Source organism: Vigna angularis, chromosome 8 (assembly GCF_016808095.1).
Source record: "Vigna angularis cultivar LongXiaoDou No.4 chromosome 8, ASM1680809v1, whole genome shotgun sequence".
In the NCBI taxonomy this organism is placed as follows: Eukaryota; Viridiplantae; Streptophyta; class Magnoliopsida; order Fabales; family Fabaceae; genus Vigna; species Vigna angularis.
In genome coordinates, this window is record NC_068977.1 from 28047234 (window position 1) to 28119322 (window position 72089).

General features: G+C 29.7%; 2 protein-coding genes, 1 long non-coding RNA gene and 1 other non-coding gene across 7 annotated transcripts; 3 read left to right on the forward strand and 1 right to left on the reverse strand.

Moving 5' to 3' along the window:
- The first annotated feature begins 5517 nt into the window (after window positions 1-5517).
- On the forward strand, window positions 5518-8178 carry LOC108344835 (uncharacterized). Of its 3 annotated transcripts, none has more exons than XR_008245088.1 (4): window positions 5518-5871; window positions 6143-6204; window positions 6294-7388; window positions 8046-8178. It is a non-coding gene; the product is annotated as an uncharacterized LOC108344835 (long non-coding RNA). The 3 variants fall into 3 exon arrangements; XR_008245089.1 differs by having other exon boundaries at window positions 6294-6966; window positions 7308-8178; XR_001833588.2 differs by having other exon boundaries at window positions 6294-8178.
- A 5553-nt stretch (window positions 8179-13731) lies between these two features.
- On the forward strand, window positions 13732-13805 carry TRNAI-AAU (transfer RNA isoleucine (anticodon AAU)). The gene has a single exon. It is a non-coding gene; the product is annotated as a tRNA-Ile (tRNA).
- Window positions 13806-14335: 530 nt separating this feature from the next.
- LOC108345579 (tripeptidyl-peptidase 2) lies at window positions 14336-34755 on the forward strand. Of its 2 annotated transcripts, none has more exons than XM_017584187.2 (34): window positions 14336-14730; window positions 15929-16007; window positions 16106-16179; window positions 17320-17429; window positions 17534-17614; window positions 18089-18175; window positions 18514-18656; window positions 19460-19610; window positions 19689-19811; window positions 19982-20065; window positions 20167-20354; window positions 20469-20643; window positions 20741-20862; window positions 20958-21037; window positions 21520-21578; window positions 23154-23308; window positions 25870-26048; window positions 26607-26719; window positions 26785-26955; window positions 27422-27547; window positions 27665-27765; window positions 27839-27956; window positions 28411-28490; window positions 29195-29267; window positions 29728-29813; window positions 29885-29936; window positions 30013-30147; window positions 30293-30364; window positions 31035-31127; window positions 31326-31421; window positions 31571-31669; window positions 32624-32716; window positions 33345-33581; window positions 34331-34755. In XM_017584187.2, exons 1-34 carry the CDS (start codon window positions 14526-14528, stop codon window positions 34487-34489), a joined length of 3999 nt encoding a protein of 1332 aa, XP_017439676.1. In that variant the 5' UTR covers window positions 14336-14525; the 3' UTR covers window positions 34490-34755. The 2 variants fall into 2 exon arrangements, with proteins under 2 accessions (XP_017439676.1, XP_017439678.1); XM_017584189.2 differs by having other exon boundaries at window positions 33378-33581.
- A 22655-nt stretch (window positions 34756-57410) lies between these two features.
- Window positions 57411-60981, reverse strand: LOC108344166 (cytokinin hydroxylase). Its single transcript, XM_017582632.2, has 4 exons — window positions 60580-60981; window positions 60137-60366; window positions 58898-59509; window positions 57411-57905 (listed from the first exon to the last, which is right to left on the reverse strand). The coding sequence occupies exons 1-4, from the start codon at window positions 60866-60868 to the stop codon at window positions 57477-57479; spliced, it is 1560 nt and encodes a 519-aa protein (XP_017438121.1). The 5' UTR covers window positions 60869-60981; the 3' UTR covers window positions 57411-57476.
- Window positions 60982-72089: the final 11108 nt, after the last annotated feature.

The window sequence follows — 72089 nt, forward strand, 5'->3', positions numbered from 1 at the left end:
TCATCTTGCTGGAACTAGAACCTTGTGCTTCTGTTTCGGATGAAATAAAAAATTTGATGATAAAAATAGTTGCAAAAGCTAAGAATGCTTCATTAAAGAAAAGAAAGATAAATATCGGTGAAGACGAGGAAGAAAGTGAGAGTCTTGAAGGAGGACACAAAGTATTCGGTTTAAAAGGAAAAGAAAAAGTTGCTACTACTAGTAAGGGGAGAGTCCAAGCAACTATAAATCAAATGATGAAAAAAGGATACAAAGAAGAAATTGATGCTTAAGTGGTTGAATTATTTTACACCAGCGTCATTCCTTTTAATGTAATTAGAAATCCAGCATTTGCAAAGATGTGTGAAATGATTGGTAAGTATGGAGTTGGATACACGCCACCATCTTATCATGATATCAAAGATAAGCTCTTGAATCAAGCTGTGAAGAAAACATATGCAAATCTTGAGGAATATAAGGAGGAGTGGAAGAGAACTGGATGTACAATTATGTCTGATTGTTGGACGGATAGAAAAAAATGTTCTATTTGCAACTTCTTGGTGAATAGTCCTAAAGGGATGATTTTTCTTTATTCACTTGACACTTTAAACATTTCAAAAACAGCTGATAAAGTTTTCAAAATGTTGGATGATGTTGTCGAGTTTGTTGAAGAAGAAAATTTTGTTCAAGTTGTCATTGATAATGTTGCAAATTTCAAGGCAACCAGATAGTTGTTGATGCGAAAAAGGGAAAATTTGTATTGGACTCCATGTGCAGCACATTGCATTGATTTAATATTTGAAGATTTTGGAAAAAAAATTGAAGGTCCATGAATTGACCATTAAGAAGGGAAGAAAGATTACCACTTACATTTATGGGAGATCATTGTTGATTTCCTTATTGAAAAAGTTCAGTAAAGGTAGAGACTTGATAAGACCATATGTGACTAGATTTGCCACGACTTATTTAACTCTTGCTTGTCTTCATGAATTGAAGACATCTTTGTTGACCATGTTTAGCTTTAAGGAATGGAAGACAAGCAAGTTTGGAACTTCACAAGAGGGGAGAAAAGTAGAACATGTAGTATTAGATACTCGATTTTGGAAGAATGTCTCCACATGCTTGAAAGATGTTGCCCCTCTTATGGTTGTCTTAAGATTAGTGGACTCAGATGTAAAACCCGCAATAGGTTTCATTTATGAAGAAATGGATTGTGCAAAAGAGAATATTAGGTCTAACTTTAACAATATCAAAAAGAGATAAATTTTTTACTCATTCAATGTTTAATTACTTATGTGTGAAATTATTTCTAATATAGCATAATTGATGTAGTTATGAAGAGGTTTGGAGAATAATTGATGCTCAATGGGATAATCAAATTCATAGGCCTTTGCATGCAACTGCCTATTCTTTGAACCCCCATTTTCATTATGAACCTAAATTTTGATGTGATGATGGTGGAGAGGTGAAAGAAGGATTGTATATTTGCATGAGAAGATTGATACCAGATATAACAGAAAGAAGAAAAAATAATTTACAAATTATTGAATTTCATTATGGTAGATGACTTTTTGGAATGGAAGATGCAAAGGAGTATAGGAAAAAGTTAAATCCTGGGGAATGATGGGACATGTTTGGTGATGGAACTTCGGAGTTGAAGAGATTTGCTATTCAAATTCTAAGCTTGACTTGTAGTTCTTTTGTATGTGAGCGTAATTGGAGCTCATTTGAAATTGTAATTTAAATTATTTTTAATTTATAAATTTCTTTATTATGTTTATATTTTCACTAAAAATATTATATTTCATTTTATGTTCATACAAAGAGAAAGAATCGTTTGCATCTAAAAATGATGAATGATTTAGTTTATGTGATGTATAACTCCAAGTTGAAAAGTAGACAAATTCGAAAACATGTAGCTCTTCCATTTGATGACATTGAATCAGATTGAATGGATAATTGAAGAGGCAGATGATGTTGTTGAGATTGAGCAAGTTGAAGTTGAAAATGATGGTAAAAATGTTCACTTAGATGAAGCAACAACAGATCCTGTTCTAGATGCTCTTAATCTTGATAATATAACATTTGAGGACAATGAGGATGCACAACATTCATTAGAGGAAGAGAGTTAGATGAGGATAATGATGGAGATGATGATGTCATTATTAGAGAATTAAACATAGAGACTTTGACATTTCAATTTATGTTTTACAATATTTCTATGAACTTATGTATTTGAATTAATATAATTTTGTTATCTTATTTGAATTAGATGTTATTTATATTTTTTTTCATACAAAGTAGACTCTTACGAGTTTACGAGTCGAATTTACTGAACTCTCACGACGTAAACTCTCGAGTTTGACAACCTTTTATATATATATATATATATATAAACTTTGTTAAAAAATTAGATATTTATTATTCAAAAATGGTTTATCTATTATATCATTATACATGTTTGAAGTAGTTGTATTTTTGGAAATTTCTGACTCAACGAAATTGTAAATAGTATATCCAAAAAAAAATCCAACTTTAATGATGATTATTACAAAAATCATCGTTGCTGGTTAAATATAGCATCATTTTCATACACAAAATATCATCATATCTCAATCTCCAATTCTAAATTTTTAAATTGAGATAGGCCTATAATGACCAACAAAGTCTTATGCTATTTTTTATTTAATTCATTTATTTAACAACGATGTTAATGAACCGTCTTGGTTTGAAACTTTAATAACGGGTTCCAAAACATCCTTCTTCTATCAAAATTTTAACGACAATATATTTAGTGATGGTTTAAAAGTTGTAGTGAAATGACTCATTTAATTGTCGTCAAAAGCCTTTAGTAGTGTCTTATAGTTTTCAATTCCATTAGCAAAAGCATTTCTAAGTTTACAAAATTATAAAAGTTAAAGAGGCAATTCCCTTTGTTGTATCGAAGTTTAACAAGATATTTAATTTAATACGAGAAAATATAAGAAGGATTCAAGTATTAGTCAAAGGTTGATTTTTGTTCCAACTATAAAATTTTGATATATTTTATTGAGCATAATTTCATACATAATATACATATATATATATATATATATATATATATATATATATATATATATATATTAATAATATAGTGAAAATAATGATGTTATTTAATCATTTTTTAACTAAAAAAATACCAACATTCAAAATTAGTTTATTCATCAAAATAATTCTAAGATTGATCCTTAGTTCATTTAAATTTGACCCTTAATACTAGTATGAACTTCAACACAACACTTTGGAGACAAGAGTTGGAATGTTAGCCTTTACTATTAAGTGAATATTAGTTCATAGAATAACAAGTATAGAATAAGTTATCATATAATTTGAAACAATAAAACTATGTTTTTTTTTCTTTCAAATTTTAGAAATTAAATTAAATAATTTAAATTTAAAAAGCTAATTAATTGTATTACTTTAAAATGTCAATATAATTATTGGAGATTTTACAATTAAAGATGTATAATACAAACTCACAGTGTATAAGATGGTGTGAATCTTGTGTTATAATTCTCAATTTTGTAAGATTGAATTAGGTTAAAATTTCTTTTTCACAAAATATGTTTATAAACATTTAGCCTTATATTTATAATATATATATATATATATATATATATATATATATATATATATATATATATTTATTGTAAATTTCATATTAATTATAAAAATTATTGTAAATTTCATCTTATAAACTAATTTTATAAAGTTAAATTAGATTTAAAATTTATTTTAATTAAAGTTACATTATATCTCTTTACATAGACGCATGTATATGTCGTTCTACAACAATAAAAATACGTATAATTAAATGGGACACCTTAGTATAAAATAAATGACTAAGTAGGTGTCTCACGTATATAATTAAGTAATGGAGTGATGCAATGTGTCATGTAGTTATTAGACGCTTCTAGCAAATATTGTAGGTGGAAAGCTGCTAGCTTAATCATCATCAATCATCGTGTAAATCTAGAATTAACTTAGGATATGATGTTTGCTGTGCAAGAATCCAAAATCAAATTCTATCACTAATATTCAATTATTTCAAATTCCGCTCATGGCTTACCATCAAATACTTTTTTGGTATTTTAAAATTCACTCGATATTTTGAAAATAAAAAAGTATTTTTACTAAAAATTTATAAATGTGTTAATTTTTTGAGAACTTTTAGTATGAAATCAAAAGTTTAATGCTAACTGAATATAAATAAGGTGAACAACATACAAAAAATACTTATACATCAATTACTTTAAGGTATTTGATTGAAAGTACTATAAACAATTCATATGTGCATCTAAAAAGCCAAACAAATTCAACTTTAATAATATGTTATTTTAAATTGACTGTACTAATACTTAATTATTTTAATTGAATATTTATAAGTATAAAACTTTAAAATAATATAATAATTCTTATGAACAAATTAACATGTTTATGAAACATTAGATATAAAAAAGTACTAAATAACTTTTAAAGGAACCAATTTAATTACAAACTAATTAAGGTAAAAAAGACTTACCCTAATATATCATTTATGAAATGTATGAAATTATGTTGCTGTTTGAGGCGGATTGATTTTGTCTTTAAAATAGATTAAGTTGGTGTCTCAGCGGATGAGTAAAATGGATGATTATAAAGAATCTGATTAAATTGAAATTATAATTGTAAACTAATATTTACATTTATATTATATATTTTTTGTAATGAGAATTACTTATATAAGATTTTTATTAAAAATAGCGTTTCTACGTAATTTTTTAAAATTAAAAATCTTTAAATTTCACTTTAAGAAATTAATAACTACAGAATTTTATAATACCAATTTTATCAATAAAAAGTTTATCCAAACAACTTTAAGGAAGGTGTTAATTTTTCAAATAACACTCAAATGCTAATAGATGCAAGAAGTAGTTCTAAAATAATATTCTCAAATACAAGTTAACAAATATTGTTTTAATATTTTACTTTCTTTTACATTTTATAAGCCATAAATTTATTGGAAACGTAAATATAAATCACATGCTTTTGGAAAATTTGTACTTATAAAGCACAGGATAGACTATTGTCATTTCCAAAGGCAAAAGCCACATTTTCATTCTTTCTAAGCATCAACACCAAATGTTCATACCGATTCAAGTTTTTCTTTTTAAAAAAATATATTTAAAACTCATTAACATCTCTAACACCACAAAAATCTAAACAATTCAGTATAGTTGCTAAATTTGCATTTGAATTCATAAGCTAACTACTTTTTCTCGGGTATCAAAGAATTTATGATGTCTCACTACAAAAATTTGGAAAACCTTCCTTAACTTCCTACGGTTTTAATAAAAAAACCGCAACTAAGTTTTATTTATTTATTTTTAAATAAATTTTTGAGGATTTTCAAACATAACCGCGTTAAGATTTTTATTTATTTCTTAAAAAATTATTTTCGGCGATTTTGTAGGAAGCCGCCGGGTAAGCACCAAAATATATTCATAATTCCTGGTTTTCTCCCGTGCCGCGTCTTTGTTTTCTTTTTTTCCGTCTCATGGTTTTAATCCTTCTTCTCCACCACTTCACATCCACTTTTCCTTCTTCCCTTCTTATTCAAACTTCTCACCACTTTGTTAGATTCTTCTGACTCTTCTCCATTATCACTGGCTACCACTCACTATCATCTTCCTCCACCACTTATTTAGGTCAGGAATCGCTTCGATGTTTTGTCGCATACGAGAATCAGATCTGAATGAACCCAATCGATGGGGCACAAAAAGCAAAACCCTGCTTCGACACGAAACAACCCGCGGCGGTGCAATCTGGTGTCGGCGGAGCCACCAACGGTGTCATGTCGTCCGCACGCTAATGGTAACAATGTTTTTCTCTCTCTTCAATGGTTTCTATTGATGATTTTTTTTAAAGCATTTCCTAGCACTTCCGATTTCTACGATGATAAGGCTTTCTCAATAAGCTGCTACTGTTGCTCGTAATCTTCTCATGTTTTTTTTTCTGCCTCTGCTTTTCCCGTAACAAGTAAGATTAGCATTGGATTTTTCACTAAATATTTTTCACTTTTCTTTTAGGTTTTCGTGTAAATTTTAAAATACATGATGAATTTGATTAATTTGTTTGGTTACAGGAACCCAAAATTTGAAAGGTGATGAAGAAGATGAATTTTGGGTCGTTCCTTCTTTAACTAGGGTTAGTGCTTCTTACTTTGTAATCTCTCTCATAAACTAACAATATCTATTGAAACATGAATAATTCTACTACAAAACCTGTTATCCAAGGTGATGTGCTGAAAACCGTTTGGACGGATGAAGTGGGGCTAGGAATATCTTCCTCTACACTGTCAAAGGCAGCTCTACCAGTTAACATCTTTATAGCAATTTCAATCACTTCAACAAACCATTCATCCTCAGGCAAGACACTGTCATTCAAAGGTTATTGATTAGTATAAAGCACTGTATAACAAAAATTCTTGATTCCATCATAAATGTACTTAAATGATGCAGACATATTTTCCATTTATCTGCATTTTTCCTTTGATATTCAATGGAAGGCAATGGAATGAGGGCAGAATAGTAGGTTCTAAGAGGTGTATAAAGGTGCTCCTGGATAATTTTTTTTAATACACTGTGCATGTTATTTTTCAGTAAAAACTTTATTCTTTTACTTCTTTAACCGATGTCCTAATGACACTAATAAGCTAAATGCTAAATAACGAAATAGATGTACCTGTTGGGATCTAGACCTGTAGCAGCAAGAGCATTAATAGCCCCATCCAACCTGGTATGAAATTCAGAAAAACCTTGATTTTTTCTTTTGAGGAAGGGACCATATGGTGGCATGCTCACAGTGATTGGTTAAGAGCCACTGTCTATGGTGTCATCTATGTCTATCCAACCAAGACTACTCCCTACCCTTTTCCTCAACCTGATGCCGAGATTCCAGTCATATTTGGTATGAAAAGTTATCCTTAACAGTTTTTTTTTCTGCAATTCACGAAATATAGCTAGAACATACTGCTACAAGCAGGAGGAAAAAAAGCAATTTTTTTATTTACTTATGTATATGCAAGAGAGTGGTGGATTAATGATGTCAACGAGGTCTTCAGACAGTCTTCTGAAACCGGAGTGACCCCAAACATATATGATGCTCTCACTATACTAATTTACTTTTCTAAGAATAAAATATATGTTTTTTATTAGTAGATTATTATAATTATAATGATATTTAGATACTTTAATAAAGTTTGTTGTTGCTGGTTTTGTGTACAACATTTTGTGTCGAATCTGTTGCAGCAGTTGAGTCCAATAGTTTATACAGAGCTCATTCAAGCAAGCCAAATTCAAGGGAGTATTTTCTTTTTAATTACAAAAAAGGTATGACATCCTCACTTGTATTTACTTGGGTATTTCTTGTTTATTTAGAAAGTCTACTAGCACATGTCACGTGATCTCTAGAATTTTGTTTTAAATGAAGTACCAAAATAGTGAAACACCTATTTTTGTCTTTGAAAGATATAGGAGATGACAAGTAGGTTCTTGAAAAAAAAAACTTGGTGACATCTTAGTCCCTGTAACTTTTTATGGTTGAGGATGTTTGTCCCACTCTTAGGATCAGAATAACTCTTCTAGTTACATGAGGAGTTGTTAAGTGTAAATATGTCATCTTACTTTTTTAAGCAAATTTCATACATTTTTGTTAAAATCTTTTATTTTTTTGCTGAAGTTGGGAAATGTTAAAATGAAATCTATCAGTATATCATCTCAAAAGTATAGTTAAACATTAATGTATAGAGTAGTTGACCTTAATTTCAAAAATCTATGTATATAGTCCATCTGGATCTCAAGGAGAGGGATACAAAATGAATCTGATGAAGCAAAATTGAGATTTGCTGCTGCCGAGTTAATTTAACTTAAGTTTTCCCCACTCTTGCTGTTTATAGCCGTAACATGATTGTTTTTCTGTAACAATATAATGGATGAGCTATATCTTTTATTCATATATTTATATCTTTTGATGATTGGTACATACAGGGTGACCATGTAACGTTCCTTAATGTATACAAGGGGTTTCATCAATTCACAGTGGTGTCACAAGAACTATGTAAAATTATCATGCCATGGTGTGTGTGTTTAGTAATTTTTCACAATATAAGCATTTCAATATATTCCATGCACTCGTTTCCTTTCCAATATTGATGTTGACATTTCAATAAAGTATATGTAGAATAATGTAATATTTGGATTGAATATATAATTTTACGTACAAATAATGTATTAAATATTATTACACATTTTAATGTATGAAATGAATTTCATTTTTGTTTATTCAATTGAATATGTTCATTAATAAAGTATATTGATTATAAATTGATTGGATGAGATCATAATACAGAAAAAATAATTGAATGTTAAATATAAATATATAATTTTATTTTTTTTAAAAAATTATTTTTTGGTGGTTTTGGGAAACCCCTTGTAGTTATTGACGGTTTTGTGAAAATCCTACAAGTACTGGCGGTTTTGAAAACCCCCGATAATTATCGACGGTTTTTGTAAAAACTCCTGCTAAAAATTGTCAGTAATTGTGATGTTGTTTTTTCCAATAATTTCTGTAACGGTGGAAAATGTATTTAGTGGAGATTAAAACCTCCGGTAATGTAAAAAAACCCTAGTAAAATTGGACATCTTTGTAGTGTCTCTTGTTGAATTAAAAACACAAGATGCAGTCAAAACTCACTTTTAATGGTTAATCCTACAACTTACATTTTACATATAATACCATAAATTATACATTTATATTTATATAACTAAAATTCTTGGTAAATAATATTTTTAACAATATACATTATATAATTATATTTATACTATAAATTGTATATCCGAAATCATCTTATCATCAACACATATAAGAGAATGTATCAAACCTATATATCATCGTCTAACATTGTCATAAAAAATAGTTTGATGTCTTTTACTATAGTTATTTTCGCTATAAATAATATTCCAAATATTTACAATAATTATTACTCATAATTATAAAATATCGTATAATTTGAAACTAAAGACAATTAATCAATGAATTGTCTAGCTTATTCTTAAGAAATCATATCAAAATATTTAAAAAGACAAATTAGTTCATGATTGACACAAATTAATCTATGAATTGCTTAACTTATTTTTAGGAAATCATATTAAAATATTTAAGGAAACAAATTAATTTGTGATAGACATCCTTCCTCAAATTGATGGGACCAGTCAAGCAAACATCAATTTGCTAACAATAAATTGATGACGCGGGCAAAAACAATCTTGGTAAGAGTATTCACAACTTGAAGTGAAATAATATGATCATCATAAGCTTCATGAATAAAGTGCAATCGACTTCAATATGCCTAGTGTAATCATGGTACACTAAATTTGTAGCAATATGAATAACACTTGTATTGTCAGCATAAAGAGGCATCAAATTGTGTTGAGGAAACCCTAAGTTCAATCGAAAGATCATGAAGCCACATTATTTTAGAACAAGCAATAGACTTGGCACGATACTCGAATTCAATAAAGGATTTATATATGTGTGGTTCCTTCTTACTTTTCCAAGAGATCAATGAAGAACCTAGAAACATGCACTAACCAGTGACTGATTGACGAGTGTTAGGACAACCAGCCTAATCGACATCACTATAAGCAATTAATTTAGGAGGTATTTTACCAATGAGGAGCATTGGTGTCTTGAAGATATTATAGTTTTGATGATGCTACAAGATGTAGAACGTGAAGACTTTTGTTGTATTTATTTAAAAGCATTTTGTAGAATTAATTGTATAGGAATTACTTTGTTGATGTAAGAACACTTAGAAGTTTTCCTATTTAGAGAGTCTTTGCGTAGATAATCAATTATTTGATATAATAATCGTTTATCACGAGCTTATTTAGAAAAGAGTTGCTTGCGCAAATAATCGATTATTGCTCAAAATAATTGATTATCACTATATGATTTAATATTGCCCAGGTTGCGCAAATAATCGATTATCACTCAGGATAATCGATTATCACTTTTTGAAAACCCCATAACGGACACAAATAATCGATTATCACTTATGATAATAGATTATATTTGGCACTTGGGAGTTGTCTTTTCATTTTATGAACCTTGGGCTATAAATAGTGTTTTCCACAGACAGCTCTTAGAAAATATCTTTTCATTTTGAGAGTATTAGAGTTGTGTGCCTAAGGGAAGCTCTCTATGAGTGAAAAGGAACCTATACCATTTGGAAATACAGTTTGTCTGAGGAAGTTCTCAAGTGATAGTGTGCACTTGTCAAAGTCTTGTGAATAGAAGAAGCTTGCGTTTAGTGTGTCTAAGGTCGGAGCGATTCTCTTCAAGTTGGCTGTGTAGTTTACTTCCGATTCGTTTGTCGAAGGAAGGTTATTCCGATTCGTTTGTCAAAGGAAGGTTCTTCTGTTCATTTGTCGAAGGAAGGTGTTTTCTACTCTTTGATTATATTTATTATCTTGTAATCTGTACAACTATATTTTTAGTGAAGAAGGTTAGTCACAATTCATAGTGATTAACGACTTGACGTAGAATCTTTTGATTCGAACCAGGATAAAATTTTCTGTGTTGATTTTCTTGAACCTTACACTCTCCACACTTTTAGCATACCAACTGTTTGATAAAAGTTCTCTAAGAAAATCAAGATTTTTAAACGGACTATTTTATCTTGTTTATTGACCGCTACATGCTTAATGCTCTTTGATCACTTTTACTACTTCGCTGCACAACTCGCTGGGACCAACAATTGGTATCAAAGCTTGCTTTGATAGTTTTTCAAATTTTTTGAAAATGGGCGGTCATAACCAAATGTATGATGAGGGTGATTCTATTGATAGACCTCCTTTGTTTACAGGGAAAAATTATGCTTTTTGGAAAATAAGAATGCAAATATTTGTAGAGTCTATTGACAGGGGTATTTGGGAAGTTGTTTTGAATTGTCCTTTTATTCCTACTGTAAATTTGAATGGTGTAGAGGAAGAAAAACCATATTTTCAATGGCTTGCTGAAGAAAATAGACGAGCCCATTTTTGATATAAAAGCTCGCAATATAATATCCTCTGCTTTGGTATTAGATGAATTTTACAGGATTTTAGTGTGCAAAACGGCTTAGGAGATATGAGAAGTTCTTCAAGTAACCCATGAAGGAACCTACGATGTGAAGCGTGCTAAGAAGAACACCTTGATACAGGAGTATGAGATGTTCATGAATTGACTCACTTTTTGAACAAGTGAGATATCAAGGCATGTAGTGGTCAATTAATTAAGACTACCCACTAGTTGTCGGTGTAGTAAAGGATCGAGATAAAAAGGTCACCCTAATCATAGTAATATTTAACATTAACTTCAAAAGGAGTATCCATTGGAGTAGCTGATTGAAGTCCAACCATATAGATGAGATTTGTGGTATACTTATGTTGATGGAAAAATGTACCATTGAATGTGGATTGAAATTCAAAAAAACTTATTAACTCTTTGACAAGCGTACCAAATTGTGAAGTAATAACCGGTAAGACCGAATATTGTTTCTTAAGAGACTTGTGCAATACTAAATAATCATACAAATAATAACTAGTTTAAACTAAAAAATATTTCCCTAAATTTGAGTTTGCGCAAGAAAGTAAATTTGTGCATAAATAAGTAAAGGTGAACTTTGGTAGTAAAAAACACTTAAACGATGGAAAGTACACAAAATTATATGAAATGGTATTGTTGGGGTTAAATTTCACTAGCTTCACTCTTATGCACATAAACACAACTCTTATCCATTAACATGCTAATATCAACCCAAATTCCAATGCCCTGGTGAAAAGATCCTAGGTTTTCTTATTATACGTCAATCCCTTGAACCCATAATAAACAAACCCACTTTATGAACTAGAGTTTAAGACAATTGACGAATCAAGCTCCATTCCTAGATACTAGCTTCATCATGTATATGTTTTAGTTATAGGTTTTAAAGGATACTTTTCAGTTCTTAATGAAACAAGTATCAAGCTATGGATGACCAAAACAAAGCAAGCAAAGAAACAAAAAACAAACTAACATTAAAAACTAATTTTAATTAATTTTTTATCAACTAACTTAACACTTTTTTCAAACCAATACAACATAAATAAGTATTTAATACAACAAAATATAATAATAAAAATACAAAGATATTTTTATTTTCTGCAGATATTATATGTGTGAGATGGGGTGACACAACAACTACCGTATCGAATAAGGATCAAATTATGGTTTGAAGGATTTGAGAGAACACGAAAACTTGACAGCTCTCTTAGAGTTTGAGGAAACATAAATATTCAGCAGCGAATGATCTTCTATAACCCTAATCTACAACTCTAACAGAGTTTTGATAGTGCATAAAAATGATTTGAGACAATTGAAGATTAAGGAATGAAAATTTATTTTCATATAGAATTTTAAAAATCAGACATTTTTGTAAGAGCCCATCAGCCTTAAAGGACACTTTATGATTAAACGATGCAATAAATTTTTTTATATTAACAATTTATTATGTATTCATAAATTTAAATGAATAATTTTTCATATCTTTGATATCAATATTTCCACTGAATCATTTGTTACCTCTCATATTTAAATTCATTTAATGGGATATAATAAAAAAATGACGAATACTTTGAGAAAATGAAAAATAAAGTTAAAAAGGTTATTTGAAAAATGACCAGAAAAGTTTAGAAAGCTTAAGTATGGAATGATAAAGACAGATAATTTTATAGAAAAGTATGCTTAAAATATCTCACAGTAGTAAAATATAACTTTAAACTAAAACATTATATATAATCGTTAATTGAAAATGAGATAATTTTGGGCGCGCGTGAAATAAAGTTGGGACAAAACTAACCCGGTTTTTACTTCCTGCACCCCTACAAGGTTTTCACGAACTCCCAAATTTTAAAATGACATTTTACTAGAAAATAACTTTTAAAACAAAATTTTCAAACAAAATTTCTGAAATAAATTAAAATTAATTTATTATAATTTAAAATTAAAAATTTAAAGAAATTTTACAATTTATTTTATAGAGGAACTAAATATGGACGTTGAATTTATCTCTTCATGCTTATTATAAGGTATAACAGTATAAATATTTTATAGTGTGTACAAATTAGCGATTTTTTATGTTTAAAATTTAAAGTTTGTATTCAAATATTTAAAATTATGAATTTGTATGATCATTCAATTCATAATATATTATTAAAATAAAAACTAAATCATTCATAATTTAATATTTTGATGATTAAACTATTTCAAATATGGTTTTGTAAATTTTTTTATTAAAATATAAACATTAATGTATTAATATGAAGTGTTATCTTTAATATAAGATGTTAATATATTAAAACGAAGTGATTGTTTTCAATCATTAGTGTTTGCATTTTTTTTAGATGATAAATATTTTCGATGATTTTTCTTAAATTTACTTTCCTTTCATGTGGTGTATAAACTGAAAAATAACATTAAAACTAGCTAAAGTAAATATTATTGGAAAGTATAATGAAAAAATGTGTCAAAGTTAATGACTTTTGGCATGAACCAACGTAGTATGAAAATATTCGAAGCACTGATTAAACTAAATATGAATTAGTGAATATTATTTTTGTTTATTAAATATGAAAGCGAATAATGATTAACAATGGCCTATTAGCTCAGTTGGTTAGAGCGTGGTGCTAATAACGCCAAGGTCGCAGGTTCGAGACCTGCATGGGCCAAAAGTTTTGCATTTTTTGGAATTTGTACATCTCAATTTGATTTTGGCTTACAATTTGTTACTTTGCTTAAAATGGAATACAAATATAATGCATAAACTCGTATACAATATAAGTTTACTTTATTGTTATGGAATTCATCTTATTTTGTTCTATATATCTAACTGCCTTAATCTATTTTGTAAAAAGGTTTAATTTGGTTTACTTATTTAATGCCAAAAATATCGGTTCAGTTGAGATCACCATGGTTCTATTCTACCCACATAATAATTGAAAATGTAAAATTAACTTATTTATCCATTTCTCTTTTCAATTTGAAAAATTTCAACTTTTAATACTATTTTATTTATTAACTCTTAATTTTTTACTTTTCATGAGGGTGCTTATTGAGTTTCCACTGTATTACCACCGTAAATGTAACACTCAATAGAAATATATATATATATATACACACACACCCGTATACACGTTTCTGTATTGCACAAAACACGACCACGTCAGTTCTTCGTGCGAAATTACGGAAACACCCTCACTGTCTATTCGTCGTAACAAAACAAAACACCCAACACGCAATCCTCACTGTCATCACCATCTCCATTTTCATCACTCCCGAGGCTCTGGCTCTCATACAATACACTGATCGCTCTCGGATACTCCCACACACGAAGAGCTTCGAGCTTGGAGAGCTTCGCATCGAAACGCCGCCGTATCTTGCACAGGTCAATGCCGTGCTCTTCATCCACTTCCACCATCACCGGCGATAACAGCAGTAACAAGAATAGAGATGGTTCTTCCTCTCTGCGCGAGTTCAAGCTGAACGAATCCACTTTCCTAGCTTCGCTCATGCCTAAGAAGGAGATTGGCGTCGATCGTTTCCTCGACGCTCATCCTGAGTACGACGGTCGCGGCGCTCTCATCGCCATCTTCGGTACTCTTGCGCCGTTGACTTTCGCTCCACTATGCGTTCTTCGTCGATTTTTTTTATTGTTTTAAAATTCGGATGTTGAAATGTTTGGAAGTGAACAATCGGAAATAATCTCGAGTTGAGGACTGTATTTGAGAGTTCGAGTTAAAGTGTTGTGTGATTAGTATGTGTTATATTATATTGAAGTTTTGAGAGTGGAGCTAATAAAAACTAAGATGTGTTTCGGTTTTTTATTTTCGGATTAATTGTGTGTTTGGTTCTCATTTGTCGAGATTTGTCGTGGACTTGATGAAAATAAATTGAAGAAATGCTGAAATTATTGGAATTTGTTTGTTTTGGAATGGAAATGATTTGATTTAGCTATGTTCATTTCTGTGGTTTGGCTTTTGGTTATTGTTCCTCACGCACCTATATCGCTATGTCCTTAGGAGTTGAGGTGAAGGGAAGGTTAAATACTCTTTCTATCCTTCAGATATGTTCTTACCACGTACAATAGTCTCACATGACCCCATGTCGCTCCGGAACAATCATATAATGTTAGGATTCTATGTGTGATTTCGGTAGAATTGAGAATGTTGGACAACTTAGAAGAAAACGCATAAATCCATAGGTTATGGGTTGAAGTTGGTGTCTATCCTTTATATGGGTTTTACTTGATTCTCATTGCTACTGAATCTCAATTCCCTTGAAAGACCCACAGAGAATCCGTTGAAGACTGCAGACTGACGAGAGAACCTGTTTGGTAACTATGTTGGATTGGTAGGGCTAATGAAGTGTTTTTCAGTGCTTTAAGAATGTTTTCTTCGTAAGGAGTGTTGGTGATTAAGATTGTGTTGGGTCAGCATTTATATGTCGGGGATTTGTTGTCTTTGAATCTTTAGTTGGTTTTTTGCTTGGGTTTAGTGATGAAAATAAACGCTGTGTTCGTGTTTGCATAATTTCTATTTTGATAGTTTGGATCCACTTTTCTTGTTTTTTAATGGAAAGTGCGTTACTTCGATGTTCCGTCTAGACTGTAGAGTAATGAAAGTAACCTGCACTTTGTTTTTTTGTTGGCTCTGTGCCCATCTAATCCAGAAAGCCTTTTAGAATAATGATTATGTCGCTTGTATTGTTATTCATGCTTTTCTTATACTATGACTGCATTTGTTTACTCTATATATACCAGATTTGTTCAATAATTAGATTTGCATGTTTACAGATTCTGGTGTAGACCCAGCTGCTGATGGATTACAGACTACCTCAGATGGCAAGCCAAAAGTTCTCGATGTCATTGATTGGTAAACATAAAGTACTTTATGTTAGATTTTAGCTGATAATTCTTTTATTTCTGTACTGGTTTCTCAATACATATAGTGGTACTTTTTTGTTTCCTCAGCACAGGAAGTGGTGATACTGATACCTCAAAGGTGGTGAAGGCTGATGCTGACGGTCATATTGGTGGGGCTTCAGGTTAGTGTTTTTGGATGAAGCTAGACAATTATTACAGTGACTAGGTCATCCTGAAAGCAAATTTATACTCTTGATTACATATACATTAACGAAGTGATTTATAGGTATTGGAAGTCCCACATCGACTAGAAATAAGGTCATTTCATAGTTTATAAGTGGGTGCAAACCTCACCCTACAAGCCGGTTTTGTGGGGTTGAGTTAGGCTTAAAGTCTACTTCTAACATGATATTAGAGCCAGGTTAGAGCCTATCCTAGCGATATTTGTTGTTTGTTGGGCATATTGTTCCACCCGCTATCGGGCCGCTATCGGACCACCATTAATAATGTTTAATCCCACGCTCGAGATGTATATACCTCGGCGTGAGGGGGGTGTGTCGGAAGTCCCACATTGACTAGAGAGATAAGGTCATTTCATAGTTTATAAGTGGGTGCAAACCTTACTCTACAAGCTGGTTTTGTGGGGTTGAGTTAAGCTTAAAGTCCACTTCGAACAATAGGATACCCTAGTTAAGAGACAAAGTTCGAATACAATAGCCGGATTGTTTTTGATTTTGTTCTATTGACTCGGATTTTAGTTCTGTAAAATATTATTCTGAAACAGTTTTGAAGAAAATAGTAATCATAAAAATCTGTTTAGATAATTTTTTTCCCAGAGTAGTTATAGAATATCATGTTGTTAATTACAACCCTTCTGTTGATGAGGCAGTGTTCCATTTATTTTTATTATTTACAGGATAATAGTTTTTTGTATGCTTACAGAATAGTGATTTGAATACTATATTTGAACTGTTTTTTTTTCTTGGTTTTAAATTTCCTACCTTGTTATATTGTTTTAAAAAATTAAGATAAGTAAACACTTGTCTGTGATGTTTCATTGATTCTTTATTATTTCAGCCAAAAGACTCTTACTGAAAACAGAAACCAAACTTGCCTTAAAGTTTCCTCCTCCAACAAATCTGATGAAGCATTTTGTTTTTCTTGTTTTCTGTCTGCTTTTTTTTTGTGAATGCATGGATCTCCTACTCTGGTGCCTGTTTCTTCCCTTTTCTCTTTATTCAATTTTGTTACTCTAGGGAAATGAACCATTGAATTATTAAGCTCGTGTCTATGGTTCAATCTTCCTGAAAAATATTTTACAGGGGCATCATTGGTTATCAATACATCATGGAAGAATCCTTCTGGTGAATGGCATGTGGGCTATAAATTGGTTTATGAGCTATTCACGGACTCTTTGACTTCTCGTTTGAAGGTTGTATTGCAGTTTTATGAAATATTTTAGTTTCTCTTTAGGCTTCATGCCTCTGGTTATAAAATCTAATTTCTGTTTTCTTCTTTTGAATTTTCTATTGGCAGAAAGAAAGAAAGAAAAAATGGGATGAGAAAAACCAGGAGGAAATTGCTAAGGCTGTAAAACAACTTGCTGACTTTGATCAGGTTCATTGGAAATTTTATTGATTCTTACCAGGACTGTAGAACCTTTAATTACGTATAATATACTTATAAGACTTAAACATTTTGTTTAGTAGGCATGGCATATTGTAGGGGCAAGCTGTTTACATCTTCTCTTTTTGTTATTGCACCTTCCTACTTGTGTCACATTGATACATTAATAAGTACTGCATTGGTGTATTCTCTTACCGTTTCTACTGGAAGTACTCAACAGTAGTGCCTCTGTGTGCCATTGTCTATTATGAACAGATGATGCTTTATTTTTTTCCTTCTGGATGCTCATTTAATGATTGAAATCTGTTGAGTGGCTGCTGTTTTTTTTTTAATTACTAGATGATTTTATAGATGATACTGTTAATTTTATGGATAGCTATCTTGCTACGCTAGATATGATGTGTTTGTTTTATTTTTGCATATCCTTCTGTTTCTATATAACTCAAACCATGATACATTTTCTAGCAACACATCAAGGTAGAGGATGTACTTCTTAAAAGGGCCCGGGAAGATATCCAGAATAGACTTGATATTCTGAGAAAGCAATCTGAGGTGAGTGCTGAACACGTAATCTTTCTTGTTACTCTTTGGTAATCTGCCTTTTCCTGTGCTTGAAATAGAAAATAAATTATTGATTTGATTTTAAAGTGTTATAGGACATTCATAAGTGGTGGAATGAGGATGATACAATGATTGTTACTGTATGAAATGATATTGGATAAATCTTTTTCACCCTGCTCACACATAATGAAACTCTTGTTGTTCTCTATCTCGCTTGTCTACTAAAATTAAGAGAAACGTTTATACTTGTATTGTATTTGTGCTCCCATCACGATTTTTGTCAATTGAAATTCCTGGATTTGAAAAGGTGATGCTGTTTCCTGTTTTAGAGCTATGATGATAGAGGGCCTGTCATAGATGCTGTTGTCTGGCATGATGGAGAGGTTTGGAGGGTTGCCCTTGACACACAGAGTCTGGAGGATGATCCAAATAGTGGAAAGCTTGTTGATTTTGTGCCTTTAACTAATTATAGGTACATATAGTTCCCAGTGTTAATATTTATTATAAATCTTAACCTTAGTTGTGTTAATATTTATTATAATATAAATCTTAATCTTAGTTGATAGCTTTTGTCTGGAGATGTCTCATGAAATTGGAAGACACTTTTTTTGGCAACAAATTTCCTACCATAAAGGACCTTCAGTTTGATTGTCACTACATGCGGCCCTTGGTTTGGGAACCTTGTTCTATTGATTCCAACCTTGATTTCCTGATATATTTCTACTACAACAAAGTGCTACTACAAATGTTGTATATATGAAAAAATGATGTCATCCTTTAAGTATATAGTAAAATGTGAAATGAGTTGATGAATGGGATTGAAGTTTCCATGTTCTGTTGTGTTTTTGGAAATTTATTTTGAAACAGTTTGACCTTTTGACTTTTATGTGATCATATTAAAACTTTTTTTTTTAATTTTTTACATTGAAACAGTTTAGATTCCATTCTGCAAACAGTGCTTCTAAATCTATTTGGTTCTTCTTTTGGGGTTTATAGATGTTTTACTGGTTTATGTCCTACAGAAAAAAAATGTCAAATAGACATTTTTCCTAGAAACTAAAAAAGGAGCAACTTAACAAGTGAATTGGAAGAGCTTGGTTTCCACCTTGACTATAATTAAGATGTTCTTGAATTAATTTTCTATGTCATGAAAGAAAATAAACTTTTGCTGTTTATCTATTGAAGCAATTATTTGCATTTTTGTTTCTATTAAGTAGGGTACACATTGAATTCATATATGGTTCCAATGCTAATTGTGACCGCCCATTCTTTCAGGATAGAGAGGAAGTATGGTGTCTTCAGCAAATTAGATGCTTGTACTTTTGTTGTTAATGTCTATAATGATGGGAATGTTTTGAGTATCGTAACAGACAGTTCTCCACATGCCACCCATGTTGCTGGTATAGCTACTGCCTTCCACCCAAAGGTACAGATATATAATTTTATCCACATAGAGCAATATTCTTATGAAAAATAGCCTTTTGATATACAATATTGCTTTCAGGAGCCCTTGTTGAATGGAGTTGCACCTGGCGCACAAATAATATCTTGTAAAATTGGGGATTCTCGCTTAGGTTCAATGGAAACAGGAACTGGTTTAACTCGCGCACTGATAGCTGCTGTGGAGGTGCTTCAAAAGTTTCCTTCTTTAGCTGATTATCCTGGATATTCTGACAAGAGAAATATGATTTGCCTTTGATTTTTGTGTGTTTGATGAACTGAGTTTGTTTTTTGGATGTTATAACATCTTGCACAAAGAAGAGTTTTAATGATGGGCGTTCTACATTTCCTTTTCAGCATAAGTGTGACCTTATCAACATGAGTTATGGTGAAGGAACATTACTACCAGACTATGGGCGCTTTGTTGACCTTGTGAATGAAGTATTTTCTTAGACTTGTGATTTTAGTTGGGCACTTATATCATTTGCATGTCACTTTCGTATTTTCTTAAGTATTTGATATTCTTGTTGATTTACTTGTAGGTTGTGAACAAGCATCGTTTGATATTTGTGAGCAGTGCTGGTAACAGTGGACCAGGATTGAGCACTGTTGGTGCACCTGGTGGTACTTCCTCAAGTATCATAGGTGTTGGCGCGTATGTATCTCCTGCTATGGCTGCTGGTGCTCATTGTGTTGTTGAGCCTCCTTCTGATGGGCTTGAATACACTTGGTAAATTTGCTTCCCTGAAATCTTCCTAATTAGATGACTTCTTATATCCTTCATCTTTACTGCTGTTACTTATTATTTACTGTCATTATCATTGCATATTTTTGATGGATACAGGTCTAGTAGAGGACCAACAGCTGATGGAGACCTTGGTGTTTGTGTGAGTGCTCCGGGTGGTGCTGTTGCTCCTGTTCCCACTTGGACTCTGCAACGGCGTATGCTCATGAATGGGACATCAATGGCATCACCTTCAGCCTGTGGAGGAATTGCTTTGGTCATAAGTGCAATGAAGGTTCTTGCATGTGGTTCTTTTGTAGCTTTTCTTATGTAGTTGTCTTTATTTGCACATGTATCTCTAGTTTTTCTAATGTGAATCGATCTGCACGCAGGCTGAGGGAATTCCTGTGAGTCCATACAGTGTGAGGATAGCACTTGAAAATACTGCAGTCCCCATAGGTGATTCACCTGAGGATAAATTATCCACTGGACAAGGGCTTATGCAAGTTGACAAGTTAAGTAATTTGCCCAGTTTTTACTTCAATGACCATTTTAGTAAAATGGTAGTTATTTGACATTTATTGACTTCAATCATATACTCCTTGACAGGGCTTTTGAATATATACAGAAGTGTCAAAATGTTCCATGTGTTTGGTATCAAATAAAAATCCAGCAATCTGGAAAAACTAGTGAGTCTTTATCATTACATTTTACCTTCTCCTTATTTGACCAGATAAGGGAAATATATTATCTTTCCCTTATATTTGTGACTGTAGAAAGTGTAGTATGTCATTAAGTGAAGTAGCCTAACAAGATATATATAAGCTTCGTTCCAAGACTTGAGGCAGGTGATGTGGCCAATGCGTGGCACATTAAATGATATCAAATCTGAGTTCAATTGTCATTCTTTTAATAAGAGTATGGGGCCTAGCCTACCATGTGTGACTAAGGGTTCTCATGTGAGGGGTGTGTTAAACATAGAATCATTCACATGCTTTCACCTAATAGATTGTTGGTTCATGCCCATGGATAAATAATCTAATTACTTGATGCACTATTAGGATTATAAAAAATTGAAATGAAATTAAGAAGTTTAAATGAAACTTGGCTTTGGAGGAAAAGCTAGATGGTAGACAAATATCTGATACTTTCGTATGATTACTGTTGGCAGATCCTTCATCAAGGGGCATCTACCTAAGGGAGGCTAGTGCTTGCATGCAATCTACCGAGGTGAGATCATTGATAAATTTGTAGTGCATCACTGCATTGTTGATTACAATGATTGAGTCAGATCTTTTGAAAGTTGTAAAGTGAAATTAAAGACGGGAAAACCAATTACTGATGATTTGTACATCCAATATTGGTTAACTGATACAGGAATTGTACCAATGATGAGAAATTGAAGAGTTAACAATGCTACTGTACTAGTTAACGTCCTTGATAAGATGAAAATGAAATAACAAATTAGGGTCAGTGGCTTGTCTGTTGGTAAAAAGTTGATGATGAATTGTACGTTTAATTCCCTTGAGTTTTTTTTTCTTTTTTTGTTTAAATTTATTTTTTAATACAATTCCACAATATGTTGCTATCAATTTCTTATTAAAAAATGTATTAAGTTTTCAAAGTTGTTTTCACAGCTAATAGTCTTTTTTCAGAAACAGAAAGTAGAAACACTAGGGACATGTCTTGTTATTCTCTTTCTGTTTTCTTCAAGTCTGGATACAGACTTATTAACAAATGTTAGAAAGTTCAGAATTGTTTTTGAAAACAATAATAATGACCTATCAGTTTTTACAGTTGTCAATAATTTAATAATTCTAATTCCTAATTTGTACACCCTACATTTCGCAGTCTAATCATATATGCAGCATATAAATAGGAAACATTAATGAGAACAATGTTATAACATGCAGTGTGCATAAATGTTAGCTTAATCTTTTTTCTCAAACAAGGCTATTGCAATGCTTTCAATTTGTATGTGTATTTGGTATATTTTGTTTGGAGAAAAACATGCTAGGAGCTTTACTGTATTCCTTTGGTATATTTGTTGTCTCTAGGTCATCTAGCATGAAATAGGTTTTCTACATTCTTTTTGGGGTTCTGCTCATGTTTTTTTTGGGTTGTTGCCATCTGATCTAGGAAAGATTGACAAGTCGAGTTGCATGTTGTATTGCATGTTTCTTGTTCTTATGTTTTCCTTCTCCCCACCCCCTTTTATTCTGGTTTTGATTTTGTTAGTTCTTAGGATTTCACATCTTGTGCTTGTAGTTTTCTGTCATAATAAATTTTTCTTTTTCAACCTAACTCTTCTTGAACAAACTGGCGGTTGACTTTTAAGTGTTCAATTCTTTTTCCATGACACATGGGGTTTGAGGCAATGGCAATGTTAACTTCATTATCAAACCCAAGTTTCATACAGAGGGTCCATGAATGCAATCTCATCAAGTAGGTGGTTATTAGTCTGGGATAGTGGTGCATAGGAGTTGACCTCCAAAATAATTTGTGGTATAATTCTGAAAAGTGATACATTATTTAATTGTTTTGTTGAATATCAAATTAACAGCAAAATACCAAACATAATTATCACCCAATTAATTTGGCTGACTTTCCGTGGAATAAGTTTTTTGACTGATATATTATATCCTCCAACTTTTTCAAATGTCTTCGCTTGTCATTTCTACTTCTTAAGGCATTTCTACTTCTTAAAAATTCTTAATATTCTCCTCAGCTACTTGTAAGTTTTACTGCTGGTCCTCTGATTTCAGTTAGTAATTGTTTAAAACTTTTGGTTGAACATATTCACAGTGGACAGTGCAAGTTAATCCAAATTTTCATGAAGATGCTGACAACTTAAACGATTTGGTTCCATTTGAGGAGTACATTGAATTGCATTCTACAGAAGAAACAGTTGTGAAGTCCCCTGACTATCTTTTACTCACTCATAATGGTCGCACCTTCAAGTTAGTGTCCTCTACTTTGCCATTATTTTCTTTTGTTTGCATATATTGCCATAATTTTACGTAATTTTGCATTGAATGTATTGATAGAATGGTCTTTGCTCTTGTCTTCTGTTTTTGGTGATAAACAGAAATTAATACACTCCTGATTTTTGTTATTTCAATATTAATATAATTTCTGAGATATGTATTGATGTTTCTGTTGATCAAATTGATTCAGTTCTGTGTCTTTAGCTTTGTGTTAATATCTAAATTATGTACAGCTTTTCCATAATGAAGTTATGAGCAAAGGTTTTTGAACAGGATGTAAACACCTTTCTTTCTCTTGGTTTATCTCTATGCTAATAATTTGATGTATGGATTTTTTGAGGAATTGGAATGATTTTCTTTACCTTGCTTGTGTTCTGTCAATCCTTCCTGCTCGAGTGGAAACACTTCCTTTGCATTTGTGAAGCAATTGTGTTTTTGTTATCATAATTTTGTTCACGGCATGATGCTTAATCAATATCAAATATAACTGTTGAATATAGTGAAAAACTATATATTAGATTAATCTCCCTTGTGTTAAATACACACATAGGGTTCTCTATTTATAATAGAAGAAATATGGGCTAAGCCCAAAATACAAATGAGAAATAATAACAAACTAACTAAAAGATATAATATATCTAACAATAACCATGTACAACTTTACTTGTATAATAATTTTCAAGTGGTCACATTGCTGCCTTGCACAACCTTGTGATTTTCATCTAACCTGGATGACCACAAGCTCATCCAAATAATGTGAGCTTCAAAGATCAATAGCTGACACCCAACTAACTTGCGAGTGAAAACAGACGCCTTAAAATTTCCTACGATTTTAACGATAGAAGTGTTAGCAGCACATTCTAACTAACTAGTATTGGTTGAAAATTTATTAGAAACTATAAAACTATAAGTGGGGTTTCGTAAAATACAATGTGATAGGCACACAATTTTGTGATTTTCAATAAGTTTCAGTCAATTATAAGTTTGTTGCGAGCATTCCTCTTTCAGAAACATTTCATTGATTTTATACCTTTTCCAAAATAGTGGTACACTTCTAAAAGTACCAGCTTATTGAACTTCTAAAATGTTAGTGCAACCTAAATATTGAAGTTTCCCATGTGAACATTGTTGAAAGAGAGAGACATAGATGGAAGAGATGCTGAAAATTTTGTATTACTAAACAAAAAAAGTTCCACTTTCTATACGCAGATGGCAATAAATATGATATACTTATAAATCATATTCTAATAAGGTATTCCTGTAACAATAAAGATCTAATTAAATAAGAAAGATATTAAAAATGTAGTAAATTCTTAAGAGACATGTTAAAAGAATTAGTACAAAACAATTCGTGGAAGGTGGTACTTTTTGGTACCATGTTGAGAAGAGAGAAACCAAGACAAAATATGATGAATTCTGTGAGGTCTATAAACTCGAGTTTTCTTATTATAACAGAGAAGGGATATCATAACAAGGAACACAATTAATATATAACAATGTGAAATATTTGCAAGATATTTCTTTATCAAACCATATCATATCTACCTATTTAATGTATTAAATCATATCTTCAACATAATCAAATCATATCTTATAGAATCCCCCTCAAGTTGATGTATATGTATCAAATGAGACCTCGAGGACTTAGTAAACTTGTCGGCTAATTAGTTGCTAGAGCTGACAAAATAAATAATGGCAAAATTAGTAGATATTTCCTGGACATGACTTTCTCTAGGTCAAAGTGACAATCAATCTTCAATAAGTTTTGTCCTTTCAAATCATATTTTTAACACTCTCCTTAAGTTGGAACATATGTATTGAGTCAAAACATATTAAAAATAGTTAGAGGGCATGAAGAATATTGGAGAATGAAAATGCATAGTTAACATGTTGATTACCATAAAGCAAAAAGGGCTCATAGGTTGCAGCAACAACTGGAAAGCAAAAATGACCAAAAGATCACAGCATTTGCCTAAAAGGAAAAATATTCTCTAGACACGGTGATTGCCAAAAAGCAAAGGAAAAAAAAGCACTGAGAACACATTTGTTGATAGAGAGAGAAAATGTTTAAATGTTAAAACCTTGTTAGGATAGACTCTATTATCTTCTTAGAAACTATATTTAATCCTCTAAATTTAATTCTACAAAATCAGGTAACTTTTGCCTATTAAAAGATATCCACAATTTGTGCGAACTTGACGTAGAAGTTACTAGTTTCTACGTAGTATAATTGGCACAGGACAAGCAATGCATGAGTGTTTTAATGGAAAATAATAATTATTTTTTAATTAAAAAGGTCTAAGGTCTAACCAAACAATAGAAATTCAATTGAAACTATAGAATTAGCCGTCTGTTAAAAGTAGTTTACAACAACTTCAAAAAGACAACATCATAGTTACAACGTCATCCTGAAGGAAAATTCACTATGTTGAACTAGAATAGAATTAGGACAGATATTTGACTTAGTTTTTGCTAAATAATGTTAATTTGTTGTTCCATTTTCTTAATGAAAATTTGTTTTCTCCTGTTTCCAGTGTAGTGGTCGATCCTTCCAATCTTTCTGATGGTCTTCATTATTTTGAGGTCTATGGTATTGACTACAAAGCTCCATGGCGTGGTCCTCTTTTCAGAATTCCAATCACGATAACAAAGCCTAAGGCTGTAACTAACCTGCCTCCACAAATTTCTTTTTCAAAGATGTTATTCCAGCCAGGTGGGCATTTGTTGATCAAATTTATCTTCATCCTTCTTTTCGTTGGTGTCCTACTAAGGTTTCAAATCTGGGATCTACATGCATGTAACGTGTTATAATTATAAAAATAAAATAAGGAGTGGATCCTATATAATAAGAAATATCTAGATTATATATGTATTATTACGAATATTTTTATTTAGTCTCTTATCATGCATTTGTTATTAGAGGATATTAAATTTCCACTATTTACTGTATTGATTCCTTTTTCTCAATGTAAATAAAGCACCCATGTTATGTCAGAAACACACAGATTCAGTTGAATGTTTCTCTCTTCCCTAGAGTTTAACATAATGCATAGCCACCAGTGGGCGAGAGTTAGGAATGAGATGCTCCTATTTATTTGGTTAGACTTCTCTTATATAGATCTTATTCATATTTGGGTGAGTGCTAGTGTAGCAGGAGGGTCATACACAATGGCCTAGTCCATATACTAATCCTAGACGAAAAAATGAAGTGCATATACTTAAGGAGTTTAAAACTTTCAGATATTTGCTTTTTTGTTTCTCGCTTTACTAGGTCATATAGAAAGAAGATACATCGAAGTGCCGCATGGTGCAACTTGGGCTGAAGCAACAATGAAAACATCAGATTTCGACACAGCAAGAAGATTTTATGTGGATGCTGTTCAGGTATGACTTGTGGCTTGAAACTTTGTCAGATTATGGTAATCTTGTTGACACATATTCTATACCAGCTGTGCCCACTGCAAAGACCTTTGAAATGGGAGAGTGCTGTAACTTTTCCTTCTCCTGCTGCGAAAAGCTTTGCGTTTAGGGTAGTAAGTGGTCAGACATTGGAACTAGTCATTTCTCAGTTTTGGTCAAGTGGCATAGGGAGTCATGAGACTGCGAGTGTGGATTTTGAGGTAATAGAAACCACTCTCTGATATTTGGATAGACTGCTGTTTCTTTTTTGACAAAATGAGAAATCTTCTACATTTTGAATTGTGTGGAACATGATGATTTTTCCTATTACTTTTGGTAGTTGATGTTAGATGCATTTCAGTTCTTTTATATCTCCTTGTTTGTATTGTGCGATGATGGTTGATAATTTTTCATCTATACAACAAATCAGGAATCTTAACTAACATCTGTTAAAAGGTGAAGGCTGTTGAAATATCTCATGAATAAACATGATTTTTTTCCTTCGTCTTGATACAGTATCTCTTTTGTTGCCCTTTCATATATTGAAGTCTATGAAAGCATAATTGGATCTCTTTCCATGAATGATTTGTTTGGGCTTCATGTGTGATTTCTTTTATAAAGTGGGATATGGTGAGTTATTTCGTTCTGCACTGAAGATACAATTCTATTGTCTACACTAAATTCCAGGTTGTGTTTCACGGGATAAAAGTCAATCAGGATGTTATCCTTGATGGTAGTGATGCACCAGTTAGGATTGACACTGAAACACTACTGGTATCTGAGGAACTTGCACCTGTGGCAATTCTGAACAAGGTTATCTTTTTAAAGCTACTTTTCTGTCCTTATATTTATAATATCCTGTTATGCTATGTTGTTGATTTGAAATACAAATTAGATTTACTTGTTTCCGAATGTGTACTAAATTTTCAGATTAGGCTGCCATATCGACCAGTAGATTCTAAGATTAGTGCACTTTCAACAGATCGTGACAAACTTCCTTCTGGACAGCAGATACTGGCACTGACTTTGACGTGAGCTATAAATTTTGTGTCATTTGTCTTTAGATAACGTGGATGGCCTTTTCTCAGTATCCTGATTTTGCAGCTACAAGATCAAATTGGAAGATGGAGCTCAAATAAAACCTCACGTACCATTGTTAAATGACCGGATATATGACACTAAATTTGAGTCCCAATTTTACATGATTTCTGACTCAAACAAGGTATATTATACCTTCTAGAAAGTATAAATTGTTTAGGTTAGATATTCTTTTGCTCATTATTATGAAAAATAAGATGCATTTAGCTTGGGTTCTTATATAGAAATTATGAGTTTTAATTTTTGCAATTTTTTTGGGACTAATTACTATTTACTAATAGTCAGGTTGTAAAGTAGTGGGACTTATAACCTATTGGGTGAGAATGCCAGTGTAAGCCTGTAATGGGCTTTGCCAGATGATATTTGATATTTTTGGCGTATTCCAACATCTTTTCTATTTGGGTAGCACTTTCACATGTTTGGAAATACTTTTCTCCAAGGAAATTATCGCATATTTCTTTTAGCTCCCAGAGAAAGCTGGGAAAAAAAATAAAATGTCCATTTCTCTAAAATCACATATACCATGTCTGTTTATGATATATTTTATATTTCGTGCTTTATCTGTTTATGATTTGTAGCGTATATATTCAAGTGGAGATGTCTATCCAAGTTCTTCTAATCTTCCCAAAGGAGAGTATACTTTACAGTTATATTTGAGGTACATGCCTTTTCTTAGCATAAACCTGGGATGAGAGTGCACAAACTTATTAATAGTATTAGTTCACTACTAGCATTCATCCGCCACTAATGAATTGAAATATATTTCAAAATTTACAAAGTCAAGTAATGCCCTTAAATATATTTCAATTCATTGGTAGCGGATGAATTCTAGTAATGAACTAATACTGTTAAGATAACTTGAAAGGTTGATTTATTTATTATACTTCTAATAAGAAAGCTAGCATAGCACAATTTGAATGTTTCTTGATTCATAAAATATTTATGCATAAAAGATCATTCAACTTAGTCCCTTACTGATAGAATACCAGTTGAGCAGAATTCTTAAATCACACAAAATACATACAATACAGCTGTATTTACTATGCGAAGTATGAGGAGACAAAACAGCCACTTTTATCTATATTCCCCCTTATACATACTTTTAATAGCATTGGACTTCTCCTTACTTTGTCGTAAATTGTCAACATAACGGTTATATTGAACATATTCTAACAATATATAGCTGCTATGATACTTATGATTAAACCTAATCTAATAATAAATTAGCTCCTATTTTCTACCATTAACTGCCAAAATGAGAGTTATCATTACACTTGTATCTAATAAAACATTAGTTCTCACGATTGTTCTCATTGGTTCCCGTCACTTGCATTTATAATAGTTCATAATTATTTGTTTCAGGCATGACAATGTGCAGATTTTGGAAAAGATGAGGCACTTGGTGTTATTCATTGAGCGAAATTTGGAAGAGAAGGTAGTTTATCATATCAATTTTAAGTATTTCACAAATGAACAATTGTTACTGAAGTCTAGAAGAGCTTTTCAACTATGATTGAAGGTTTTTGAAGTAGCTTTGAGAATGTAACTCATGGTAAAATTGGGGTCGAGGCACCATAAATCTTATCGAGGGTAGAGTTTTGAAAATATTACTAAATGGTATTTTATTAAATCACGTGGCAGCTGTCTTACACAAATCAGATGATGTGTTGGGTTAGACGTGTCCAAATTGAAGAAGCTTTTGCCTGGATTCTCGAAGTTTTATAATTCTCCAAATGTTTGACACTTGTGTTTGAAAATAATTTGTTTGTAGATGCCTTTATCAAAGAGTGCTTCTGCTGTCTAGCCGTAAATAATTCCATATGGACCACTAGAATTTAGATTAAGTATTCTTTCTATCTGTTGACTGATTTTCTTTTTTGTTTTGATTGTTTTAGGATGTAATTCGGTTAAGCTTTTTCTCTCAACCTGATGGCCCACTGATGGGGAATGGTTCCTTTAAGTCCTCATCACTAGTTCCAGGGTATGTGAGTAGGTTTGTAGCCTTGGTTTAAATTTCTTCGTGTAATTGTGTTGACTTTTGCTTATTGGCAGTATAAAAGAAGGGCTGTATATTGGTCCACCACAAAAAGAAAAACTTCCCAAGGTACATTGTTATCCCCTGTCAACATTTCAGATATTGCTACTGACAGTATATAACGGTGTTTGTAAAATTTCTGCAGAATTCTCCACCCGGATCTGTATTGCTAGGGACAATTTCATATGGGAAGCTATCATTTGCTGGTCAGGGAGAAAATACAAATCCTGAAAAGCACCCTGCTTCATATACAATTTCTTATATAGTTCCCCCAAATAAGGTCACTCTCTGCCTTATAAAATTACTTTCACATCCCATACTCATAACTACTATTTGAGCAAGCATTGAACTGTGCTGTTGTTGCATCAACTATCATATCATATGTAACTAAGGCTAATGTCTAATTACATGTTTTCTTTTGAAAGATTGACGAGGACAAGGGAAAAGGTTCTTCCTTATCTTCCAAGAAGAATGTTACAGAACGCTTAAACGAAGAGGTACTATGAAAAGTCATACATTAGCAGAAGAACTTCCTTTGGTTATTTGTTTTCTGTTTTTACTTAAGGTTCAATTCATGCTCATTTTTGCATAACTTTTCTTAAGGAAATTGTGTTCTATTCGATATTTGCACCTTATAAAAATTCAGCATTTGAAATATTAGTAAATGGATGTGAACGAGGAATTCCCAGAGTTTCTTGTAGAACTGAAGTTTACTATTACGCCTATGACTGACTATTTTATCACTGAAGTTCACCTTTCTTGATTCAAATCAATGCCACTTTATGGAATATTTTCTACTTGTTGATACTGTGTTTGAAAGCTCGTATTTTAGAATATTCCATTATCTTAAATATTAAATTATAAATTGGTTATTCACCCAGTTTATTTAATAATTATAAAAGAGAAAAATCTTGACTGAAATGAGTGAATGATGTATACACTTCTTTCTTTTATGGTCAAGTGATGATAGCATTTAAATGCCTTTACCATTTAAGTGGATCATGTATTTATATTGTATATTATACAAGTTATGAAGCAGATGATTGTAAAAATCCTTTGTACTTTAATTATGCCTCAAATACGATGGAATGTTGTATATTCTCTTTTAAAGACTTTAGAATGTTTATCTCATGTTTTGGTGGTTCTTTAATTTTACTTGTCCATCAGGTAAGAGATACTAAAATAAAAGTTCTAGCAAGCTTAAAACAAGAAACTTGTGAAGAGCGCTCGGAGTGGAAAGAGCTATCTGCCTTGCTCAAAGTCAGTACATACAATTTTGTCCAAATTTGTGTTTTGCCTTCATTTTATTTTTGTAGTCCGACAGTAATTGGATTATATTCTTTTGCAAGATTTTTTTTCTCCTTTATGTTTTTCAAATTGTAATTGTCTCTATATTTTCTGATAAATTTAATCAGTTTTCCATTAACTAGTACATGAATATGTTATGTTTCCTTGCAGTCAGAATATCCAAAGTACACACCATTACTTGCAACCATTTTGGAAGGTCTAGTTTCTAGGACTAATGTCAAAGACAAAATTAATCATGATGAAGAGGTACTTGACTCTGTCAGTTCACAATCCCATCCTTACTACCTTAATTATCTTAGTAATGGTTTGAATCCTAATGGACTTAAATGGAAAAATTATCCTATTGAAGTTTGTGCTGTTGTCAATAAAATTAAAAATATGATTGCAATTTTCAGGTGATTGGTGCTGCCAATGAGGTGATTGACAGTATTGACAGAGAAGAGCTGGCAAAATTTTTTGCACTAAAAAATGATCCTGAAGAGGAAGAAGCAGAGGTTCACAATCTTGTCTTCCATAATTGTTATTTCCATCGCCCATTTTGAAATGGTTACTAAAGAATAGAAGATAGGCAGAAATCCTGTATATTATTGCATGCATATAATCTATTAATACAATAAGGACAGTAAATTAAGGGAGCAATTACAGGTCTCAATGAACTAATTGTAGCCCATCAGCTAATTACAGTATCTTGAGGACAGTTGTCCTACAATTATTAACGTGTGCTAAATATGTTCTGAAACCAACAATTATTAACGTGTGCTAAATCCTTCAGTTACACTGGGTTATATTTGATGGAACTGCAAAATACTCTTATGTATGTTAACTGTTTAATTTAGTATGGATATATAATTAGATATAAAATGTGTACATACTCAGAAGTTCTCAAATAGTATGGTATGGGGACTCTGTTGAAAAGACTCAAATAGTTACATTTCTGTAGATTACTTTAAACGCAAACATTGTATAAATTATTGTGGTGTAATTTCTATACAGTGATGGAATCAAATGTTAACATTGTTCTTTACCAAATTTATTATGGATGTTTATTCTATCTATGTTCATAAATAAATTCTGCACTACCTTCACTCTGCATTGTGGTACTGAAGAATACATTTCAAGAGAGGTTTCAGTGAATGCTGGTGGGAAGTTTATTCTATCTATGTTGATAAATAAATTCTTCACTACTTTCACTCTGCATTGTGGTACTGAAGCTACATTTCAAGAGAGGGTTCTGTGAATGCTCGAGTGCACATAGCACTCAGCATGCTGATATTTGCATGCATGAACAAAAATAATATAGCTTATATTTACAAGCAGAAGAACTGGCTTATTTTCTAATAGCCAATGCTTGATAAAGTCCTATTGTTCCCTAAGTATATATATTATCATTTCCATCAGTGCCTATTTGCAACTTGTTGGCATTTAATGATCTTTCATTCTCGCTGCAGAATATCAGAAAAAAGATGGAGTTAACCCGAGACCAATTGGCAGAGGCACTGTACCAAAAGGGGCTTGCACTGGCAGAGATTGAGTCTTTAAAGGTTTGTGCTTCTTTATTATTTTTTTCTGTTCAGACTCTTTAAAGAAATTATTGTACATTTTCATAAAAAATTTGAATACATGCTAAACTAAGTGAAGAAACATGCAGATATTATAATAGAAGTCTGTTTTATTTGTCACGTTAGGCTAATAGAGAGGTTGTTTTATTTTATCCCAGTAGCTATTTGAAGAAATAGTGCTATCTTGTACAATAATTGAAATTATACCCAAGAATAGGAAATATCCTGTAATGTGAGGTGACAACTTCAGTATTTTTCTTTTGTGCGTATCAAATATTGAGATATCCAGTTGTATTTCCGTGTCACCCCATCATATTAATGAATAGGACATTATGGTAGAATAAAATGATTAAATCCCATTGAATGTCTATGTAAAACTTTTCACTTACTGTGGATACGAGTTAAATTCATTATCTTATGTGAAACTACAATTCTCATGGGCATGATATTTATGGGATTTTATTACCCGCATTTTCACATACAGTCTCCTTGGTAAGGTTACGTTGAGTCATCCGCACTATTTTTGTGATGAAAATGTGGAGACCCTCCTTAAATGTGTCAGTTCCATTATGATAATGGTAACATTTAATTATTTTTTTACCAATAAAAGTTGGCAGACTTGACTTGGTGTATATTGTCAAAGGACGGAGATAAGTCCCCAACTTCGGCTGCAACAGAGGGGGCAAAAGGAGGCTTGGACAAAAAACAATCTACAGATGATCGCAGAGATTTGTTTGAAGAGAATTTTAAAGAACTGAAGAAATGGGTTGATGTGAAGTCAGCTAAATATGGAATCCTCTTAGTAACACGAGAGAGGCGAGCTCAAAGGCTTGGGACAGCATTGAAGGTATTTATTTTTTGCAAGTCTTGCATTGGTTGCTGCATGTAACTAACTAATAATATCTTATGGCACTGTGTCTACTTGGGTACGACACCCGGCCCTATTCTTTGATCCTAGGTGAGATTTATTAAGTAGTCTGTCACGTATCATCAATATTTTAAGACTGAACTAATTGTCGAATTAGCAAAGGGACATCAATGGTTTAACCATAGTTAAACTAGTGCAATATAAATATTTTTAATTTTATTATATATTACAGTAATAAACTAATATATTAATAAAGGAATACTCATTTATATTTAATCATGAACAGGAATCATACCTTAAAATGAGTTCAAACATGTTTTAAAGCCATATTAGCCAGTCCTTTGAAAAAAAATAGCTAAAAACTGGAAAGAATGTCTCCTGGTTTTATGGACGATATCCTTTGAAAAGAAAAAAATTAAAGTTCAAAAGGAAGTCGTCTGGTTTTGTGGTATGAATCGGACACTCAAGAGAGTCAGTTTTTAGATCTTGGGTGAAATTGACTGGTATGATCGGTCCTTTTCATCATTGCGTATTGTAATTAATGATTCATAGTCACACAATTTAATGAGATAGGTGATTATAATTTATAATTAGGCAATCTATAATCATGAAGGAACTCTTGCGTGTCTTCAATGCAAGTGTGGTTTTATTTTGTTGATCATAGGTTATAAGTGTAAAGGGTTAGGTAAATCACCAACAGCTTCTGAAGTTCTTGTCCCTCGATTCAGGTACTGTGTGACATAATTCAAGATGATGCAGAGCCTGCCAAAAAGAAATTCTACGATCTGAAACTGTCTTTGCTTGATGAGATTGGATGGACACATTTAGCTACATACGAGAGACAGTGGATGCATGTGCGTTTCCCTCCAAGCTTGCCTCTTTTCTAGGACAGCAGTGTTAGGAGTTTGGAACTTTGTCCTTTCCCGCATTATTTAGCATTTAAGGATAATTTATGTAAAATTACTCCTTTTACTGTGTGACCTATCCTTTTTCTTTTTGTGGCCATGTGGACATTGGGTATTTCAAACATGACATGGGAGCTTTGCCATTTAAGTTTATTGCCATGCCTTCAGTGTGACTGCCGCCACATCAAAGGTACCACAGATCCCATTTACTTGTAATAACTAAATAAAGAGCTTCTGCATTTCCTGTTGATTTTGTTTCCTGTCCCTTTTTTCTTTTCAATTTGGAATCTAGAGGATCTAAAGTGAGTCTTATAACTATAGAGTAGTTTACTTGGAGAGTATTTATATCTTCACCTTTGTAGTTATTTTTACCTTGTTATAAAATTAAATTATTTAAATTTATTATCTTAAATCCTTTAATTTTATCTTCTTTATAATTGAAGTTTTATTTCTATTATTCCTATTTTTTATAAAAAATTAATTTAGATATATTTTAAATTCATTATTTACGTTTCATGTTACAATAAACTAAAATGTAATTTAATATATATTTATATTTTTAACTTAATAATAGAGAATATAATAATATTTTTAATTGTAACAATCATTTTAATTTAAAAAATGAAAAAAAATAATTTGAATTTATTATAAAATTAATATAAAAATTATTCTATACTTTGAGTCTTGACGCTCCATTGGAGGTCTATGCCAGAGTCGACCATGGCTTAATGGTTGTAACTCAGTTTGCATATTAAAATGGACAATTTCTTTTTGTACCTCCACAAATATTTTCCTACATATCCATAAATTCTAATATTTTAGATAGTATAATTTAAAATATAAATTTTGTATTTTAGAATGTATAACTAAAAATGTATTTTTTATTTTGTATTTTAAAATGTACAATTTAAAATACAATTTTTCGTATTTTGAAAATCTAAAATCTGTTTTTTATTTTATATTTTGAAATGCACAATTTTAAATATAACAAATAATATTTGAAATTATATATTTTGAAATATAAAAATTTACGAAAATGCATATTGAAATGATGAAGGTAAAAGAAGAGATGGCCTAACTTTGAGGATAGTATTAACTACGGAAGAGACACAGTATTGGGTTTTTCTTATATCTTATCATTTTCTTCCTACATCCTATCATAATATTTTTAATTCTGTCTTGCTATTTAGTTTAATATGAAACTTGCATGGGTAGAAGACGTGAAGTGTGGAGCAGGTTTTATTGTGGTGGAGGAGCTCCATTGATGGCTGAGTGAACTCCATTGTTGGTTGGGTTTTAACGTTGTTGAGGTGCTATTAGGACTAGTGATTTCAAGAGGGTGGCAAAAGGTGGAAGATAATATTGAGGATTGGGTGAAAAAAAGTAAGCTTCGTGATATTGCATTTCCTCACACGTATTCTTTGTGATAGTACACATGAAGAAAATTATTATTATGCAAACAATATACATCAACCAAACTTAATTGGATTTTCAAATCCGGAAAACACAACCAGAAAAAGAATTTCCAAAATGGATACCGGAAAAAACTTCTCCAGAATATTTTTCGGATACCAAAACATGTTATTGACATATAAGACCAATTTATAATATATAAATAAAATTTTAAATTAAAATAGTTTATGAATTTTACATACTTCTATGTCACCATCGTAGACTTTCCAAACTTATTAAAAAATCATTTCCAATTATTCTATTTTATGCCATGACAATAAATAAATCCCAAAATCATTAGCTTAAGTAGGATTGTACTTACCACGGGCAATTATATGTTACAATTTCTAGAATACAAAGCAGAGTTGGAACGAAAAGAGACCTTTATTGAATTACACTACAAATGCGATGTTCGAGAAAGTTTTCCATAATTTACATAAAGTACCTAAACGTAAGGTCTAATGTGCTTAACTCTATACCAACCATCTCTATTTATTATGCTTAACTTTAACTGTTTCATTTCAATTTCAGCTAGCAACAATCCCAACATCATCAATCATCAGTAACATCAGACAAATCTACAAGGTGAGTCAATGGACCTTAACAGACACCCAATTAACCGTCTTATGTAATATATAAATTGTATGATGCGCTTTCCATATCTCAGTTCCAACATCTTCTCTATGATCTAAAACTTATATTATAGCTACCCTACTATAAGTAAAAACACAAATCCACAACTGTAAAAAATGAACTCCTATTATGGACATAGCATCCTGCAGGAAAAGGCTAAAATTCAAAGATCCAGTATTCATTAAACACAAATTCAGAGTAGAAGAAACAACATTGACAATGTTAACCAAACCAAGAATTACCTCAAAAATTAATACATATGACAACAATTACATCAACTGTCTCCCTACACTTTACCGAAGCAATGACTGGGGTATGATATTAGTGTACAAAATGTTTGCAATTATTAATGTGGAGACATATAACTTCCTCCATAAATGTACATTCTAACCACCACCACATATACACACCAAGAAAAATACCAATATCAACTTTTATAAGTTCAACTTCCTAATTTCTTTTTTAACACCTACTCATTAAATGTATATATGTTGCACTCCATACATTCTATATTACAATACGTTATTTTAATATTTTCCAACCATAAATATGTAAATATATTATACTATATATGTTATAGTATGAAAATATATTGTAAATATATTACAATAATATATTTTAATATATTCTGCTATATATTATTGTTAGGTAAAATAAAAAAAATAAAAAACGGCTCACTTACTAGTTTGTAGTAAATATTTATCATAATTAACTTTCGTCAAACTACTTAAATATACAAAGAAAATACATGAACCATACTTCTAATTATTGAGTTGAAAGAGTTGAAATGTCACTAAGCAACTGCTCGTTCCGTACAACATTAGTTTCAGTAATATTAAAACTAAAACACTGTACTGAAATTATCCACTACATATACTACAAGATGTATATCTTCAGGTGAACAATTTGATAAAGTTAGATGCCTTAACAACCTAAACGAAATTTTATTCAACAAACTTTTACATTCATTTACTAGGAGAAACTCAAACCACCGGTTGTGATACCAACTTGATATTGCAACTATAAAATAATTTTAGAAGGTGTAATTGATTCCTTTCATAGTCTTCTATTTATAAGAATAAATATAGTAATCCTAAACACAATATAATTATGATAAATAAAGTAATCTTAGACATAATATAATCATAATAAATAAGATAAACCTAAACACAATATAATCATAATAAATAGGATAAACATAGACACAATATAATCATAATAAATATGATAAATATTCTAACATTTACATGTATCTAGTGTCCCAAAATGAGTCAAGTATAAATCTAGTAAAGAATGTTCAGTAAAAGTTTTCTACCTGGCTTAATAGATATTTCTTGATGAACATTTGTGATATTTGAATTCATGCTCCTCCATATGTACTTTTAATGGTGTTCGATAAATAGAAATGAAAGATTATGTTTTCAACTGTTAGGTTGAATAAACTTAAAATTTATTTATTTATTTTATTTAATTTATATTTGATAGCTGACCTTTTGTATTGTTGCCTATGTTAAATATATGAGAAAAAGTAGATACAAACTCTTGATTCACGTTGAGAAGAACGTTTAAAATGGCATAGGAATAAGACCTTACGTTATCTACTTATCTAACTCCTTTATGAAAGTTCTTTTTTATATTGCATTCATTCTTCTAAATACATCTTTTATTTAATATTTACAACTAATACCCATAACTAGTGATATACAACCATCAAATATCAAAACAATATTTCTTATTTCATATAAATTAAATTTAAATGTCTAGTTATGAGAAGAGATAATATTTGATGTTATTGGAAGTCTCACTATTAGATATAAATTTAGAATATATAACTGTGTGTCAGTCTCATTTTACAAGTGAATTTTATGATTAAGTTAAACTTAATATACATTTCTTAATATAATATTAAAGTCAGATTTCAAGCTTATCCTAGTAAAGTTTAATATTTTTTAGATTTATTATTTTATGGAACCTTATCTTACAAGTCGGTTTTGTAAGATTTAATTAAATTTAAAAGTCACTTCTTAACATATATCAACATCTTAGTTAATTTCTTATAAAATAAAACTCAATAAATTTATCATATTAATTAGTGTAATCTGCTTTCAAACTTACGAAAATGAGTATGTTTCAAAAAATTATTGCCAAGTCATGTTGAAAGTAGAATTCTTTTTTTGAGTCACGACTTTTAACTTCCTTTAAGATGTAAATCAAAGTTATATGATTTTACTATAGTGAAATTTTAAAGTTACATTAGATGGCGTGTTAGCCTGTACAATTTTAATTGTCAAGAAAATTATATAAAAATCGACCTTAGATGTGTACCTATAACTAAAGTAAAGGTTGAATTCGTGCTTAGATCCACGATCTTAATTAAAAAATAATTACGTTAATTAAAGTCGTAACTTATATACAACTTTACCTAAAAATAATTACATTGAGGTGTAGATGTAAGACTTTGTTTCATGTACTTCTAATTATGGTATCAGGTGTTAATGCAATGTCGGAGGGTGTAATTAACTAGTGGCTATTAATTTCATATTCGTGTGCAACAATAATTAGATTTTTATTAAAGAAAACAAAATTAATAATACTTTAAAACACAACTTTAATAGCAGAACATTAACAGTGTGAATGCTAACTTTTGTAATCTTACTTTTGTTTTCAAGGCAATGCCTCAAAACATTGGAGTCTCTAAAATACATCACATAAATTAAACTTGTATGGATAAAATAGTTTATAATTTTATGTGGAACACTTTCTTTATGTGCTTTTTAAGAAGGTGACATTTCTTTTTCTCAACTCTTTGTTCACATTCATTCATCACACTGAAATAACAAAATACTGGTAATTAATTAAAACACATAGTTGGTTCATCTTATTATATCAAATAATTATCATCTAATGACATTAACATATATCTAACAAAAGATAGCATAAGTATTAGGACTATATTTAGTAGAAAAATTAGAAAAATATTGAATAATAATTACAAATACTGGAATAAAAAAATTAATACTGTCAAAACGGGTCAACCGACCCAATCTGGTCCGATCTACCACGGGTTAGACACTTAGTGAATCAACCCAATCCGACTTATTTATTAACAAGCCGAGAAAATTTGAATCCGACCCGACTCATCACGGGTTGATTGGTTAAACGGTTGACCCACTACTCACTTAATTACAAGTTTTTTTTTATTCCAGAAAAAATAATATTTTTTTCTAATTTAATCTAAATACATTTCAATCCAAAATGATGTTAAACGTTAGAGACAATTCTGATAGATATATTATATTTATCTTATTTTTATTTTTTATCTTTAGATAGTTTGTTATTATTTTTTATTTGTATTTTGACAATTTTGTTAAATACGACCAATTTAAAGTATATAAGTGGGTGCAAATCTCATCTTACAAGCGGATTTAGTGAGATTGAGTTAGGTTTAAAGTCTACTTCTTAACATAATTCAAAATAAAAAATATATATACAATCCAAAATCATTTTAAACTTCAAATATAATCCAAAAATAAGCTAAACAAATTAAGTGGATTGATGAACCAACCAGCTTACCACGGGTTCAACCCGGGTGAGTCAGGTTCTTAGTGGACCGAATTCAAAATTGACCGATATCAAAATTTTATTTTTTTTTCAATCCAACCCGTAGTGGATCGGATTGGCTCACAGATTTCAACCCACTTTAACATTACTAAAAAAATATTAAACCTATAGTTAATATTTTTATGAATAAAAATGTATAAATATATTGAGTGTAAAAGAGAGTTGAAACTAGATAAATTAGACGTATAAAATTGTATTTGTTTATTGTGTTGATGAGGGAGCTTATATATGTTTTCGAAAGTGTGGATGTTTACATTGTGGAATTTGAACAGTGATGAGAGATTAAGCAAGAAAAGTGGCCGGTTAATCTGTTTCTTCAAAGCTGCAGCAACTCATCACAATTTTAATTTTGTTATTTTTGGAAACACTTTTATATACTGTTTAGATTACACCTTTGATTGCTGCATAATTTTAAAATTCTAACATCATTACCTAAACAATAATCAACGCATATTTTATGTTTTAGGAATTCACGCATTAATTGTATATCATATAGTACGTGTGATCAGTGTGAAATTTCATTTCATAATATAAACTGTACAGAAAGTCAAAGCGACGTAATGTTTGTAAAAAAGAGCACTGCAGATTCCATGGTTGAATATTAATGGCAGTTGAAGAAGATGTAAAAAACTATCATAAAATAATAAATAAAATATTCTTGGAACTCATGAAAAATATAACAAAAGTTGACTATGTCACTTCTCTTTTGAATTATTAAAATATTTTTAGTTCAGTAGATATTTGGTTTTAAAAATTTTATAATTATTAAAAAATATATTCTTTGACATTGAAATTTTGTTTATATCATATTGATATAAATTTCATATCCACTAAATTTTGAGAATAAACATATGTTTTAACTTTTAAAAAGAAGAAAGTCAAATTTATGCTGTGTTATTGTTGTAACATGGACGATAATTAGTTATTTATTGAAGAAGATTATGAGATAAAAATGAGAGATAATAAAGATGTGTATATTTCTTTAATATGGATAAATTAGTGAAAAAATATTAATTTTAGTGAACTTTTATATAAAATATTCTTTTATTAATGATAACAAATATATCAAATAAGAATAATTACATTATTTTAATTCATTCAGTACAGAAAAAAAAAACATGTAGCATTGTGTGAGTACAAGACTTTGACTTGTGTCTTGTGTCTTGTCATAATATCGAACATCATCTTAACCTCGAAATTTTACATCAGAATTCCAAATCTTATATATCAGTTCCTAAATAGGTGTTATGAATTTTAATTACATTTGCATTTTTCATCACGATGTTCATGAATTTTAATTTAAACAAATAAAAAAGCATTTAAAAGAAAAAGTATTATTAGTATTTAATTTATACATTCTTAGTCAAAATCTTTGATTTTTCAGTAAGAAAAATATGATAAAATTATGTTAAAAGAATATACATAAATTCTCTAATGGGACCATGCAAGAGCATGACATACAACTAAGCAAAGTTCTCTCAATGACACAGTTGAATGATCTGCTAAAAAACAAATATAGCTTTTCTTAAAAAAAATAATATATGCTTGATGATATGATTGTAGGGAGGCTGATCAACACACAGATAGATATCTCCATAGTGATAAGATATCGTCCGTTTTGAGTCAAGCCCTCATGGATTTGTTTTTGGTACCACTCTAAAAGATTTCTTATCAATAAAAGTATATTATGTATATATAAACTCATGTTCATCTCTTATTTTATCCGATGTAAGACTTTGTTTGTACTCAACAATGGAAAAACTAGTTAATTGTGCTACGATTCAAAAATCTATAATTTTGTTTTACATGCAGGTCAACTTCCTTTTCGTTATATTTTGTAGCCACTAAACCAAACAAAACTGCTTAAAGGAATACACACAGAAATAAAATAAATAACACCAAAATGAAGATTCAACCATTCCTGTTTCCATATTTTACTCTTTTCTTAAATAAAGTCATCTTTTTCTACACCTATTTTTCTATTATATACATCATTCTCTGTTCTCTGCCATACGATTTTCTAAACTTAGTCAATCTATTTTTTTAATAATTTTAATATAATAAAATATTTTTCTTCTAAACTCGAAGTTGTATGGTTTACTTTTTCTTATAGCTTTACGTTGTTATTAAACTTTATTTTGAATACTAGTTTACAGTAATAATATTTTTATTATATAAATAATTAAATCTAGTTAAATATATAAAATATATCAGATATAATATATTAGGTCTATTCATTAACATTGTATCTCAGTTAAATTAATGACTACAATAGTTTTTTTAATATATATATATATATATATATATTTTTTTTTTTAAAAAAAATTAGAGGACTTAAACATTATATATTTTAAAATATTTTGTAAATGTTGTGTTCTTTTTTTTCAAAGTTTCTTTTCAAGTTTCTAAGGACGGCACCTAAACTTTTCACGTGTATTCTGCAAATGTTGAAACCACAGTTTTCACGACAATGACAATTATCGTTTAGTTTCAATAAAATTGCCTGTAAGAGAAGCTAGCAAGCCAGATGCCGCAAACAAAGAATGAACACGCACACGTGTATGAGATTCCCTAAACTTTTTCCTCTCAATTTTTATTTCTTTTCTTCACTTTTAATTTTATAATTAAGAACATATAGAACACAACATGATGTTTTCGTAGGAAAACATAGCTCATAAAAACATTATAAAGTGTTAGTTTGTGGAAAATATGTTTTATTCACATAAAATATACTACCGATTCACAGAGATTAAACATGATATTTCATATATGATTTGAATTAAATTTTAAGCTTTTTTAAAAATAAAATATAAAATATGTATTTTTTTAATGTTTTGGCATGCTTATTTTATTAAACTGTTTTTTATTTAATAAAAAAGGTATATATAAAAGTGATTTTTTTCGAAAACTAATACTTTCTCTTTTCATTTATAATAAGAAAAAATAAATACATTTTTTATTATCAAATATAAATAAATTTCAGTTATTTATACTTCATTTAATGATATTCTTTTTTCTAAAATACTCTCATTTAAATTAATATTGCACATTATCATTTCTGTTTGTTGTTTAATGAGATTATACTAGTGTTTAAAAAATAACTAATTTTAAAATAATTTTTAGGGATGCATATCATGAATGAAGATGATTAGCAAAAAATTTCCATCAACTTTAAACATATTTGACGTTTTAAAGATTGATGAGAAGATTTTAAATTTAAGAAATTGATAATATTACTTAAAATCTAAAATAATGATATTTTATATATTAAATGATAAAATTGAAATATATTTCTATTCTTTTAGGATAAATTAGTTTAAAAACAAATAAAAAGGATAAAAGAATAAAATATTTCTTTAAAGACATGTGGTAGAAAAATAAATATGAATAAAAAAATAAATTAAGTTGAAATGAAACAAATTGATAAAATAATAAATTAACTCTCTATGCACATATGATAATAAAATAAATATAAAAAAAAAAGTAAACTACCAATGTGAAATAACTAAAAAAATCAATTTTTTAGAACACTTTTATCAACAAAATAAACCTAGATAATAAAATAAAATTTTAGTTTCTTTTTTCTTATATTATAGATTATATATACACCAGTGCAGAATTGGCCTTTAACACACCCGGTAGACGTCGGACCACAAAATAACCAACGTAAATTATTGAACGGTGGCATGTTCGTAAATAAGTTGGACACATAGACGTCTGTTAGGAGGGGCACCAACGTCTATAATATTATAGACGTCGGTGCCCCTCCTAACAAACGCCTATGTGTTTGACAAGTAGATGAAAAGTTCTTTTTTTCCGTCATATAGACGTCTGATCCTGCCACCCCGACGTCTATATACGATTATAGACGTCGGTGTCCCTCCTAACAGACGTGTATATGTCTGACAGGTAGATGAAAAGTTCTTTTTTTTCCGCCATATAGACGTCTGATCCCGTCATTCGACGTCTAAATGGCCTGACAGGGTAGGTGAAAAGTTGTTTTGGACGTCATATTAGTTAGGGCTTCGACGTCTAGGCGAGAATAGACGTCGATGCCCTTTGTGTTCGACGTCTTGTTTGTTGTTAAATCAGAAATCAAACCCGTGGTTACGCACAATCGTCTTCCTTCTCACCTTTTCTCTCCGGAGCATTGTATTTCTAGGTGCGTTTTTTTCTCTTTTGAACTGTTTAAACTTATTTTTACTCCGATTAAATTAGTCTTTGATGGATTATCTTCCATTTGAACCAATTAAAATGAGTTTTTGTTGTGTTTTGATGTAGTTTTTCTCGTGTCTTTGGGTAGCGTAGTAGCACATTCTCCCTTTGCTAGTTTCCTCATAAGAAAAGCTTGTGTCTTTTGGATGTCTTATAGCGTTTCAACCCAAAACCGAACCTGGGTTCTTGCCTAGTTCTTATGTCATCGTATTCGTTTTCATTACCGGTTGGAATGGAACTAAGCAAGGACCCAGATTCGGTTTTCGGTTGAAATGCCATAAGAAGTCCAAAAGACGTAACCTTTTCTATCACGAAACTAGCAAAGGAAGAATGTGCTACTACGCTACCAAAGACACGAGTTGCAGTAGATGTCTGTTAATGCCATGTCCGATGTCTATAGTGTCCTTAGACGGCGGTAAATGCATATTCGACGTCTATAAAGACGTTGAACTTGTGGAGTCCAACGTCCCATTAACGTCACCCATAAAGACGTCGGATTTGGATCCGACGACAAAAGTTCAAAATAACATACGTCTAAAGCCCTTTCTACGCTGGTGATAATAGAATAATATTTTCTTTTCTTATATTATAATATTAGAAAAATATATCTCTTTTCTATTTTTAAAAATAAAAAAACTAAAATATTTCGAACTAGTTTTGATATTCCACTTTCAATTTCTATTACTCATGTTTATTTCTCCTCCCCTGCTTTTGTTCACTGAAAAATCAGTTCTTGAACAACATTCGAGAAAATTAATATTAATACGTTACCCTATAGAAAATAAAAGAAGGAATGCAACTTTTAGGGAAAAAAACAATATCCTTTAAACAATTTAAAATCTTTAGGTAAAATAAATTATATAGAAAATATTCATTTTATAATATAGCTCTTTATCCCTATTTAATTTTAAAAAAATAACTATTATAAACGCATGTATCTGTTGAATGAACACAAAAACGCACACACGTATAAGCCTCCCGGTCTCTGATGCTCTATCTTAGCCTTCTGACACGTTAAACAAGAGGCAACAAACTGAGCTACATCTCTCTTCATACCGGACCACCAAAAAGACTCCTTGAGGTCTTGATACATTTTAGTCATGCCAGGATGCATGCTAAAACGACTTTTATGACCTTCCTCCATGATTAACTTCTTCAATCCCGAATTGCTAGGGATACAAACTCTGCCTTTGAACCTCAAAATATCATCAACCCCCAAGGTAAAATCTTTACCTTGTTCAGTCCCCATCAAACTGGCTGACGTTTGGAGCTCAACATCTTTTGACTGCTCTTCTTTAACACGCTTCAATAAGTCATTAGACACCACCAAATTACTGCATCTGATGCTGTCAGCTTCAAATTCTACCTGCAACCTCAAATCTCTGAAGCTTTCTACCAGCCCCAACTCTCTTACCATTAAGGCTGAAATGTGCACTGACTTCCTACTCAATGCATCTGCCACCACATTAGCTTTTCCAGGGTGATAGAGGAGATCAAAATCAAAATCTTTAAGGAATTCCATCCATCTTCTTTGCCTCATATTAAGCTCCTTCTGATCAAAGAGGTATTTCAAGCTCTTATGATCACTTAAAACCTGAAATTGTGCACCATACAGGTAGTGCCTCAAAATCTTCAAAGCAAATACAACCGCCGCCAATTCCAAGTCATGAGTGGGGTAATTCTTCTCATGAACCTTGAGTTGTCTTGACGCATACGCCACTACCCTCTTCTCCTGCATCAGCACACACCCTAATCCCTGATGAGAGGCATCACAGAAAACCTCAAAAGATTTACATGTGTTAGGGATAACCAAAACTGGAGCGCTAGTCAACTTTTGCTTTAGTTCTTGAAAGCTGACTTCACACTTGTCAGTCCAAACAAAAGGCTTATCTTTTCTGGTCAATTGCGTCAACGACGTTACTATTCTGGCAAAGTTTTTGATAAAAAGGCGATAATAGCCCGCCAAACCCACAAAACTCCTTACTTCAGTAACAGTCTTTGGCTTTTCCCACTGAAGTACAGCTTGTACCTTAGCTGGATCCACAGCGATTCCACTAGCTGAAATGACATGCCCCAGAAAAGGAACTTCTTCCATCCAAAACTCACACTTAGAGTATTAGGGTTTCTCCCTAGAAATTACATAGAATTTAAAGCTTTAAACGTACAAAAGTTCATCAAAGCTAACTAATAAAAGCTAGCGAATCTAAGCTGCAGCATTGTCTTCCCCATCAAGTACTGTTTCCAACGTATCCTCCTTGCCATCTGCTCCCGTATAACGAATTATACGATCATCGCACATACCCAAACACAAACAAGTAGGGTAAGCTAACATGCAACCAATCATTTATAAAACATGCATGCAAACCTCATATAATAATTATGTCAGACATACTCATACCATCATACAACAATCACATCATACATACTCATTTATTACTTTAATACACATGATACAATGACATCACAAGACTTGTTACTTTATACCCCGACTCGTCCGGACTAGAATGATTACCGAGCTATGGCGGGTCTTGCACTCGTGGTGGCTTTTTGAAACTTGGGCACTACCGCCCGACACTACCGCCTTATGAAACTTGGGCACTACCGCCCGACCACCGTCACGAGGTTAATCCGTCATCACTCACCTTGAATCATATGGAAGCACCCAAAACTAGGACCTCCTGCTACTCCTCACCACATGGTTCAATCCTCTCTACATGAGAAGAAAGACCATTGGAGTTTCAGGATGACCCCCAAAACTGAGCTACCATGCAATCATTCTATACACCCCCAAATCACCACCATGTATCCTCTCCTTGAGGATCATGGAATTACGGATATGAACCATACTATCACTTTGAAACTTAACCCAAGACATGAATAACCAGATACTATCATATTATCACAGTGAATCCAACATATCTCATGCATTCACATACTTCCCACATAAATCACATCATTATAGTTCACAACCATGTTCAGATGCATAATTCAAATGCAATAAAATCCAATCATTTTAGAAATTATACAAACTGAATATATCACAAAATAAATTAACAGTACATAATCTGTTCAATAGGATTTAAGTTAAAAACTTGTCGAGTAGACTTCCAAAAAAGAGAGGTGCGTCACAATGGACAACTTAAGTACCAAATCTTTTCTTAGCCAAAGCGTTCCTCAACTAGTTTTTAACAAATTTCTTATTTACAGATTCAAAACAACAACATATAATATTTTCAATATATATAAACATACAGTAAGCATTAACAATATTCACACATAATTTCAAAACATGAATAGTAATAAAACAGTACTAAATCATAATATAAAAGCTTAGAAAAGTTAGCTCCCCTACCTCTATTCCAGACTTAATCTCTTGCTCCGAATTTGTTTGCCCAAAAACTCTTCAGAACCTCTACTCTTCTTGCAACTAAAAATTTCTCCCTAACTCTTTCTTCTATATTTCTCAAGCTCTCACTTGATTCCTCTTTTCTTGGTGTAGAATACCCTTCCCTCCCATGGCTATTTATAGGTAAAAAATTTTACTATTCATTAATTATTTTAATATTATTTATTATTTTTACTAATTAAATCTGAACCTAATTCCATCCATGCTAAGGAATCCTAATTTCTTCCATGCTAAGAAATTCTTATTATTTTTTTTTACTATTCACTATTCACTTTTTACTATTCACTTTTTACTATTCAATTTTCTAAAAAAAATTCTAAATAAGTTATCAAAATTTTGAAGCTCTCCTTCTAGAATTACTATAATTTTATATCCAAAATTTACATTTTTTTTCCATTAAAATTATTATTACTAATAAAATGCTAAAATTTACTATTATAAATATTTTTCATGAGTCTTACATTCTTCCCAACAACAAAAATTTTCGACCTCGAAAATTCTATACATCAAGAAAATAGTTGAGGGTATAATTGCTTCATTTCTTCTTCTAACTCCCATGTAGAGTCACATGTTCTCCTATCCCAAACTACCCTGACTAAATTGATAGTTTTTCCTCTAAGTTCCTTTGTTTTAGTATCTGATAATGCTAAATTTTACCATTATTTAAGCATCATTTTAGTAGCAAAATCAACTCCTTTCTAACTTGTAACTTGTTTAATCCTCTTCTTTTGTCATGTTTTCTAAATAAATGTGTTTTAGGCTACATTGATGTATTATCATCACTAATCCCCTTATTTTGTAGCTAATATTATGCTTAGAAGAACCTCCACCAATGTATAGAGCTTAACCAGCCACAAAAGCAAGTAAAACAAAAGAGAGAATTTTGGAATGCTGTGGCTGAGCGGCACAGTTTCTGTGCAGCTGAGCGCCACCCGACCAGACTAGTTATAGTTGAGCAGCACTTGATCCGACCTGCTACCGCTGAGCGGTACAAGTTTTGTGCAGCTGAGCGCCAGCTCTCTGGAATGTTGTCGCTGGCGTGCAGCTGGCGTGCAGCTGAGCGCCAGCTCTCTGGAATGCTGCCGCTGGGCTGCCGCTGGGGTGCAGCTGAGCGGTGACGCTGCTGATGTGTCAAAAATGTCTATTTATTCAATTTGTCTCAAAGCATTTGGGGTCTTTGGTTCTTTGGAGGTGCGATTTCACGGCTGGAGCTCATGGAGGGCGTGAGGAGCTTGTGGGAACATCTCCTCCTCTTCCTTTGGGTCTCCTTCTTCTTCCATCTTCCATGTTTGTAAGCTTTAGGGTTCTCCATGGAAATGGAGAACCAAACCCATCTTTGTTGGGATTAGTTGTAGCCTTTGAATCTTGTGTAATTGTTGAATGATTTGATTATATATATGCATTTTCTATCAATTGCTAGTATTCTTGTTTCCAATCTTAAAGCTTGCATGTAATGGGGACGTTCATGACTTGATTTTGGGGTTTTATGGATTATGGGGACGTAAGATGAAACCCAGAACTGAAATAGGAGTCCTTGTGGGTCATTGATTCTAGGGATGGAAGATGATTCACATGTTGTCTTAGATCCTAGCTCTTTAATGCGGGTTTTGCTTGTTAGATTGCCAAGGGATTGGGGTTTGATAAGGAAAACCTAGGCTCTTTCACCTAAGGGATTAGGGCTAGAGTGTTTTAGTGGATTGACTTTAGTAAATTGATAGAGAGGAGATGAAATTGGTCATACACAAGAGTGCATTGGTGAAAACTAGCCTTAACAATGTCATTTCATACCATTTCTAGTCTTTTCCATTTCCAAGTGCCTTCAATACTAAAATCCAACCTTGTAATTATGTATGAATTTACATTTCTGCACTTGTTTTGTAAATTGATGTTATGTTCTTGAGTCTATATGAGTTGTTAATCACACAATTCTCTAGTATTACGAGTCTCTTGGGAAAACGATACCCGGTCTTACCGGTTTATTACTTGAAACGATTCGGTGCACTTGCCGAAATCGAGCCCAACAAGTTTTTGGACTAACAATATCTTCTATACAAACAGGTTGTACTTCCACTGAGAGATCTTCTCGGATTTGAATATCTTCTATTTCTAAAATGTGAGAAGGATCAGGTACATACTTTCTTAGTTGTGAAACATGAAAAACTGGATGGAAATTGGCCAACTGAGGGGGTAACGCAATCTCGTAAGCGACTGGCCCAATTCGCCTCAAAATTTGGTATGGACCAATGAACGTAGGAGAAAGTTTCCTCGAGCGAAGAGCTCTACCGACACCCGTGGTTGAAGTTACTCGCAGGAAAACAAATTTCTTTATTTGTAATTTTTTTTTCTCTCACTTTGTATGTAAATCTCATTACACTAATCTTATCTTCTTCTTTGATATTTACCAATCTCATTACACTCATATTTTATCAACATTTATCTCCTTCTCCCACATTCATCTCCTTTAACCACATTCATCTTTTTTATCTACACATGTTCTTTTTAATACTTTTCCTCATCTCCCTAATCATATTCTTCACCTCTTCTACTTCATTTACATTTTTATCCTCGTCTCATTCTTTCATATTCATTTCTTCCACCCACATTCATCTATTATAAATTTTTTTCATTTTTTTCGTTTATATTTATTGAATATGAAAGCATTGTATGAGAATTACTTTTATTTAATTTACTGTTATTAGAGTCGATCAAGTAGATGCTTAATGTCGGTTAAGCTTAAATTAGTTAGAGCGAGCCTAAAGGTTGATGTTAAGGAATTAACATCCATGATTTAGAGTTGCATGCATACATGATGCAAATCCGACACTAACAATTATTTAGCGTGAACTTTTATTTGTTGGTATCAACTTTTGAGTGACTAAATATATATTTTCTCTTAGTATTTATTAAAATGAAAATATTAATACAAACTATATTTTGATATTAACTGAATGTGATATTAATAAATAATGAACAATTTTACTTACTTAAGTAGTAAATATATTTTTAGAATTTAATTGATAATATAATATATTAAATTATTAGTATAAATCCATAATAACTCAACATAAATTGTAATGCCAAACAAAAATTTCAATGGGCTATTTCTACAAAAGATAAAAAAAATATGAATAAAAAAGTTAGATAATTCATTTGAAAAATATTAATTTTTCTAACATAATTTTTTCCTATTTCTCTCTAAGATAAACAAATTGAAAGTTGTCAATTTTTAAATCTAATAAAAGCAACGAAAAGTTGACAATAAAAGGAAAAACTTTACCCTATCATACTTGTGAATGGATAAGTTTAAGTTTATTATTCCCAATAACTTTTTTGCAAAGGATTTTTGGATTGTAAAGATTTTTCTAATGGATTCTATGTATGGAGTAATGTTCCTAGGATTTTAGGATAAAAAGGGAGCTAAATTTTAAATTACAACATTCTTGTTGGAGAGAAGGAGCCAACAAAATCCATGTTACAGAGATTAACATTCAAAAACAATAAAGAAGATGTATGATATGCAATTCTTATAATGATTGTAATGTGTTGTGTTTATTAGAAACATTTTTTTTGTACTATTTTGAATGTTTAAACCATTGTTTAGTTGTTTATTGATAATACAAAGAGTGAAAAACTTATTTGTTAAGGGTGAAAAAGGAATGTTTCTTATTTGAATCTATTTTTCTTAAGCAAAAGTGTGAGAGAGTTGATATGATTAAGCATGTGACAACAGGTCGGGTCGGGTACATATAGTGTTTACTCGCTACCCGACCTATAACAAAAAAGATGTATCTATTATTTACTCTATTATCAACTTGATATTCGTTTACAAAATATCTATGGGTATTTTAAAATCAGTGGGTACTTGTACATATCTATAAATATTTAAAATATATATATATATATATATATTCTACAAATTTTTAAAATAAAATCTAAATAACATAATAAAATATAATATAAATTAAAATTTAATTTTAATTAAATTTAACTTGATAAAATATAAATTAATTTAATTTTTAATTAAATTTAACTTGATAAAATATAAATTATTTGTTTTTAATTTTTTGTGGGTAATGAATACCCTCGTGTACATATAGTATGATACTTGCACCTCACTCGTTTAAACAGTTATAAAATATCTGTTATCCGCGGGTAATAAATACTCACATGTATCAACTATTTGTCATGAATTTTATCTATAGACACCAACTGGCACGAGTATTTTTGTCATTTCTATATGACTTAAAGTGGTGCAAGCAAAATTGTGATGGTGATTATGTGAACCAAGGCGGTGCACTTTTTGCTCAAGTGAAATTTTTTGGCATTTCAAATTTTTACTTAAGCGAAATTAGTGATAGAATATCACTTTAGCGGCGAAATTTCACTTTAGTAATGAAATTTTTGCTTAGCAACAAAATTTTCATTTTAGTGACGAAATTTTTGTTTTAGTGAAAGTAAAGTAGAAAACTACTCTACTCGTGGATTTATCTTTCCTTCAAATGAAAATTAATCTATTTTTTTGTGCTTTTGGACATCATTCAATAGTTATGTGTTTGACTTTAAGGTAAGTGATGTGAGACAGAGTATAATTAGGGGTTTATTCCCATAATTTAGTACTTATTATAAGGTTGAGTAGAGTCGAGGATTGATATCTATAATCTACTAAGGCGTGTTAATGAGTTCCTTGATATATGGAGAGTTACAATATGCATTTAGTGTGGTGAGCTATGCTAGAGAGGATTCAATTAGATCACACGTTTCACTGATAGTCTCAATCGTAATCTCAATCGCATATGTTATAAGGTAGATCATATGGAAGGACATTTTAGGTAAATCATATTGGGGTAAGCCCAATAGTCTTACCTTGTGGATAGGGTAGTCAAGTTAGTCAAAGGTATTGATACAGTGACCTAGTACAATATGATCTACATGCATTAGTCTTTAATGTTTTGGTTACATGTTATTCAATATATATATATATATATATATATATATATATATATATATATATATATATATATATATATATATGTGCGTGTGTGATAAATGTTTATCGAAATGATATGATTATGCATACTTACATAATGATATTACTTGTGAATTTTTGAATCATTAGTTTATTCTTTGTTGATTGTTTTACTTACTATAATCATGTTATATATGTGAATAGATGCTTTGAGAAATGAGAGAGATATTTGTGAATCTTTGACATAAACTAGAATATAAAGTAGACTTAATTGGTCTTTTGATCCTCGTATTCCTTCGCGTGGATCTTTGACATAAACTAGAATATAAAATAGACTTAATTGTTCTTTTGATCCTCGTATTCCTTCGTGTTGTTCAATTTAGTCCTTTATTTCTTAAAAATGATTAAATTTAGTCCTTTCGTTAGATTGACCTTAACGTTGGGTTTATAAATGTCACGTATAAGTTTGTAGTAATATTATTTTTTAATTTAAAAAAATGTCACGTGTCAAATCAGTGTTGTGTTACATTGACAGTTGTAGTGTCACGTGCTAATGTCATATGTCACTGCCAGTATCACATGATAATGTCTTATATTCAATTTAGTCTTTCTATTTGCAATCTTGACTCTATTAAATCCCATTTTATTTTTAATAGAGCAATTTTGTCTCTTTGCATAGTGAAACCAAACTAGTAATTAAACTTAATTACAACTTATATATACATGTTAAAATAATTTTTAAAATTTATACATCAAATCATCTTACCTAAATATTCAAATTAATTTTATTTTTTACATTTTTAATTTCAATAAAAAAATCCTTATTCTAAACTTATAATGTTTTAAAAATATTAAATGTACTAATTTTAAGTGACACTTGTAATTTTTTAATTTTTAACTTTGTCAATTAAAAGTTCCAAGTGTCACTTTACATTTACATTTTTAAAGTAGATAATTCTTAATTTAAATTAAAAAATAAAATTAAAATTTATTGAGTTAAAATTTCAAAATATGAAATATATGAATTCAATTGAATCAAAATTTTAAATATAGAAACTAAATTAAATATAAAACATTATCATATGAAAACGAAATTGACACGTAACTTATTTCTTTGATACGACATAATATTGATATGATACATGGCAATTTAAAAAAATATTATAAACTAAGATGTCATATACATACGCAACATTAATATCAATCTAACAAAACAATTAAATTGGATATTTAAAATGAAAATAGGTCTTAATTAAAAAAAAATAAAGAATCGAATTGAAGCATATAAAAGAATACAAAGACAGAAAACCAATTAAGCCTATAAAATACTATTATACTATATATACATATATAACTTTATATCTTTGTACTCGTAATTTTATATTATATATATATATATATATATATATATATATATATATATATATATATATATATATATATATATATATATATATATATATATATATATATATATATCATACAATGTTATTGGTCAAGTTGTATTTATTCTTGCAAATTGTATATATAATAATAATAACTATTCTTAGAATAGTTACAAACAATGTTAATCCACTCATTATTTCAACATATTTAATATTAAAAACTTCAAACATGTTTAATATTAAAAACTAAGAAGGTAAAACTTTTATTAAATGACATCATAATATTTTGTTCTTAGGTTTGAATTATTCATTTCATTCCATGGTCAAAAAGAAAAAGGAAACATAATGGTAAAAGCTTTAGAAGTTCTTGTTAAGTGCATCACCTCGTTGAAACACGTAAAAGGAACTTTTTGTTTAATGACAACATTATTGTGGATTGGAAGTACCAACGTTTTGTAACCTCATCTTCACTATCAGATCTAAGTAGATGACATCCATACTGTATAATTATTTTGTAATTTTCAACATTTGTTTTTTTAATTATTACACAAGTAATTTTAACTTATGATTTTTAAAAAAAATTTATGTGTACTTCTCGATTTTGAACTTTCTTAATACAATAAACACATAAAAAAAAATCAATCGATCCATAAATATTAAACATGTTGGAAATACCGTCAAAACTATTATGTAGACAATGATCAATCTTCCAAGTCAATCCAAATAATTTTAACAATTGTATTAGAGCCAACTTATTTTAGTAACATGCTAAGATTAAACCTATTTTTTTCTTTTTAATATTAAATGGATCATTTAAATTTGTGATGTTCCACCTTATACAAGAAAAAACTAAAGAAAAAGATAAGTGAGGCCATTTGAATTTAAACATCCCTAGAGCTTCTATTTTTAATTTTGAGCATTCTCCATAAAAGTGAATATATATCTTTTGTCCATTATCATGGAAATATTCTAGCATGCATAAAACAATTATTTTCTCCAAAAAAAAAACACATTAGGTTGTCCCACACAAACACTTTATCTTATCAATATATAACTTATCAATATAGGTTTTGTTCAAGTGTTATTTTCAAGTATGTCAATGGATTTTGAAATAAATGAATGAGACAAATATGGTCTGTGATACAAATATGCGATAAAACTCAATTCACACTTATGAAAAAGACTATTAGAAATCCAAATATGACTTTAAAGTTTCATAATAAAATCAAATGAGAAAATAAATATTATATATAAAAAAAAACATGATCCACAAATATTAAACTTTGAAGGTGCTATATTAGATGTGATGATAGGTTTTTTGTATGAAAGATGATTAATTCTTTATGTCTGTCCTGTAAAAAAATTCCAAAAGTATATATACTAATCAGACTTTAATTTAAAAACTTCTTAATTTAGAATTTAAAGAATTAAAATAACGCGTTGAGATGCAAAACTTGTATTTGTACAAATTATTTTATCAGCCCTTGAATTTCAACAAAAACAAGAATAAATATTTTAGGCACCAGTGGACATCAAATTCGACAAACGGGCGGTAAAATCCAATTCAAGAACCACAATTCAAATAACTTTTTTGACTGTCCAATAACCGTGCAGCGCAATTTCTTTTTCACAAGTGCCATACAGTAACACTGATGATAACTGCAGGGAAAAAACAACAACTCCAATTTCATAATTAGGGTTCATATAATTAAAAAATAAAATTACAGTGACAATGGTGTATGATTTTCGCATAATGAATAAAAATGCTTATTAAAAATGAATACCTACATATAATGAATATATGTATTCTTTATAACCTCATGTTAACATGAGGAACACATGTACCATAGTATATGTATCCGTTGGTACTTATACTCGCTAATATCTAATTTATTTCTCTAATTTTATTTAGATTTGTATGAATTTAAGTTTATTTAGAATTAGTTTTAAACTTACGATAATGATGTATCGTATTTTATTTGAATTTATTTGGACGTTGTTATTTTGATTAATGTTTAAAATTTAGTTTTATGTATAGATTTTTTATATAGATTTTTTTATATTTTCATATTTTTACAATTTTTTATAACTTTATATTATTTTATATATTTTTATGCAATTTTTTTTATAGATTTTTATGATTAAAATATTTTTATTATTTTTTTGTAAATATATGGAGATATTAAAAAAATATATGAATACTCCCGTAATGGATACTCAGTACATTTATTCAGGGAAAAGGATAACAAAAACTATTATTTTTATCCTCTTTGTCTAGTTGACATCCCTAATTAACATCACTGAACAAGAACGGAGACCAAAATTAGAAATAATTAACAATATATAATCAATTAATTATTCTCTTTAAGCTTCATAAACCTCACCAAATTATTAAAGACCAGTTAAGAACTTGATCTTAATTATAAAGATGAGTCCGTGTACTTTTCTCGATCTACTCATCATTAATGTTTACAGTTATTAAGGTTATTTTATTACCTCTGATTGAAACCCCTCATAAATAATATAAAATCGCAAAATTATTCTTCGTAATTATAAAGACATTGAAAGTGATGTGATCAAACTCTAGGGGTGCCACTAACTGCAATAGCCATTTTGATGGTGTCGAAGATGGTGCAACAATGTCAATATCACACTCTTGGTAGCCAAATTATCAATCATGTGAATCGAAGACTAAAAACAGTGAATCCCCCATTCCATTTCAATATATTCGTACTGAATCATGTACTTTGTCTTCAAGTTAGATATATGGGACAAAGACAACCATAGAAAGCTGTTCATTTTGCTTCAGATTTCACACGTTGCTAGCTAGCTTACTCGTTTTGCTTATGCAGATCGTCAAATTCAAAATCTAGGTTTAGAAAGTAGCAGGATTTTGATTATGTCAGACAACCCATGTGTGAAATATAGAAAAGTTCAAAACATCATAGCCAATTATGTTCTTACATTGTAATCGTACATCAATTATATATCATCAAACATCGAAATCGAGATTCTAAGATTTATATATGTAAGAAGATCTTCAAAACCCTAATACATGTTTAGAATATTTCCTATAAAAACTGTAAACTTCTTATACAAATAAGACTTTGTATATGGATAAGTGGATGTCTAAGAAAAGAAAATAGGATATTTTTTTCCTAGAGTTAAAATTAATTTATGTATAAGTTGATTTCTCTATTAACTTATGCATAAATTAATATTAAGTTATGAAAAAAATATTTATTTTCTTTTCCTTAATACAAAATAAAAGTTTTGGAAGTAACCAAAGGTTTAATTAAGGGGTTGAACTAAGAGATGTAGACCATAGGTTGGCCTAAGGGAGAGCATGATAGAGGGTGAATGGTTATAACCTGGTGAAACTTTGAAGCTAAATCTAGAGAGAAGTAGGGTTAGCACTATCTTATACTCCATGAAGCTCAAGTTTCTTCCAACACACGTTCTCCCTCCAAACCCAAACGGTAAATATCCCATTTTGTGGTTGCATCCACCATTTACATCGTTCATGAACCTCTCTGGTCTAAACTCATTCACATCTTTTCCCCACAACGCTTGATCATGGTGCATTGCGACAACATCGATCCACATGTTGGTTCCATTAGGGATCCTTAAATTATCAACTTGAATGTCTTCTCTCGCTTGCCTTTGCACATTTGGTGCTGTTGGGTAGAGCCTTAAAACTTCGTTCATCACCCACTTCATCTACATCGTATAAAAGTAATTAGTTAAGAATTTGTTTAGCACAATCAAATTTTAAGATTTTGTCTTTGGTTGCTCTTCGAGGAGCAATATATAAATAAAAGAAATGAAAAAGAAATGGAGAAGATTCAAAGTCAACACATTGACCGAGTGCCATGTGTAAAGTGATATTTTGTTTCATGCTACATACTTATACGTACATCTAATATAAAGCGGCGAGGGTTGCCACGTGGCATTATATGCACGACAATTTGAATATCTTTTCATTTTTCATTGTGGGGCCATCGAATTTCTTAATTCATTACATACGCACTCAGATATCAGATATGAACATTGACCGAAAGTTATTAGTGTCGTTCAACCCACGACAAAAACACGTACTAAATGTAAAGCACAACACACATTCAAATTCTACAGCTATTAATTTGGTTGTAATTTAGTTAAGTAATTTTGAAAACATATAGTTTATTTATTTTTATTCGAGTGTTTGAATTTATTTTAATATTTAATAAACCAGTTATCCTGTAATTAATAGAAGACTTTGAATTTTACATACCATATCAAAGTTGTAAATAATGTTTTGAACACAGTCATCCAAGCAGTTTATGAAATTCTGGAATTAGTGTTAAATTTACATTAATTACATGCTCAAACATATTTGGTCAATGATCAAAGTGAGAATCCATATTAAGTCAATTAGACCCCCTCTCGTTCTTTGCATGTATTGGTCATCTAACCCAAGAACATAATTCTTCACGGTCTATTTTGATTTATAAACCAATGGCAAATTAGTATAATTTTTTGGGGCTTGCTGAAAAAATGTATAGTTTTGGAGGTCAAAGATGATAATTTTAGCTGTTGTATTTTAAAATGCAAACCATAATTAACCAAAAAAAAAAAAAAAACAGAAGCTTCCCAATTATCAACGTTTTCTATGATATGTAAATAAGGATGAATGAATGAACAAACGAGATTAGGTTTAGTTTTTGTGTTACCTTTTTCAAGCCAGCAAGCACGTTGATATCAAGTTCTTTATCTCCGACCACTTCTCTGATCTCATCTCTTAACTGGTTTTGCCAATCTTCATGCATAGCAAGAAGCAACAAGGTCCATGAGATAGCCAATGCAGTTGTTTCATGGCCAGCAAAGAAGAAAGTTTTGCACTCATCCAACAAATCTCTAGTAGTGAATGTCTTCCCTAACTTTTCATCACCTTGATGATTTCCTTGCAACAACAACCCTAGCAAGTCTTCTTGAGTTTGTCTTTTGATCGATTTCATGCGACTTGTTATGACGGATAGCAAAAGTTGATCAATTTCTTTCCCAAGTTTCTTGGCCTCTAGGGTTTTCATCACGTTGAAACACTTCTCAAATGGGACTCCTACGTATCTTGTTGTCCTGAAAAGTGACATTTGTAGGGCACGTAGTTTTTCAGACACTTCCTTTGCATTTCTTCCCTTCATGCCAAAGCTTGTTTTTGCAATGATTTCTCCGGCAGTTTCCACAACCTCTTTTTCCACATCGATTTCTGAGTTACCCGAGTTTATTCGTGCAATCCACCTTTCTATCATTTCATTTGTAGACTCACTCATCATGCTTGCCATTGCCTATCATATACATATAGTTAAATGTTATGTTTTAATTATTTTATCTCATATTTAAAAACTAAAACACATATCACTTAAAAATTGCTCATCACCATGAAATAGATTGTACAAGATAAGTTAATGATTTCTCCTTTTGATTTTATTTAATTAAAGTAAAAAAGGGAACTTAGTGTGATGAGGTAAAATGGAATTTTTTTTCTTCAAAGGTGTACGGCCTAGTAGTCGTAGGTAGGTTCTTTATTTAACTTTGTGGTAAAGCGGTCTTAAAGTTAAGCAACGAAATTAGGCAGCATTTCTATATTTAGCATGCAAATGATGAAGATCGTAAGAAGGAGAAACACTAAGTAAAAACGTATACAAACATTTCAAACTTCATGATTCCGTGTAGACCACTTTCCCTAGCATGCCAGAATGGTCTAAATTGAATGTGGAAATTGAAGTCATGCAACGATGGAAAGTTGAAATTAGGACTTACAGGATGAAACATGTTCTCTAGAAGGCCAGTAATATATATAGAAGCTACAGAGATAGAAAGATAGATATATATATATATATATATATATATATATATATATATATATAGAGAGAGAGAGAGAGAGAGAGAGAGAGAGAGAGAGAGAGATAAACCTTGAGGTTAAGAGGAGAAAATGCCGGTGCTATAACATGTCGGTGACGAACCCATTCATTGCCTTCAACCATAACCAAACCATTTCCAAACAAAGGGTCTCTGTCATGTCTGAACACTCTAGGTTTTCCCCATTTCTTGGCTAAAACCTCGGTGGACATTTTTTTCAGAAACTCAGGATCAGCAATGTACAAAAACGGTTCTGTACCCAACCAATAGATAAAAACCTTCCCTGTACAAACAAAAGTAAGTTAATGTATGTATAAAAACACGTTTACGTTAGTTCTGGTCGAACTTTAGGCAATGATTAACTAAAAATGTTGTAGGGTTTTTCTTCTATTCTTTGTTCGGGTGAGGAATATCATGAGCAAATGATTGGTTTATTTGACAGATCAGAACCGGATTGAAGCTGTGTATGAGTTAATGATACGGAAAGCATGCATACCGTGAGAGTTTTGCCAGCGAGAAAAGTAGGGGAAGACAGTAGAGTGTATATCATGGGTGGGGTTAGAGGGCAGTAGGGAAGAAGTAACAGAAGTAACAGTGTTCTTCTTTTTCATCTCTTGGATGTTCCCAAGAGGAAAAGTTGGGGGTGGCCCTCCAAATCCACATCTTTTGAGCTTAAGATGAGTATAGATAGGAGAAATCCACCAAGAAAAGGTGAGTCTGAAGAGCAAAAGAAGAGGTGAAAAGGAAAAGAAAGCAAGTGTTCCAGGTAAACCCAAGATCTCCATGTTTTGGTTTCTCTTAAGGGTTTGGAACTGAAGCTATAAATGAATGGTTATAGCAGAATTTGTGTATGTGATGGATATGCAAAAGCAATGTTGTTCTATTTATAGAGCAAAGTTGGGTGACAGAAGCAAAAATGCGTGGCTTTTGGGTTTTTTGACCAATGAGGAAGACCAAACCGAAGTTTGAACATTTTCCGATGATTATCGGCTAGACCTTTTAGACTGATATTGTGTTTCTCACTTTGTCCGTTTCTGGCCTCTAAGTTGGTCGGAGTACAAAATATTTTAGAATAATTCCCATTTATTCTCCCTTTCCCTAAAATACTATTCCATTTACACACTTGTGATTATAATGAATAATTAAATAAATTGTGTGATTAATTAATGTAAGGTTCTTTTCATTTGAGTTTTCAAAAACAAATTATTGTGTTTGTTCCCCTGATTTTTATGTTTTATTTCAGTATTCATTAAACCGTTTCAATCTTACAAATTTAATATATATATCAAGGGTTAATACATAGTTAATTTTCTCTTTTGTTATATATATCCTAAAAAAATATCTTTCTATAATATTTTTCTAATTTTTATCCTTTTATAATTTCTAATTAATTGGTCATTTAATAAATTATTAAAAACTAAGTATTAAAAAAGGAAGTATATTTAAAATATTAATTCGTTTTTCAATATTATTTTTTGTATCATTAATTTTATCGTTTTTGTAATTTCTAATTAATTGGTCATTTAATAAATTGCTAAAAAAACCATATATTTACCTCTTTATAATATCTAATTACTTAGTCATTTAATAAAGTTAACTTTAGAAAAATATATTTTATTTTTATGTCTTTAAATAATATTATTTAAAAAATAATACATTTATTAATAATACAAATTGTTTATAATGCCATATAAAAACATTTATCTAAAGAGTTGTTTTACTTTTCTTTATCCATTTAATATGTTTTTAAATTGATTTACCATAAAAATGAATATATATTTCAAATTCATCATTTAATATCTAATAAATTATTATTTTAGTTTTTAAATAACACTATTATTTTCGAATTTAGAATTCTCGTATTAATCCCTATAATGTGAATTATGTCTAAAGTGGAATTTATTTTCTTAATCAGATAGGTATCCAAAAATTGTTATGAAAATTATTTAATTTTGAAAATAAATAAATAATTTCTTCTATTAATTTGTATTTTTATATACATTTTAGCTATAATTAATTTCTTTTCTAATATATTTTTAATACAATTATTAAAGAATAATGTAAAGTATATATTAATTATTTTTTTCCATGCTTTTTTTTCATTTTTAATTTATCTTTTCATAATTTATAATTAGTTGATCATTTAATAAATAATTAAAGAATAACTTATATCTAAGGTATGAATTTTTTTTATATAATTTTTTATTTTTTATTTTTAAATTCATCATTTTGTGATTTTTAATTATTTTATAATTTATTAAAATAAAATTTAAAAATAATATATTTACCTCTATTTCTTAAAATAATACTATTTAAAAATATATATATATATATATATATATATTTATTAATAATACAAAATTGTTTAAACTGTCATATAAAAAATTACTTTATAAGAATTTTGTCTTACAAAATAATTGTCAACAAAAAATTATATTAATCTTTTTTTATATTATTTCATCTTATAAATATTTTTATTATTGAATATTTTTCATATGTTAACATATTCAATAAAAGAAAGTAGTATTGAAGTTTTCATAATAGCCATGTCTGGTATTTGGACAGCTGTCCATTAATTTGGTTTCTTATAACCTTTCAAAATTCTTAATTTATTCCTGTGTGTTGCGTCCACATGTGCATTAATTTGGGTTTTTTTGTCTTTTTATTTTCCCGTTGCCAAATTCCCAAAACACCCCTACCTTTATCCTTTGGTAACTTGGAACCTCCAACAACTCTCTCGTCTCCCATAATAGCACCACACACACCTCTGGTAACCAAATGTTGTCTTTTTCTCCACTATCTTACTTGAATTTCTCTTTTCATCCCTTTTACAATATTAACAAAAAATTAATTACTATAATCTTTTTATTATTTATTAGATTATGTTTAAAATTTATACATTTAATTTCAATAATTAATAAATAGTTCACCATATATTTAAATGTTTTATTATTTTTTTATATTTAATATATATTTTATTATTTTTAGTCTAATTTTATTTATTTCAATATTAAGAACATATTATTCACTATATAATATTTTTAATATTTATTGAATTATGTTTATTTAAAAATAAATTTAAGTATTATAGTACTTTTAATATTTATTGGGTTATGTTTACTTTTTATATAGTTTAATTTATAAAAAATTAATTTCAATAACTAATAAATATTTTTATATGTTAAAATTATGAATCCAAAAAATTATTATAAAAAAATTAGTGAAATAGAAGTTTGATTTAAAAGTTAATTTTAAAAAAGTAAAATTCATTTTAGTATTTCTTTTTAATTTTTTTGTACTAATAGAGTGTATGATTGACATTGATTTAACATCTTAAAACATGTTGTAGGAAAGCCTATTCCAACAAGTTCTACAACGCCTGGATTTTTTTTTAACAAAACTATAAGTCTATTGATCATATCGATGATTTCATTTATGTTTTATTACGTTTTTGTGTGCTATAAATTTTGTTATATTTACATGTGTTTTTTTTTATTATTTACATATAGTTTGTAAAAAGCTTGGTTAAATTAATATTTTATATACATAATAAGTATTATCATATAAATTTGATTCATCTGTTTAATATTAAAAAACATAATATGACAAATTATTCTATGTATTGATTAGATGATGCATTACATAATTATATGTTTATACACAAATTAAATGAGTATAGCAATATATATTATTAGACAAGTTTATTTATACACTGAATATAACAGTCTAACAATGAACATTATATAAATATGTTTATATATTGATTACACAAGTATAATAATAGACATTTGATGAGTTTATCCATACACGAATTAAACGAATCTAACAACACACATTAGACTAGTTTATTCATACACTCCTTAGACAAGTCTTGCAATATAAAGTAGACACGTCTATGCCTATGAACACATTGATTAGATGAGTATAACAAAATACATTAGACAAGTATTTTCATACATTAATTAGACTAATATAGGAATACACATTAGATGACTTTGTCCATATATTAATTAAACAAGTCTGGCAATACACATTAGACAAGTTTGTCTACACATTAGTTAGATGAGTCTAGAAATATATATTAGACGAGTCTATTTATATGCTTATCAAACGAGTCTAACAATATTTATTAGACGAGTTTGTTCACACATTGTTTATACGAGTTTAACAATATATATTAGATGAGATTGTTCATACATAGATTAGTTATGTCTATCAATTCACATCACATGAGTCTATGTATTCATTGCTTAGACAAGTATTGTAATACACATTATACAACTTAGTTCATACACTAAATAAATGAGTCTAGTAATATTTGTTAGACGAGTTTGTCCAAACATTGATTAGATGAGTTTAACAATATATATTAGACAAATTTGACCATACAGAGATTAAAGGAGTATATTAATACACATTACATGTGTCTATCTATTCACTTATTAGAAGATTCCTACAGTACACATTAGACGACTTTGTTAATACATTGATTAGATGAATCTAGTAATACACATTAGACAAGTCTATCCATAACTTGATTAAACGAGTATTGCAAAAAAATATCAGATGAGTCATTTCATACGTCGATTAGATTAGTCTAAGAAGACAAATTTGATTATTTTGTTCAACACTGCTTACATAAGTTTAACAACACATTAGACGAGTATGTTCATACTAGTTATATGAGTCTAACAATATATGTTATACGAGTATGTTCATAGATTAATTAGATGAGTTTAACAATAGATATTAGACAAGCCTATCAATATACAAGAGTCTATTAATATACATTAGACGAATTTGTCTATTCACTCATTAAATGAGTTTTACAATACATATTAGATGAGTTTGTCCATACACAAAGTATGTAAGTCTAGCAATACACGTAATATGAATCTGTTTATACACTAATTAGATGATTGTAGCAAAAAAATTAGACGAGTGTAGCATTACACAAAAGATAACTTTGTTTACACACTAATTAGACGAGTTTAACAACACACATTAGATGAATTTGACCATACACTAATTAAACGAGTTTTACATTATATATTATACGAGTTTGTCATTACACCAAAAAATAATACGAGTCATTATATACATTAATTAGACGATTCTAGAAATACACATTAAATGACTTTGTCCATACACTTATTAGATGAATCTAGTAACACATAACTCAAGTATATTCATATACTTATTAGACGAGTCTAAATATATATATATATATATATATATATATATATATATATATATATATATATATATATATAAGATAAATTTGTCCATATATTGATTACACGAGTCTAGCAATATTTGTTAGTCAAGCTTTTCTATACACTCGTTAGATGAGTCTAACAATATATATTAGATGAGTTTTTTCATACATAGATTAGATAAGTCTATTAATACACATTACACGAGTCTACCAATTAACTGATTAGATGAGTCTTGCAATACACATTAGGTGACTTTTTTCATACACTAATTAGATGAATCTAGCAAAACACATTAAATGAGTCTATCCATAAACTTATTAGACAACTATAGCAAAAAAACATTAAATGAGTCATTTTGTACATTGATTAGATGAGTCATTTCATACATTAATTAGATAAATATAGGAATACACATTATATGAGTATACTTATAAATTGTTTAGATGAGTCTAGCAATATGCATTAAAAGATTATGTCTATACACATATTAAAAGATATTAATAATTAGATGAGTTTGTCCATATAAAGCTTAGACGAGTCTTGAAATACACATTAGACAAGTTTGTTCATACATTGAATATATGAGTCTACTAATACATATTAGAGGAGTTTGTCAACACTAATTAGATGTATACAGAAAAAAACATGAGACAAGTCACTACATCCGTTGATTACACGAGTTTAGGAATACATAAAAGGAGACTTTGTTCATACATTGATTAGACGAGTCTAGTAAGATACATTACATGAGCTTGTCCATACATTAATTATACAAGTCTTATAATATATATTAGACGAATTTATTTAAACATTGATTAGATGAGTATACTAAAAACAATGGATGAGTCATTCTATATACACATTAGACGTGTTTTGGAATACACATTAGGCAAATTTCTTTGTGCACTTATTAGATGAGTCTAACAACACACATTGAACAAATATGTTCATACACTGATTACACAAGTCTAACAATATATATTAGACAAATTTATCCATAAACTGATTAAATGAGTTTAGCAATATATACTAGACAAATTTGTTCATACATAAATTAAACGACTCTATTAACACACATTAAACGAGTATGTTTATTCATTTATTACACGAGTCTAGGAATACACATTTGATGACTTTTTCCATACTAGTTAGACCAGTCTAGCAATACACATTAGACTAGCTTGTCCATACATCAAATATGAGTTTAGCAGTACAAATTAGACAAGTTGTTCATTCATAAATTAGATGAGTCTTGCAATACATATTAAAGAATCTATCTATACACTAATTAGACAAGTCTTTTAATACATATTAAAGGAGTTTGTTCATTCACTTACTAGACGAGTCTTATAGTGCACATTGGACAAATCTGTTTATATATTGATAAAAAGAGTCTACATATATATTATATGAATTTGTCTATATATTAATTAGACATGCTTATCATTACATATTAGACAACTTTGTGGATACATTTATTATACAAGTCTAACAAAAAATCATTAAATAAGTATATCTTTATACTAATTATATGATATGAGTTTCTCAAACAAGTATATTTTTATACTAATATTAATCTTTGTGTAAATATCCTACTTATGAAGTTTTATTTTATAAAATATTTATATTTCTTCTTCTTATTATTAAGATAGTGACATTTTCACGTAAATATTCTATTTATATTTTATATTTTTATTACAAATATAATTATACTCGCTTATTTTTTCAAAGAATATATTTTAATAGCACTTTTATCTTTCTATAAATTTTTAGTTTACGAAAGGTATAGAAATTTTCATTGATAAGATTTTTTTATTATTTTTAATTAAAACTGTTTATGCATATTTTTACATTTGTTTCAAGATCATTTTATTTTTTATTTTTTACTTCTGCTTTTCTCACACAAAATTTACACAAACATTTAAAAAAATTGAACAAGCATTTGAAAAAAATAATAACTATATTTTCAATTTAAAAAGAAAGCCTTTTTTTTCTAAAAAAACTAAAAAAATCGCATCCAATATTTGAGTGACTAAAAGTATAATCACCAATAATAAAAGAAAATAGCATGCATTACGCGATATGAGAGTTTATATATATATATATATATATATATATATATATATATATATATATATATATATATATATATATATATATATATATATGAGATGAATATATCTAGTTATATATAAATACCAAAGTAGATTTAATTATGTTATTAATTCAATTTATTTTCACATAAAATATATTCACTTATTTTGGACCTATTACATTAATAATCAACTTAAAAGTATCCTATTGTTTTTAAAAGTCATGTGTTTGTGTCTAAAGTGTAATGGTAAGATAAGAAACAGTGAGAAAACGAATATAAAGTGCATAACTAAAATGAATGATTAAGGTATAAAATAATTAAAACAGTTCTAATAATTTATGATTGTTTGTATAAGATATTCTAGCTTACATTTTTAATACAGATAGATACATAAGCTTTAGCATCTAACCAATATCTTTGATGGAGGATATTCTTAAATAAAGTGGCTACGGGAGATAACTTAAAAGTTGGAGATTAATGTTGGAAAGTACTTTATTTCTCTTAGTAAATCAGGAATCGAGTAGGCATTTCTTTATCTTATGTACGTATAATAAGTAGAATTTGTATTAGTAGTGTATCATAACCAATCAATGTAACATTTTCAATAATTTGAAATTACAAAATTTAGCAGTGAGAAAAACATGATATATAGGTGACTATTTGTTTGTGTATGTCTAATCAAAGAAATAAAATTTAATAAAAAAATGATAGAAAAGACATTTTTTAAGGCTTGGACATGAGCCATCAATATAAGTTTTTATTTTGTTCTTGTTGAAATTAAAACGTGACCTTTTGACAGATAATAAAATGCGATGAGATTAAAAAATAATGAAAGTTGAAAAGTGGAGGAAGATTCATGTATGTAAAAGACTCTCTAAGTTAATAAGAAAATTGGATTTTTTATGCATAAAAGAATGAGTATGATTTTTTTTTAAAATATGTTTAGTCATACAAATAACATATCTATTTATAAGATCTTACAACCTTGTCATTTATTTTATTTAAATAGACAATATAATTTAGATACATGCTACTAAAATACATTAATAACTATTCGAAAACTACAACAAAATTATCCAAATTTAGTAATTGATTTTTGTTAGGTCATGTCACTTAGCACATTTTGATTGGATATGTACCGTTCTTTTAACCACTCCCAAGAGTACAACTCATCTTTCTTTATATAGTGTATAGGTAATGTGAAACACTTGTTTGTGTTTCGTTAAGTTTTGATGTGGTCTACTTTTAATATAGCAGTTTAGACTATAGAACCAAACATGAAAACATATGTAATACATTAGATATATGGTTTTAAGATATAATCACACTCACAAAACCCAATATTTGAAGGAAAAGACAACTATACGATGAATATTTCTTCATAATGAGATGTTTCAAATCAAATTTTTGCATTCTTGTGTTGTGTTGGATGTTTATCCAAGTTTACGAATAAGCAATATTCACTTTTGCTATTTCGAAGAAAGATTAATTATGAGTCACAAGTCATGGGTTTGTGAGGAGTGTTAGTGGACGATAATGGTGATCTTTCTTATACATGTAATATAGTATTTAGAATTGAGAGGGGTTACAAACATATATAACTTCCATTCATTAGATTGAAAATCATAGTAAGGGGATGCAACTCGTGATAGATCAAGCATCGAAAATGTATGTTTTGAAAGGTAAGCAAGACATCCTTACAAGGTGAGTAAGAATTTATATTTTATGGTGCATCAATTGTTCCATAATGTAGGTTAAATGGGCTAAGTCACAATCAAATTATGGTACTTAGATTACTACATTCTTAATTTATGTTTTGACCATAGTTATACATTTGGCCTAATGGTAAACACTCAATCTAATAAATGAGATCAAATATAAAATTATTGATTTTATTTTCAAGAGAATAGTTTTTCAAGAGAGAATATTGTTAATGAGGAAGAGATTGCCATATGGAGCGTCTCACAAAGTGAAAACAATCACAATAAATCTAAGCTAAATAATCACACTTTTAGGAAAAAGACAATAAGAGAGAGAAATAAATGATACAAGTATTTAAAATGGTTAAAAATGTTTGAGTATTATACACTTATGTCAACACTACACTAGGAAACATATTTAATTTGGCGTATCTTTCAAGTTTTACAAAGGTTTCTTATATAGCTAAATAGAGAACAACATCTCACAATATTAAGTAATGTAGGACTAAATTAAGCTCCACAATACTTAGAGGTAGTAATCGATTAAATTAGGTTAGTTAATCGATTGGATTGAATTAATTAGTTGTTTGGGTTTTTTTCTTTCCCCTTCTCCCTTTTCTTTGTTTGTAGAAACCCTATATAAACAAAGGGTTTCCTTTTCATGATTAAATGAAACCAATAAACAGTTTCAATAAAGAACTTTTGAATTTCCCTTACCTACTCTCAACTTTTCTTATGTTTTCATGTCCTCAACATCTACCACTACCACGAACTTCTCTCCAGTTGTATTTTTTTCTCTCTTCGTGCCATCTTTGATACAAATTTTAGCAATATTGTGGTTGGATTCACGATGATGTTGAACGTCATGATAAAACACATTGTGTGCTTTTATTGTCTCCTATTTTTCGTGTCACGAGAAATCAAGAGAAACATTAAGAAAATGAAGATTTATTATGTCATAGAAAAATAGAAGAAAGAAAGGGAATAATAGTGAAAACTTTTAGAAATGAACACTTTTTATATCGATTGTGATCTTAACTAATATAGAAAAAGACATATTTTATAAAAGTTTTGAAACAAAAAAAAAACAAAAACTTTCCATACTATATATATCTATACCGGTTTTAAAATTGGTATAAATTTTATTTAATCGATATAAAAACATTTTTTTAACCTATATAAAAATATTTTTTATTAAATATTATCCCAAACAAATAATATATAAAATATTTTTCATGTAAAAGATAAAATTTTATAACGAGTTATAATATAAATTCTACATGTCATTTTTCGGAAAAAATTATAACATGATAAAGTGTATAATTAATGAAATACTTTATACCTTAGTTTAGGAAAAAATATACTTAACATAAAATTCAATAATGATTATCCTGAACGATATAATTAATTTTAGATTTTTTGAATATATATTCCATTCTATCACGATCTAAAAATAATTGATCTTTTAAATAACTTTTGGAAAATACCTTTAATTTTAAAAATCTACATTATTTCTGCACTTTAAAGGATAAATGTGTCCACAAAAGTAGTAGCTATATAGAAGCATGCATTGGTCGAATTCTATTATATATTTTTGTAAGTGAGAGACGATGCGAGCCACAAGAATATGCAACAAAGCACATTTCTATCCACAACTTTGAGTTGGATCATCCATGTGGGTTGTTGGTCTAAACCTAGAGTTCTCCAAGTCACCTAATAAACTCCATAAAAGATTTATATAAAATGGCTCTCATTTATTTTTTATACTGTAATTTTTTGGTTTAGTATGATTTTATGTTAGAACAAAATGTTATTTTACTTTGTTTTCAAAATTAAAAAATATATATAAAAAAAAATAAAACGCATTTTTAAAAATTAAAATTATATTATTGAATTTTAATTCTTATTTATGTATAATAGTTTATATATAAATTAATATTTGCCTAGTTATTGAACACGTGTTCTTTAGCACACAAACAAAGTATCCCTTCCTAAAAAGGTAAGACAGATGATAGAATATTTGCCTTCCTTTTGTTATACCAAATAACATTAATATCACATTTTTTATAAGCATATAAATCTCTACCACGTTTTGTTGAATTCGAAAGGAATGCAAACATGATGGTTTCCAATAAAACCGCCAAATTTAAGATGATAGTTATTCCTTCTTACTTAAAATTTTATCACAAAAATTAAGAATAATATTATTAAAATTATTTGTATAAAATATTTAATTTTTGGAAATGTTTTCTATGTCTTCCAAAGAGTATACACTCAAGTTTTTTTTCCTTATTATTATTATTCTAAAGTTTTAATTAACTTAGCATCGAAAATTATAACGCAAAGTAGACTTCTATTTGATATTTGGATTTGACAACTCGAGTTCAACTTTAAAAGGTCCACTAACTTAAAAATGAGACTTTGTCAACAATATTTGACCACCCTATCATACGAATATGTTTTCTTAATTAAAATTTTAGTATAATTATTTATTATCATAACTCATTACTAATATCATTACCAAACATATTTTATACAAACTCATTTCAAACTCATATATAGATTAATAGCTAAACCTTAATCAAATACATGAAATTCTACACCTTGTTGTTCTAAATATTAACTTTATTGTTTACATTCTAAATGTTCTACTATTTTTATTCAAGTAAATAAAATTTAATTTTTCATTTTATTTTTTATTTAAATAACTTCAATTAAGACAGAGGTGATATCTTTTTAAGATATAAAAGTAATAAATATATATAAAAGAAAAAGAAAGAAAGAGAGATAAAAATAAGAGTATATAAATTTCATATAAAAAGAAACCAACTAAATAATCAATAACTATATATTCTTATTGGAAATAGAATTAAATTATAAATGGAATATAATTAATATTTTTAAATCAATTTTATAAGATTGTATTAGACATAAATCTCTTATCAAGATGGTATCAGAGTTTACTCTAATTAAATTCTTTGAAAGTATTATA

Coding starts and splice junctions, on each gene's coding strand:
- LOC108345579 (XM_017584187.2), top strand. CDS start 14,526: ATGCCGTGCTCTTCATCCACTTCCACCATCACCGGCGATAACAGCAGT. Junction 23,309..25,869: donor CATAATGGTCGCACCTTCAA/GTTAGTGTCCTC, acceptor TCCTGTTTCCAG/TGTAGTGGTCGATCCTTCCA. Junction 29,268..29,727: donor AGCGAAATTTGGAAGAGAAG/GTAGTTTATCAT, acceptor TGATTGTTTTAG/GATGTAATTCGGTTAAGCTT.
- LOC108344166 (XM_017582632.2), bottom strand. CDS start 60,868: ATGGAGATCTTGGGTTTACCTGGAACACTTGCTTTCTTTTCCTTTTCA. Junction 59,510..60,136: donor TTTCTCCTCTTAACCTCAAG/GTTTATCTCTCT, acceptor TGTATATGATAG/GCAATGGCAAGCATGATGAG. Junction 57,906..58,897: donor TGCTTGCTGGCTTGAAAAAG/GTAACACAAAAA, acceptor TATACGATGTAG/ATGAAGTGGGTGATGAACGA.